At 34.9% G+C, this 72089-nt stretch overlaps 1 long non-coding RNA gene across 1 annotated transcript; it reads left to right on the top strand.

Annotated features, from left to right (window-relative positions):
- Positions 1 to 2963: 2963 nt before the first annotated feature.
- Positions 2964 to 40521, top strand: LOC136033308 (uncharacterized). The gene is made up of 3 exons (XR_010618902.1): positions 2964 to 3180; positions 24568 to 24737; positions 40291 to 40521. It is a non-coding gene; the product is annotated as an uncharacterized LOC136033308 (long non-coding RNA).
- The last annotated feature ends 31568 nt before the right edge of the window (positions 40522 to 72089 follow it).

Below are 72089 nucleotides of genomic sequence, written 5' to 3' on the forward strand. Positions count from 1 at the left end.
TCAGTTACTTTGATTTTCTCATTGAAGTAACTTCTTTTCCCTATGTGGATTTGTTGCGACAATTATATTTATTAATATTTGTGGTGGGTTTTATTTGTTTTTAGTTTAGCGTTTGTTCTTTTTATCTTGTGCTGAGGACGCCTAGTTTAAATATAGGCGAAATATCCGCGTAGTTTAGTCTTTAATCTCTTTTCTCTCTACTGGCCGCAGTCTTGTTTGTTTTGTTTTTTTTTCATTGATTTTTATCTCTTTTTGTTATTTGTTTTAAATGAAAAGTAGACAAAATATTTCAAAAAAGTATATATGACACGAAGAAGACTAAAATATCGTGTTTAGGTAGCTCTTACTGCCCATGCTGATTAAAAAAAATGGAAAGTAAAATAATAAAGAATTGATATAATACGAATCAACATGCAGCATTCTGATGAAGAATCTCAACAGTTTCCGATCTGTAGTCACACATGTAAGTTATCAATACGGAATCACAATACGAACGACGAATCCATAATGTGAGTTTATACGTGCATAGAACGCGAATCGACACGAGTAACGTGAAAGAAGCAGGTAAGACATAACAAATGTGTTAAATATATATTAGGAACTGAGGAAAATCGTAAAAATACAACCATTGTGTTTCCCCGTCTTCAGTGATTTACTACTGATGAAACATTGCCGGGTGGTTCCATTATAGCTAATTAAAATAGAAGAGGTCCCCTTCCAAACAATTAGCTCTTATCCATTAACATTTTTGCAAAATAGCTCATCATAGAAAAACTTGGCGTTGTTTTGACGATAGGTTATAAAACTTTTTTCAATTTCGAAATGAAACTGCGAATGCTATTGTCCTCGTTATTATTGTAAGCTGAATAGCTTATCATGATATGACAAATCTTGCTGCCACTTAAGAAAATTATTTTTTAAGCAGCCTGACTAATTATTACTAGAAAATTTCTGACAAAAGATGTAAACCATTTCAACAAAAAAAAATCAATGCATCAGCTTTCTTAGGAATTTGAATTAAAGTGTTCTAGGTAGCCGGAAATTGTCTAGGTACCAGGAAACTGTTTTAATAGCCGCCATACTCTCTGCAGGAGTTTTTGTCCGTTAATTGAGGATAATGCTGTTTAAAATTACTGTAGACCCTACTGAAGGCTGAGAATCAGAAAATCAGTACCTGTTCTACGTAGATCTTTGTCTGTATCCAAATTATTTTTTTAATCGTATTAACATGACCAGTCCCATTTGCTAGAAAAAATATAAAACCATCTTAAGCAAGGTCGCTATTACAGAACCAAAATACCCGAAGATTCACTTGCAAAAAAAATACCTAGATTTTACTAATTTTATACATATTGAATAATGAGAAATATATGTATTAGCTTTACATATATAATGAAACTAATTCGTAATGTATATACTTTTAAAATTTAAAGTTTGATTTTAAATTAAAGTCTTGATCTTAAAGGTGCGGATAGCTATATTTTTTAAAAGTGGGTATGCAAAAGACAAGCTATTAAAATTTAGCATAAAAGTTTAAAATATGTGCTACATATTACATTTGCTCAGATAACTTGCAAAACCTTTGGTAGCTAGTGCCTAGCTACCAAACTCCTAGCTAGAAGTTCTGCTTATAACAAAATATAAACATATTACAAGAAAATATTAAGCATAAAATCAAACTATATTTAATTATGTTTATTTGGTGGTCACCAAATCAGGCGGCACGAAAAAATTTTAATTATTTTTTTCTAAGAAAAGCCAAATAACAAAAAAAGTTACGGAAAATCCCTAATCTACACTTACTGTTTACAAAGCTAATAATTATTACAGGCAGTGCAATGGTGCTACCAAGAAATAATAAAAAAAGTTGTTGCAAATTTCTGATCTACATTCACTGTTTACAAAACTAACACTTATCGTAGGCAGTGCAATGGTACCACAAAAAAAAAAAAAAAAAAAAAAAAAAAAAAAAAAAAAAAAAAAAAAAAAAAAAAAAAAAAAAAAATGTTGTAAATTTCTGATCTACATTCACTGTTTGCAAAAACAACATTTATCATATGTAGTGCAATGGTGCTACCAAAAAAATAATTAAAAAAAGAAGTTGCAAATTTATGATATACATTCACTGTTTACAAAAATAACACCTATCATAGGCAGTGTAATGGTACCACAAAAAAAAAAAAAAAAAAAAAAAAAAAAAAAAAAAAAGTTGTAAATTTCTGATCTACATTCACTGTTTGCAAAAACAACATTTATCATAGGCAGTGCAATGGTGCTACCAAAAAATAATAAAAAAATTTGTTGCAAATGTAGATCAGAAATCTACATTGACTGTTAACGAAACTAACACTTATCATAGGCATTGCAATAGTGTTGCTTATGATAAGTGTAATAGGCAATGTCAAAGACAAAAGTGTCAAAACAAAAGACATTTTAAACGTTTTCTCTTTTAGTATTTTGATAAATCCCAAATTGTTGAGATTTTCATGAACGATATCAGCATATATGGAACTGTCAATCCACATTCATTTGTCCTTTTCAGTAGCCTTAATGATTTTTTTGATCTTAAAAGAAATAAAAAAAAGATTATTTCAACTGAAAGTGAGGAGCAGCCTCAAAACGAAAAGAAATTTGTTCGTGTATGAAAAGGCTTTCCACCTCTTCAATAGCTTGCTCTTCACGCTAAAGTTTTTAGCACTTTAAAAAAAAATCCACATTATTGCAGACAGGAGCTTGAAATCTTTATGGGAGGGTTCTTTGATACGCTGAATCTGATGGCGTGATTTTCATTAAGATTTTCTGAATTTTAGGGGGGTGTTTCGTTTCCCCCTTTTTCACAAATAAGACATATTTTCTCAGGCTCGTAGCCTTTAATGGGTACGTAGCACTAAGTTTAATTAATCCTATATATTTTGAATCAGCATAATGAGCCGACTATTTTGATATACTTATCAATACAGAAATTGCGTCTTTTTAGAGTTCTGGTTTCTATTGCGCCGGGTCACTCATGCCTTACAGTTTTTACCACGAACTGCTTGATAAAACATGTAGCTCGAAATAAAAATTTGTTAGCAGTAGAGTATAAATTGGTCTTTAAAGTGTATTGGTCTTTGGAAGGCAGATGGTGCCTTAGCCCTACTCCTCTTTGTGACAGTTACTGCTCGTTTTAAGTTTGACATGGTTATTTATTCTAACTTCTGTTCGTTTTAGGTTTCATATATTTATTGATAGTAATTGATTGTCATTTCACAATTGAAATATCATTTGACATTATTTTTTTCTTATCTGTGGTTTAGAGTAGCTCTTTTCTTTTCTTTGAAACAATTTCGTTCGTTTGAAAAGTCTTTTGAAATTAATCATATTTAAATACCACATCCTTTTCAGTGCTAATCAGTGTTAACAGATGTCTGACAATTTTGAACCGATACAAAAATACAATAAACAAACAAAACACTTTAAAAAAAATCGAACGAGTAAGGCCAAAGAGGGTCTGTAGTTTTTTTTTTATGGAGACTGGGGAAGTTTGCCAGCAAGTTTTGCAAGTTTTTTAACAAAGATTTGAGAGTGTAAACAGACATGTGGTCTTGATTTCCATACCGTAGAGCATATACAAATCAAAAAAGGAATACCATTGATACGGACGAACTGAATAGATGTTTCTTCCCGAAATATGGAGTTTATGTTTTTTCCCGAAATATGGAGGATGTTTTTTGTAACGAAATATGGAGTAAAGTCCGAAAAAAATCTGAATTATATTTAAAACCAAATAACATTTAACAAGATGCTATTTTAATTACCTCGATTTTCAACATTTCGAAGCATCTTATAGAAAATTTTTCTATTGCAATCAGCAACGCATTTTAGATAGTGGTGTAAAAACAAAAAAAAGACAAAAGTGTGAGCTCTCATAAAAATTTAATTTGAAAAATGCACTAATCATGACATTTCAATCCTCAAACACCTTAAAAACCCCTTTGATGCAAATGAGCCCAATTTAGTACATTTGTTGCGAACCTTTTTGCAATTTAACAAAAACGAAAAACCCCACTCTTTTCAAATAGTTATTACCCCAATAAAGCTGGAAACTACTTTATAAGAGAAAACAATCAGCCTATAAGTTTTTTTTTCATCCTACATAGGAATATCTTTATCTGCAGAAGACATGGCTAGTCAATAAAAAGGATTGTATCATGTTATTAATCACTCGTCTTAATTACGAATTGTGAGACTTTCCAAGCCCTATATCCCTGTGTTGGAATCCTAAAATCATTACGACCTAGTCCAGGCTGTAAATTTGTTTCATAGATGGAAAAATTTAGCCAGTTATGTATCTTGGGGAGATTAATTAATTTATAAGCTTTATAATTAAATTGTTAAGATAAATAATGTCACTAGCAATTTTTTTCTCAGTGACAAAAAGATAAGAAAAGCTGTAAGAACAATCAATCTTATTAAACGAGTAATAATCACATATATATATATATATATGGACATCATATATGACATATAAATGATGTCATATATTTTTTATATATTAATGATTTATTATATATCTATACAAATATATATATATATATATATATATATATATATATATATATATACATATACTAGCTGTTGGGGTGGCGCTTCGCGCCACGCCAACACCTAGTTGGTGGGGGCGCTTCGCGCCCCCCCAAGCCCCCCCGCGCGCGTAAGTCGTTACGCGCCATTGTAGTTGTGTCCCTATGTCCCACCTGTGAATATATATATATATATATATATATATAATATATATATATATATATATATATATATATATATATATATATATATATATATATATATATATGTTTTTAACTACGTAACACTTGCGAATATACGACATTCTTTGCTGTCCCATCGTCTGTGCACATAAATAGATTGTCAGGTTTACCGACTCTTGAACATGCAACGCAGAATGGTCCATGGGAAAACAATCCGTATTCAGATATATACCTCATGATTCTATTGATTGCCCTTGAGCTTTGTTGATGGTGATTGCTAATCGACCATTTCCTTTGTTGCCGTCGTCATTTATATATCCCCCTGTGCCCCCCGGCGTCCCCGTTGTAGTTGTGTCCCTGTGTCCGGGTCGTCATTTATATTCCCTGTGTCCCCGTCGTCATTTGTTTCCCGGTGTCCCAGTCTGTGATTTCTATTTGAGTGTCCCGGGCGTCATTTATGTTCGTCAGGATATTGTAGGGCATCGTAGCATCGATGAGTTTAAGCAATTCTTGTCAACTGATTGTTTCGCCTATAAAGAATATTATCTCGAGGTAAGAACTGATCACCGACCACAACGATTGCCACTTTGTTGATAGTTGCGTATCAGGAGGCATCAATTCGATTGCTGTTTTTAAGCAGAAGCACTAAATTATTATTTTTGTGGAAAAGATGATATATATAAATATATATATATATTTTCTTTTTAGTTTTTTTGTAGTTTTTACCTTTTTTAGTTTTTTTCTTCTTTTGTATTAATGCTAAAGCCAAGGTTCAAACCTGGAGCCTCTCGGACCTAGAACCTGAAACATAACGCTTTACCAACTCAGCTACTTCGGCGTGAATACATTCGTTTTGAGCAGCTTCCTCGGGTGTTGCCACTGTAGGTTCTTCATTCATTTTACAATTAGAAATTTCTCTTTCAACGGTCTTCTTACAATTAAAAATTTGTCTTTGAACGATATTCTTAAATACCTGTGTCCTGGTCGTCATTTATATTGCCTGTGTCCCGGTCGTTATTTGTGTCCCGGTATCCCAGTCTGTAATTTCTCCTTGAGTATCCCGGTCGTTATTTATATTCCCTCTGTCCCGGTCGTCATTTGTGTCCCGGTCTGTAATTTCTCTTTGAGTGTTTTTTCTTTTTAGTATTTTTTAGTTTTTTACATTTTTTCTTTTTTCAGTTTTCTTTTTCTTCTTTATTTTTCAGCTTCACTATGAAATACATATCGTCGAACCTTTGTTTTTTTAACTAAAATCTGGTAGGCATTGATGACCTTATCCAAGTCAAGATACCAAACCCAATCATCATCACTATCATTTTCAGTTTTGATATGTTTTGACTCTCGCTGTCCAGGTGGATCTTCATCTAACTGCGAGGTTTTGCGTTCTTTAGCCTCAAGCCTGTTTCCTTGCTGTTCTTTTGATTCCTCGGCACGCTTTCTTTTCTGACTTTCTCTATCAGCAGCAAGTTTTTTGGCATAGACTCTTTGAGCATCTTCATCGGATATATATATATATATATATATATATATATATATATATATATATATATATATATATATATATATATATATATATATATATATATATATATATATATATATATATATATATATATATATATATATATATATATATATATATATATATGTTTTTAACTACGTAAAACTTGCGAATATACAACATTCTTTGCTGTCCCATCGTCTGTGCATATAAATAGATTGTCAGGTTTACCGACTCTTGAACATGCAACGCATAATGGTCCATGGGAAAACAATCCGTATTCAGATCTATACCTCATGATTCTATTGATTGCCCTTGAGCTTTGTTGAAGGTGATTGCTAATCGACCATTTCCTTTGTTGCCATCGTCATTTATATATCCCCCTGTGCCCCCCGGCGTCCCCGTTGTAGTTGTGTCCCTGTGTCCGGGTCGTCATTTATACTCCCTGTGTCCCCGTCGTCATTTGTGTCCCGGTGTCCCAGTCTGTGATTTCTATTTGAGTGTCCCGGGCGTCATTTATATTCGTCAGGATATTGTAGGGCATCGTAGCATCGATGAGTTTAAGCAATTCTTGTCGCAATTTTTGTAGTTTTTACCTTTTTTAGTTTTTTTCTTCTTTTGTATGAATGCTAAAGCCAAGGCTCAAACCTGGAGCCTCTCGGACCTAGAACCTGAAACATAACGCTTTACCAACTCAGCTACTTCGGCGTGAATACATTCGTTTTGAGCAGCTTCCTCGGGTGTTGCCATTGTTGTCCTGGTCGTCATTTATATTGCCTGTGTCCTTGTCGTCATTTGTGTCCCGGTATCCCAGTCTGTAATTTCTCCTTGAGTGTCCCGGTCGTTATTTATATTCCCTCTGTCCCGGTCGTTATTTGTGTCCCGGTCTGTAATTTCTCTTTGAGTGTTTTTTCTTTTTAGTATTTTTTAGTTTTTTACATTTTTTCTTTTTTCAGTTTTCTTTTTCTTCTTTATGTTTCAGCTTCACTATGAAATACATATCGCCAAACCTTTGTTTTTTTAACTAAAATCTGGTAGGCATTGATGACCTTATCCAAGTCAAGATCCCAAACCCAATCATCATCGCTATCATTTTCAATGTTTTTAACTACGTAAAACTTGCGAATATACAACATTCTTTGCTGTCCCATTGTCTGTGCATATAAATAGATTGTCAGGTTTACCGACTCTTGAACATGCAACGCATAATGGTCCATGGGAAAACAATCCGTATTCAGATCTATACCTCATGATTCTATTGATTGCCCTTGAACTTTGTTGATGGTGATTGCTAATCGACCATTTCCTTTGTTGCCGTCGTCATTTATATATCCCCCTGTGCCCCCGGCGTCCCCGTTGTAGTTGTGTCCCTGTGTCCGGGTCGTCATTTATACTCCCTGTGTCCCCGTCGTCATTTGTGTCCCGGTGTCCCAGTCTGTGATTTCTATTTGAGTGTCCCGGGCGTCATTTATATTCGTCAGGATATTGTAGGGCATCGTAGCATCGATGAGTTTAAGCAATTCCTGTCAACTGATTGTTTCGCCTATAAAGAATATTATCTCGAGGTAAGAACTGATCACCGACGACAACGATTGCCACTTTGTTGATAGTTGCGTATCAGGAGGCATCAATTCGATTGCTGTTTTTAAGCAGAAGCACTAAATTATTATTTTTGTGGAAAAGATGATATATATAAATATATATATATATATTTTCTTTTTAGTTTTTTTGTAGTTTTTACCTTTTTTAGTTTTTTTCTTCTTTTGTATTAATGCTAAAGCCAAGGTTCAAACCTGGAGCCTCTCGGACCTAGAACCTGAAACATAACGCTTTACCAACTCAGCTACTTCGGCGTGAATACATTCGTTTTGAGCAGCTTCCTCGGGTGTTGCCATTGTTGTCCTGGTCGTCATTTATATTGCCTGTGTCCCAGTCGTCATTTGTGTCCCGGTATCCCAGTCTGTAATTTCTCCTTGAGTGTCCCGGTCGTTATTTATATTCCCTCTGTCCCGGTCGTCATTTGTGTCCTTGTCTGTAATTTCTCTTTGAGTGTTTTTTCTTTTTAGTATTTTTTAGTTTTTTACATTTTTTCTTTTTTCAGTTTTCTTTTTCTTCTTTATTTTTCAGCTTCACTATGAAATACATATCGCCGAACCTTAGTTTTTTTTAACGATTAAATAAAAAAAACAAGTTTTTTTAACTGAAAGTAAGGAGCGACATTAAAACTTAAAACGCACAGAAATTGCTTCGTATATGAAAGAGGCTGCTTCCTCATCAACGCCCCGCTCTTTACGCTAAAGTTCGACTCTTTCTCTCAATTCTTCTTTTTAAAACAGTAAAAAACTTTAGCGTAAAGAGCGGGGCGTTGATGAGGAAGCAGCCTCTTTCATATACGAAGTAATTTCTGTGCGTTTTAAGTTTTAATGTCGCTCCTTACTTTCAGTTAAAAAAACTCGTTTTTTTTATTTAATTTCTGAACGTTTTTGAATCAATGCATGTTTTGATTTTGGCTCTCCGCAGAGGAATAATTAAAACGAAATTTGCATATTTTTTTTTTTTTTGGCTCAATGGCTTTCTCATAATTTTGATTGAATGATTTTGAGAAAAAAAGAGCGGGGGACGAAGCCTAGTTGCCCTCCGATTTTTTGGTTAATTAAAAAGGCAACTAGAACTTTTAATTTTTTACGAATCTTTTTATTGGTAAAAGATTTACGTAACTTATAAATTAGCTTACGTAAAGAACTTTTGTATTCTCATGTATTTATTACATATATGAGGGGATTCGCCCCATCGTCAGTACCTCGCTCTTTACACTAAAGCTTAAATTTTATCCCAATTCATTAAGAATGATCCCCTGAATCACAAAAGCCGTAGAATAAGTAGTTGAAATTACTAAAAATACTTTAGCGTAAAGAGCGAGGTATAAGAAGGAGGTGAGCCCCTCAAATGGGTAATAATTTCTCTTTGTTTTAAGTTTTATTGCTGTTCCTTACTTCCAGCTGAAAAAGCTTTTTCACATTTATTTTTTAATTGTTTTTTTTTTAAATAATGCTAGTAAATCATGCTCTCCCTTCATGGAAATTTTCTTCTCCCATTAAAAATTCTCGAAGGAAAGTTCTCCCAGCATATCCCCCTCTTCTCAACCCCTCCCCCAAACCAAATAAATCCTCCTGAAAACGCCTGTATACTTCCCAATAACCATTACTATATGTAAGAACAGGTCAAAGTTTGTAACTTGTTGCCCCTCCCACGGGGACTTTGGGGGAGTAAGTTGTCCCCAAAGACATAGTTATAAGGTTTTTCGACTACGCTGAATAAAATGGCTATCTCAGAATTTTGATCCGTTGACTTAGGGAAAATAATTAGCGTGGGAGGGGCTCTAGGTGCCCTCCAATTTTTTTGGTCACTTAAAAAGGGCACTAGAACTTTTCATTTCCGTTAGAATGAGCCCTCTTGCAATATTCTAGGACAACTGGGTCGATACGATCACCCCTGGGAAAAAGAAAAAAAAAACAAAAAAACAAATAAACACGCATCCGTGATCTGCCTTCTGGCAAAAAATGCAAAATTCCACATTTTTGTAGATAGGAGCTCGAAACTTCTACAGTAGGGTTCTCTGATAAGCTGATTCTGATGGTGTGATTTTCGTTTAGATTCTATGACTTTTAGGGGGCGTTTCCCCCTATTTTCTAAAAAAACGCAAATTTTCTCGGGCTCGTAACTTTTGATGGGTAAGACTAAACTTGATGAAACTTATATATTTAAAACCATCATTAAAATGCGATTCTTTTGATGTAGCTATTGGTATCAAAATTCCATTTTTTAGAGTTTTGGTTCTTATTGAGCCGGGTCGCTCCTTACTACAGTTCGTTACCACGAACTGTTTGAAAATCTGGTAGGCATTGATGACCTTATCCAAGTCAAGATCCCAAACCCAATCATCATCGCTATCATTTTCAGTTTTGATATGTTTTGACTCTCGCTGTCCAGGTGGATCTTCATCTAACTGCGCGGTTTTGCGTTCTTTAGCCTCAAGCCTGTTTCCTTGCTGTTCTTTTGATTCCTCGGCACGCTTTCTTTTCTGACTTTCTCTATCAGCAGCAAGTTTTTTGGCATAGACTCTTTGAGCATCTTCATCGGCTTTTGCCATTGTAAGTTCATCAGTCATTTTAAACTTAAACATTAATAGATTTCTACGTGAACATATATGTCTTAAATATTTTTAATGACGTCACCGTCATAGCAAAAATGACGACAACTAACTTCATGACGCCAGTCGACACAGAAACATGACGTCACCTGATCCACATACCTTTTTTAGTTTTTTTCTTCTTTTGTGTTAATGCTAAAGCCAAGGTTCAAACCTGGACCCTCTCGGACCTAGAACCTGAAACATAACGCTTTACCAACTCAGCTACTTCGGCGTGAATACATTCGTTTTGAGCAGCTTCCTCGGGTGTTGCCATTGTAGGTTCTTCAGTCATTTTACAATTAGAAATTTCTCTTTCAACGGTCTTCTTACAATTAAAAATTCGTCCTTGAACGATATTCTTAAATACCTGTGTCCTGGTCGTCATTTATATTGCCTGTGTCCCGGTCGTCATTTGCGTCCCGGTATCCCAGTCTGTAATTTCTCCTTGAGTGTCCCGGTCCTTATTTATATTCCCTCTGTCTCGGTCGTCATTTGTGTCCCGGTCTGTAATTTCTCTTTGAGTGTTTTTTTCTTTTTAGTATTTTTTAGTTTTTTACATTTTTTCTTTTTTCAGTTTTCTTTTTCTTCTTTATTTTTCAGCTTCACTATAAAATACATATCGCCGAACCTTTGTTTTTTTAACTAAAATCTGGTAGGCATTGATGACCTTATCCAAGTCAAGATCCCAAACCCAATCATCATCGCTATCATTTTCAGTTTTGATATGTTTGACTCTCGCTGTCCAGGTGGATATTCATCTAACTGCGCGGTTTTGCGTTCTTTAGCCTCAAGCCTGTTTCTTTTCTGTTCTTTTGATTCCTCGGCACGCTTTCTTTTCTGACTTTCTCTATCAGCAGCAAGTTTTTTGGCATAGACTCTTTGAGCATCTTCATCGGATATATATATATATATATCTATATATATAAAAATAAGTTGTCTGTGGATGGATGGATGGATGGATGTGTGGATGGATGTGTCAGGTGACGTCACCTGAAAAAACTGGATTAGGTGACGTCAAAACTGAAAAAACTAAAAAAAGGCAAAAACTACAAAAAAAAACTAAAAACTAATAAAAAAAATAAAAAAGCTAAAAAACTAAAAAAACTATAAAGGTAAAAACCAATAAAAAACTAAAAAAAAAACTGAAAAAACTAAAAAAAGGCAAAAACTACAAAAAAAAACTAAAAACTAATAAAAAAAGTAAAAAAGCTAAAAAACTAAAAAAACTAAAAAAACTAAAAAAAGGTAAAAAACTAAAAAAAATAAAAAATAAAAAAAAACTAAAAAAAAGGAAAAAACTGAAAAATAAGCTAAAATAAAGGTAAAAACCAATAAAAAACTAAAAAAAAAAAGGAAAAAACTAATAAATGACGACACTCAAAGAGAAAGCGACCAGGACAAAAAACTAAAAAAAAAGGCAAAAACTACAAAAAAACTAAAAACTAATAAAAAAAATAAAAAAGCTAAAAAACTAAAAAAACTAAAAAAAGGTAAAAAACTAAAAAAACTAAAAACTAAAAAAAAACTAAAAAAGGTAAAAACTAAAAGAACTAAAAAAGAAAAAAATAAATGACGACACTCAAAGAGAAAGCGACCAGGACAAAAGGAATGTTCGATTAGCAATCAACAAAGCACCGGGACACAGGGAGTATAAATGACGACCAGGACACAAGTAAAAAAAAAAATTAACAAAACTAAAAAGAAGGTAAAAACTACAAAAAAACTAAAAAGAAAAAAAAACAAAAAACTAATAAAAAAACTAAAAAATCTAAAAATCTAAATAAACTAAAAAAGAAAAAAAAGGAAAAAAATAAAGGAGAAAAACAAAACTAAAAAACGAATGTATATACAGACCGGTACACCGGGATACAAATGACGACCGGGACACAGGGAATATAAATAACGACCGGGACACAGGGACACAACTACAACGGGGACACCGGGGGAAACAGGGGGATATAAATGACGACCGGGACAAAAAAACTAAAAAGAAATAAAAACTAAAAACTAATAAAAAAAACTAAAAAATCTAAAAATCTAAATAAGCTAAAAAAGAAAAAAAAAGGAAAAAAATAAAGGAGAAAAACAAAACTAAAAAACGAATGTATATACAGACCGGGACACCGGGATACAAATGATGACCGGGACGCGGGACACAGGGAATATAAATGACGACCGGGACACAGGGACACAACTACAACGGGGACACCGGGGGAAACAGGGGGATAACCTGACAATCTATTTATATGCAAAGACAATGGGACAGCAAAGAATGTTGTATATTCGCAAGTTTTACGTAGTTAAAACCATATATATATATATATATATCTATATTCACAGGTGGGACATAGGGACACAACTACAATGGCGCGTAACTATTATGGCGCGTAACGACTTACGCGCGCGGGGGGGCTTGGGGGGGGCGCGAAGCGCCCCCACCAACTAGGTGTTGGGGTGGCGCGAAGCGCCACCCCAACAGCTAGTATATATATATATATATATATATATATATATATATATATATATATATGTTTTTAACTACGTAAAACTTGCGAATATACAACATTCTTTGCTGTCCCATCGTCTGTGCACATAAATAGATTGTCAGGTTTACCGACTCTTGAACATGTAACGCATAATGGTCCATGGGAAAACAATCCGTATTCAGATCTATACCTCATGATTCTATTGATTGCCCTTGAGCTTTGTTGATGGTGATTGCTAATCGACCATTTCCTTTGTTGCCGTCGTCATTTATATATCCCCCTGTGCCCCCCGGCGTCCCCGTTGTAGTTGTGTCCCTGTGTCCGGGTCGTCATTTATACTCCCTGTGTCCCCGTCGTCATTTGTGTCCCGGTGTCCCAGTCTGTGATTTCTATTTGAGTGTCCCGGGCGTCATTTATATTCGTCAGGATATTGTAGGGCATCGTAGCATCGATGAGTTTAAGCACTTCTTGTCAACTGATTGTTTCGCCTATAAAGAATATTATCTCGAGGTAAGAACTGATCACCGACCACAACGATTGCCACTTTGTTGATAGTTGCGTACCAGGAGGCATCAATTTGATTGCTGTTTTTAAGCAGAAGCACTAAATTATTATTTTTGTGGAAAAGATGATATATATAAATATATATATATATATATATATATATATATATATATATATATATATATATATATTTTCTTTTTAGTTTTTTTGTAGTTTTTACCTTTTTTAGTTTTTTTCTTCTTTTGTATTAATGCTAAGGCCAAGGTTCAAACCTGGAGCCTCTCGGACCTAGAACGTGAAACATAACGCTTTACCAACTCAGCTACTTCGGCGTGAATACATTCGTTTTGAGCAGCTTCCTCGGGTGTTGCCATTGTTGTCCTGGTCGTCATTTATATTGCCTGTGTCCCGGTCGTCATTTGTGTCCCGGTATCCCAGTCTGTAATTTCTCCTTGAGTGTCCCGGTCGTTATTTATATTCCCTCTGTCCCGGTCGTCATTTGTGTCCCGGTCTGTAATTTCTCTTTGAGTGTTTTTTCTTTTTAGTATTTTTTAGTTTTTTACATTTTTTCCTTTTTCAGTTTTCTTTTTCTTCTTTATTTTTCAGCTTCACTATGAAATACATATCGCCGAACCTTTGTTTTTTTAACTAAAATCTGGTAGGCATTGATGACCTTATCCAAGTCAAGATCCCAAACCCAATCATCATCGCTATCATTTTCAGTTTTGATATGTTTTGATTCTCGCTGTCCAGGTGGATCTTCATCTAACTGCGCGGTTTTGCGTTCTTTAGCCTCAAGCCTGTTTCCTTGCTGTTCTTTTGATTTCTCGGCACGCTTTCTTTTCTGACTTTCTCTATCAGCAGCAAGTTTTTTGGCATAGACTCTTTGAGCATCTTCATCGGCTTACTAACTTCATGACGCCAGTCGACACAGAAACATGACGTCACCTGATCCACAGACAGACAACTTATTTTTATATATATAGATAGATAGATATAATTCTAAAATTGTCAGGTAATTTTCTATTTTGAAATAAAAACTAAAAATTATTGCTCAGACAACATAAATATTTTTGATATTTACATAAAAGCTTTAGTGGTTCTGGACTGGAAACTAAATATGCTAATCAAATTGGGAATTGCAATCTTTTAGGTTGAAAAGGCAGATCCATTGGAATCATGAGAATGCGTGGAATAAGAAAAGCCTCACCCTCAAAAGGCCCTGTCAAGATTGTTGCCTCTATTACGTTATAACAGACATAACACGTCATTTGTGTCCCGGTGTCCCGGTCTGTAGTTTCGTTAGTCGACAAACATGACGTCAGACGACAAACAACTTCATGACGACATACAGCTCAATCCTTATAATGACGTCAGTCGACAAACATGACGTCAGTCGACACACAAACATGACGTCAATCGACAGACAGACAAACAACTTATTTTTATATATATAGAAGATATATATATATATATATATATATATATATATATATATATATATATATATATATATATATATATATATATATATATATATATATATATATATATTATCGGACCCGGCACATGGCACTTGGCAGTCTTCTGTATATGGATTCTCATTTTCGCTTGTCTTCTAACCGCAGACAATTTGCTGTGTTTTCATACTAAAGTATTTTCAAAAATATTCGATTACGAAAGCAAGTCCAAAATAAAGTAAAAATATTTTTTTAGTTACCAGTTTTTTGCCCTTTAGGTAATTTAGTGCCTTTTCATGCTGTTTCTTTTTAAAGATATTTGATCATTGAAGCTATTACGATTTATAACAACCATTTGTACTAATCTTCAAACGTTTGGTTTTCTTATTTAAGGTTTTTGAATTATTGTAATCCCTTGCTAAATAGAGCATAACCATTTGTAATAATCTCTTTCGTTTTTTGGGCCTTCATACCGACATTATATAATGGTTGCTTGAATAAAGATTCTTTTTTAAGGTTTTTGAATTTTTGTAATCCCTTGTTAAAATATGAGCAGCATTTTTTGCAATTACCAGTTTTTTGCTCTTTAAGAAATTTAATGTCTTTTCCTACGGCAGTCAAAGATATGTCAAAGATATTTACGGCATCAAAGATATGTCAAAGATATTTGATTATTGAAGCTAGTCCGATTTCGAACAACTATGTGTTCAAATCTTGAAACTTTTGTTTGTTTTTCAGATTTGGAATTTTTTGAAATCCCTTGTCAAAGTAGAGAATCATCATTTGTAATAATTGCAAATCTTTGCTTTTTGGGCCTTCCTTCTGGCACTATGTAAATGGTTGTGTTCAAACCTGTAAGCTTAATCACGTATCGCGTTGATTTTATCTTACCAAAAACAAACTAATTTTAAAATTCTTAGGTATTTTCGAGTATGAATTAAAACACTAAAATTATTGCTCAGGCATCGCAAATGTATTTGCATTTTATATAATAACTTTAGCTACTCATTGAACTTAAATTTTTTCCAACTTTTTATCATGTCTTATACTTCTTATACTTCTAAGTATAAGGTACTTCTAGAAGTATAGAACTTCTTATAATTCTTATACTTCTAAGAAAAGTTATTCGGCAGTGATGTTTTTTTTAACTACGATTTCTACTAAGCTCCAAACTTTCGGTTTTCTTTTCTAAGGTTTCTGAATTGTTGTAACTCCTTATTAAATATACACAAATATTTTTGAAATTACCAGTTTTTTGCTCCTCACAAAATTTAATGTCTTTTCATACTGATGTCTGTTCAATTCATTATTACCCTAAGTCCAATTTCTAATATCGATTTCTATTAAGCTTCATACTTTTTGTTTTCTTTTTTGAGGTTTTGAATTTTTGTAATCCCTTCTCAGAATATTATTTTTCCAATTTCCAGTTTTTGCTCTTCAAGCAATTTAATATAAACTTCTGGATATATGAAAATCTTCAATTTTTCCACACAAGTGTGACAACCTCATTGCAATAGTGATGTGTATAAAAATGACGTCACCACATTTTTTTTTTCTAAAACTAAGGCTCATAACGAATTAAGGAGAGGGTTTTCAGTTTTTCGATAGGGCACAAGAACTTTCAATTGTGAATTGAAGAACTCCCTCCCAAGTTTTCACACCCGTTCTTTTCATGCCATCTGGTCGAAAAAATACACGGGATAAGCACGGCTCTTTGCTAAGGCAGTGCTAATGCGTTGCTTTTGATTAGCATTGAGTGTTTGTTTCACTCCTTTTTTTTGTTTTTTGGTGATCCAGGATTGGTAGATTGAACCAGTAAATTGTCATTACTTTTTGTCCTTTGATTATTAATAATCTGTAGTTCTTCTTTTCAATCTTTGGAAATACCAAAGTCCCCAACAAACAATAAAACAACAACTATTTCTTGATTTAATTAGAGAGGAAAGTAGTTTTTTATTTTGTAAAAACATTTTCTTGTGTAGACTATAAATTACAGTCCTGTTTTCATTTTCGTTTCCTAGGTAAACGATTAATTTCGATCAAAAGCTAATTAAAGTTTTCCCCAAATAGAAGAAATGCTCCTTTTAAGTTACAAACTCCTGATGAGCCCTTGTGTTGGGTTGTTGCCTCTGAATTATTTGTCTTTATTGTTTCTATTGTTTGGTAAATGACGACTTATACTTATTGACGACATGACTGCCTGTCCATGGATTATTCTTTATGGTTGATTGTGTATGGCCATGCTGTTTGACCTATGTGATGGTATGGATGAGTAGGGTTAAGGCCTCATTCAAGTGCTGGTCTATATTAATCACTAATTTAGGAAAACAGTCTTCCTTTTCATATATATATATATTATATATATATATATTATATATATATATATATATATATATATATATATATATATATATATATATATATATATATATATATATATATATATATATATATATATATATATATATATATATATATATATGTATATATATATATATATATATATATATATATATATATATATATATATATATATATGTATATATATATATATATATATATATATATATATATATATATATATATATATATATATATATATATATATATATATATATATATATATATGTTGGGGTGGCGCGAAGCGCCACCCCAACACCTAGTTGGTGGGGCGCTTCGCGCCCGCCAAGCCCCCCCGCGCGCGTAAGTCGTTACGCGCCATATTAGTTACGCGCCATTGTAGCTGTGTCTCACCTGTGAATAGATATATATATATAAATATATATTTTTAACTACGTAAAACATGCGAATATACAACATTCTTCGCTGTCCCATTGTCTGTGCATATAAATAGCATTTATATTCCCTGTGTCCCGGTCGTCATTTGTGTCCTAGTGTCCCAGTTTGTATTTTCTCTTTGAGTGTCCCGGTCGTCATTTATATTCCCTGTGTCCCAGTGTCCCGGTTGTCATTTGTGTCCCGGTCTGTAATTTCTATTCAAACAATCCCTGTGTCTCAGTCGTCAATTATATATCCCGCCTGTGCCCCCGGCGTCCCCGTTGTGGTTGTTTCCCTGCGCCCCGGTCGTCATTTATATTCCCGGTCGTGATTTGTGTCCGGGTGTCCCAGTCTGTAATTTTTCTTTGAGGTTCCTGGTCGTCATTTATATTCCCTCTGTGTCGGTCGTCATTTGTGTCCCGGTCTGTAATTTATCTTTGAGTGTTTTTTCTTTTTAGTTTTTTTAGTTTTTTAGATTTTTTCAGTTTTTTTTTCTTCTTTATTTTTCAGCGTCACTATGAAGTACATATCGCCGAACCTTTGTTTTTTAACTTAAATCTGGTAGGCATTGATGACCTTATCCAAGTCAAAATCCCAAACCCAATCATCATCGCTATCATTTTCAGTTTTGATATTCCTCGGCACGCTTTCTTTTCTTACTTTCTCTATCAGCTGCAAGCCTGTTTTCTTGCTGTTCTTGTGATTCCTCGGCACGCTTTCTTTTCTTACTTTCTCTATCAGCAGCAAGTTCTTTGGCATAGACTCTTTGAGCAGCTTCCTCGGCTGTTGCCATTGTAGGTTCTTCAGTCATTTTACAATTAAACATTTTTCCGTGAACGCATGTCTTAAATACCATTAATGACGTCACCGTCATAGCAAAAATAAACGACAACTAACTTCATGACGTCAGTCGACACAGAAACATGACGTCACCTGACAGACAGACACACAGACAGACAACTTATTTTTACATATATATAGATATATATATAAATATATATTTATATTTATATATATATATATATATATATATATATATATATATATATATATATATATATATATATATATATATATATATATATATATATATATATATATATATGTTTTTAACTACGTAAAACTATCGAATATACAACATTCTTCGCTGTCCCATTGTCTGTACATATAAATATACTGTCAGGTTTACCGACTCTTGAACATGCAACATATAATTGTCCATGGGAAAAACAATCCGTATTCAGATCTATACCTCATTATTCTAATGATTGCCCTTGATCTTTGTTGATAGTGATTGCTAATCAAACATTCCTTGTGTCCCCAAGCCCCCCCCCTCCGCACGCGTAAGTCGTTACGCGCCATATTAGCTACGCGCCTTTGTAGTTGTGTCCCTGAGTCCCACCTATGAATATAGATAGATAAAATAACGCTTTACCAACTCAGCTTCTTCGGCTTGAATACATTCGTTTTTGAATTTGTATATGATTCAATAATTCAGACGTCATATGCGGACAGACAGACAGACACACAAAGAAACAACTTATTTTTTCTTAAATACTTATAATGACGTCATATACTAAGCATCGTCATAACAAACATGACGACAACTAATTTCATGACGACATACAGCTCAATCCTTATAATGATGTCAGGCGACTGACAGACAAACAACTTATTTTTATATATATATATATATATATATATATATATATATATATATATATATATATATATATATATATATATATATATATATATAATATTCATAAATGTTATGTCTCCGTTACACTATCTTTACCGTTACACGTTATTACCATTGTTACCGTTACACGAGCTCAAAAAATTGAGGCTTTTTTTAAAATTATATTAAATTGCTTAAAATGTAATAAACTGGTGATTGCACAAACATTTCAATATATTTTGACAATGGATTAAAGCAATTCGAAAACCTTAAAACAGAAAACCATCAAATTTTGAAGTTTAGTAGATTGCTACTCAAAGAAAATTTGTCAAAGTGTCAACGTCAAAAAGTAATTATTATTAAATTGCTTAAAATGTAAAAAACTGGTGATTGCACAAATATTTCTATATATTTTGACAATGGATTAAAGCAATTCGAAAACGATAAAACAGAAAATTAAACCAATTTACGTCATCAATTGGATCCAAAAATGACATAGCGTTGCCGGGACCCAGAACACAATGGACAAAGAGAATCCATATATAAAAGTCTGCCGCGTGGCATGCTGGGACCCGCGGGGACCAGTGGCAAAGCCGCCCGGATCCAGCACTGTCTTTGGTTAGAACACAAGACCTTAAACCTTAGACCTTAGATCCTCCAGAGCCAGGAGTGGCTCATAGGGCGTCTACGAAACCTCGCCAGACATCTCGGAGCTGAGCTGCAGCCATGACGTCCTCCCACTGTGGTTGAAGAGACAACTCCGCATTTCTCAGGTCTCGGTCGTACTGTCGTCGTAAGGTGTGTCTTGGTCGACCTCTTTTTCGCCTCCCCTCGGGACGCCAATCATATACTGTATTCGGGAGTCGATCCTCTGGCATACGGAGGACGTGGCCAAGGTATGTCCATCTCCTACATTTCAGAAGGTCAGTAACTAATGGCTGACCGGTTCGCCGGCGAACTTCTATGTTGGTGACCTTTTCCTGCCATGATATGTTCAGGATTCTCCTAAGGCACATGTTTTCAAAGGCTAGGACACGTTTCTCTAGCTGGGTGTTTAGTTTCCAGCATTCACTAGCATAGAGGAGGATGGACATCACATTGCTATTCAGGAGGCGGAGCTTCAAGCGCATAGAGTATTTACTACTGCGCCAGACTGGTTTCAACTTGCTAAAAGCCGATGTCGCTTGTCCAATTTTCCTCTTGATTTCGTTGGCTATTTCACCATCGTATTCGATCCAACTCCCAAGATATTTAAATTTCTTGACCTGCTCAATAGTTTTATTTTTGCATTTTAATATGAGTGGGGAGTCAGATGTGGCCATACTCTTTGTTTTACTGACATTTATTGCAAGTCCCATTTTCTCGGCCTTTTCGTCTATGGCGTCGAGTAGCAGCTGCAGTCGCAGTTTCGCTTCTTCAAGAAGAACAACGTCATCTGCAAAGTCCAGATCGGAGATCAGTCGGCTGCTAATCTTCACTCCAATGCCTGAAGACTGCCGTAGAATATAGTCCATTACAATGACAAACAGAAACGGGGATAGGACACACCCTTGTTTGACGCCAGACATTACCTTGAAGAAACGCGTGTCCCCATTTTCTGTGCGTACACAGCATTCACTATCCTCATATAGTGCGAATATCATTTTGACTAGTTTATCAGGTACTCCGTAATATTTCAAAATCTTCCATAAAGTGTCTCGGTCAACAGAATCGAACGCCTTTTCAAAATCAATGAAGAGCAGGTACAGTTTTTTGTTCCATTCTCTGGACTCTTCCACCATCAGTCTAAGAATGAAAATAAGATCAGAGCAAGACCTACCAGGTCGGAACCCATGTAGCTCTTCCCTGAGATGTGAGTCCAGGGCTGCTCTTAGGCGTTGTAGTATTACTGAGACTAGTATTTTACTAGGCACAGACGTCAAATTGATGCCTCTCCAATTGTCACAAATTTGTGCATCGCCTTTCTTGAAGAGTTTGACCAGTATACCTCTGGTCCAATCTTTTGGGACCTTTTCGTTGTTCCAGATGGCCACTAGAAGAGCAGTCCATACGAACATGCAGGCTCGAAGGGACGCTTTCAGCATCTCTGCCGTGATCCCATCGACTCCAGGTGCACGTCCATTTTTCAGCTTTTTCACAGCTTTCGTCACTTCTACCGTGCTGGGTGGGTCAGCACTTACGTCAATTTGTAAAAATGGCGTATCCGGTACTGTTTCTGGATCATCAGGTCTGGGCCTATTTAAGACTTTCTCGAAATGTGAGGCCCATCTCTCGTCAGCTTTCTGTGGATCCGAAATAACGTCTCCATTTTCATCTTTTACAAGGGATGTACGATTTGTTTTCTTTCCAAGAATCCATATATAGAAGCCTGCCGCGTGCCATGCTTGGACCCGGCGGAGAAGCCACCGGTACCCAGCTAATATATATATATATATATATATATATATATATATATATATATATATATATATATATATATATATATATATATATATATATATATATATATATATATATATATATATATATATATATATATATATATATATATATATATATATATATATATAAATATATACATACATATATATATATATATATATACATATAAATATATATATATATATATATATTTATATATATACATATAAATATATATATATATATATATATATATTATATATATATATATATATATATATATATATATATATATATATATATATATATATATATATATATATATATATATATATATTATATTATATATTATATTATACATATATTATTTATATATATATATATATATATATATATATATATATATATATATATATATATATATATATATATATATATATATATATATATATATATATATATATATATATATATATATATATATATATATATATATATATATATATATATATATATATATATATATATATATATATATATATATATATATATATATATATATATATATATATATATATATATATATATATATATAATATATATATATATATATATATATATATATATATATATATATATATATATATATATATATATATATATATATATATATATATATATATATATATATATATATATATATATATATATATATATATATATATATATATATATATATATATATATATATATATATATATATATATATATATATATATATATATTATATATATTGTTGAGCAAAAAAGTGTTGTCATTTTGAACTGCTATACTTTCGTCATGGAAAGGCAGTGCGGTTGAAATTATATGCATACCTTTCTCCATAGCATATACTATATGTAAACACGAACGACTTGCCTAAATTACAGCTTTTGCTCTGAGGACTGTGGGGAGGTTGACATCCTCAAAGACATAATTATCGGATTTTTCAACAATGTTGAACAAAAAAACCTGTTAAATTATTGATTGGATGCTTTTGGGGAATGAGAGGCTTGGAGGGGGAAGGCTAGCTACCCTCCATTCACTTTTGACTCTTAAAAAGGGCACTAGAAATTCCGACTTCCAGTCAAGTGAGCCCCATCCGATCCGAAGTTTTTACGACCACAACCTCCATAGAAACCTTATAAGCCCCCAGGGCATAACTTATTACCATTGTACCCAGACTCTGGGGAGTTGTGTCAACCCCGTAAGCCTTGTTATGTGATCTTTGGACTTTTTTGAATAAACAGCTATCTCAAAATTTCTGTCGGACGTATTTGGGTAAAACACGATGTGGTTATAGCTGCCTTCCAATCACGTTGACCCTTAAAAATTGACTCCTTATTTTCAATCAAATAAGCCCCCTCTGAAGTTTATATGGCCATCCTTTCCCTAAGAACCTTATAGGTGCCAAGAAATATAACTTATAATCCTTGCCTTAAGGGTTTAAAGGGGGTTGTCCCCCTCAAAGACATAATTTATGGACCTTGAAACTATGCTGAACAAAATGGATGTCTCAAAACTTTGATTTGTTTGGCGAATTATTGGGTGTGAAGGGTTGGAGATTGATTGCCCTCCATCACTTTTGAAAATAAAAAAAAAACGGCACTAGACCTTTCAATTTCCAATCGAATGTGCCCATTTCAAAGTTTCTACCACAATTCCTTCTATGCGAAGTGCGCTGGTCTAATATATATATATATATATATATATATTATATATATATATATATATATATATATATATATATATATATATATATATATATATGTATATATATATATATATATATATATATATATATATATATATATATGTATGTATATATATATATACAAGTAATGAATAACACTGTGCCCACGTCACTTTATCTAGGCAGCACTAGTAGTGGAGGGATTCCAGTTCCCATGAGGCCCTAGCAACCAGATCCCAAGAGTCCCTAGCAGCGAGCAGGTGTTATTGATTACTGACCTTTTATCTACACCTGGTTGTTAAGTAATGGTTAATTGTTTACCTATGCAAATTTATTGAGGATGACGTAATTTTGCATGTCAACGACAATTGTTTTGATAAAGCTTACGCAAGATTTGTTTCTTCTTCAAGACCATTTTCTTCGAGATTTTTTTTTCTTCAGGACGTTTTTTCTTCGAGATATTTTTTTCTTCAAGATCTTTTTTTCTTCGAGATGGATTTTTTCTTCAAGATTTTTTCTAGATTTTTTCATATAGATATATTTTTTTTCTTACAGAGGATTTTTTTCCTTGAGATTTTTTTTCTTCAAGACATTTTTTCCTTAGATATGTTTTTTCTTCAAAAGGCTTTTATCTTCGAGATGTTTTTCTTCAAGATTTTTTTCTCTGAGATGTTTATTTAAAGATTTTTTCTTCAAGAAGTTTTACGTAACATTATTATCTTTGAGATGTTTTTTAGATATTTTTTTCTTTGAGACATCCTTCTTCAAGACATTTTCAAGTTTTTTTTCAAGATATTATTTCAAGACATTTCCCAAGTCGCTTATGCAAAACGTGTTTTGATTCAGGGACCTTTGATAATCCGTCATAAGAGGTTTTAGTCGGGTGTAGGAATCGTATGGGACAATCGAGATTTCCAAATGAACGCGTTAGTTAACTCAGCCAACAAGCCGTATTGTTGTTATTACGCTCTTGGAAACAGATTCTATGCAATAGGTTTCTTGATCTTAATGACAATTTTCCCCTATTGCCTTCTCCTTAAGCTTTTAATCTCGTGTTTTATTCCCAGGAAATTAGTCCCACTGAAGGAGAAAATCGATGGTTGTTAAGTATTAGCTTCGGGAATATTATTGGTATAAACCTGACGCAGACGTGGGTGTTACGTCATTGAATCAAGTGGTTTATTCCCAGGAAGTAATTCCCACCGAGGGATGAAATCGAGAAATCGATGGCTGCAAGGTAATAGTTTAGAGGACATTATTGTTTCAAATTTGGTTGCACACATGGGTGTTGCATCATTTTTATAGTGAAAAAGTAAATCATCAAAGGAACAGTGAAAACACAGAAACAAACACACCCCGCACAACACGATCCTACTAGAGTTTAGATAATTACCTAATGTAGAATTTTTGACACAGTGGGCTATGGAAGCCATTGAAATAAGAAAACATATTCTTGATAATCTTTTAATAAACAGAGATGCAGGTAATTTAAACGTTGATTCGACTTGTAACATTCTTCTTAAAAAGTGAACCAGTATAATGAGGGTACTAAGGTTTTAAAAAATTACCTGGTAACTAGATTAAATATAAAACATAGCATAATTGCAACAGTGGAAGCTAGCGTCAGGATTATTTTCCAAAATAATAAATTTAATATTCATCTTCGTCTATTTTATCCAGTCGCTTCAGTGTTCTCATTGAAGCACCTCTATTTAGCTTCTGTTTGGTGCTCAGTCACAGGAGCATTAGTTGTATATTTATATGTATTGATCTTTTTATTTATTGGTTTTAAATTTTATTCACTTTTCGGTTTGTTTAGATTTATCTTTTTTCTTAGTATTGACACATTCATTTTAGTAAAGACATATAGTTTTATGCAGAATGTGTTATTCGAATGAATGCAAGTAGACATACAAATTATATTTCAAATGAGCCCCTTAATCAGCTCTTAAAGATCTTCCAGTGCCTCAGTAGCGGCGGAGAAAAAAAGAAAACCCATCAGTGCCAAAACTGATTATCCTTTCTGTTTAAGATAGGGGGAGTGGAGGGACTGTAATTATGCTATATTTAGTCTTTGGCAATGACGATGCCTATTGTGCACTTTTTACTTCGATTCGAAGCCATTTTTGATGGGTTTCATTTTTTTCCGGACTACCTTTCAAAATAAAATTTTACAATTAGGGTTGATTAAATTAATAGTTACCATATAAGCTAAAAATGACAATTATTTTATCATTATACGATTCTTTTAAAACACATTTTTAAGCTTTGGGTTATTGCAGGCTGTGATTTGCTCTTTACTAGGTTGCAGCTATCGCTGCACTTATGCATTCTCAAGCTTAAATACTTTAGTACTTTAAACACTTGTTAATTTTGAAAAATACCTGGGTCAAAGGATGTTAAATATTTCTGTATTAATTGCTTCCCAAATTTCTTTTAATATAAATTCATAACTTCTCTAAGGTCCTCATTAATAAAATACAAAATAAAAAAAAATAAATGGAAGGGTAAAAAAACACCCAAGAACACAACAAAAATAAATGAATATCCATCGTTTAAGTAACGAATTAGAGGGATGGTAGGTCTTAAAAAAAGAAAAAAAAGTAAGAAAAACTGTTCAATTAGTGGAAAGACAAATTGGAAACGACAATTTTAACGAGCCAATTGAAAAGTGAAATTTCCAAAGTAAATCAAAGCGATAAAAATCATTGATAAAAATTAATGATTTTTTATGTCTACAAATTTTTTCCTCTAAAAACCAACCTTTTCCGAGCTGGAGCAACGGCTTTAAAATTTTCCAAGCTGAATATCCACTAGGGTAATCACAAAAATTTGATGTCGGAATTTTGTCTGTCTGAACCCCACAAAACGATTCTCTTTTCTAAATATTGGGATAGCCAAAATCTGAGCTGGATTAAACGTTAGCCCATGTCACTAGTCACTCAAAATTTGAAAAAGTTCAAATTTTAGACAAAAACCTGAAATATGGAGCCGTAACTCCAGAATGGTAAATAATTAAAACATGCTTAATATCTCAAAAGAATGCTAATTCTGTTATTCAAAATTATATAAATAAATTGTTGTTATTTTATGTCAAATAGTGTTATAACAACCCTTAGCCCCAAAAACATGACCTGGTACCATTAGGAGCCAGTTTGAAAGTGTTCTAAGAATTTTAAGGGTTTTTACATAATGTGTCTAAGAATTAACATTTTTTTTTTTATTAAAAGTGTTTTGGAACTCAATTTTTAAACATAAAGAGCCTTTCTTTCGAACTTCATGGGGATAACCTGACTCGTTTATCTATAAAAGACCCGTTGGACAGGTACAAAGGAGGATGAATCTAATTTCTCTATAATGCACCCTAATATATTAATTTTATTTGGTTCCTTCTCTCTTTAACCACTTTGTTTGTATTGGCAAAAGAAGAAATCATCAAATGTATTGAATTTTCTGTATTTTTTGTAAATATAATTAAATTTCAATAGAAATATATATTTAATTATCTATTCCTTAGTTGTCTCATGTTTAGTTTCCAAATCTAAATAAATTCATTTCATTCGATTATAAAGTTATATATCTAAAAAAAAAACTTATGTTCAAATTAAACTAATTAGATATAATGATCTGACGCAAAGCTTTTTAAGATTTATATTATGGAATTATGATGATCAAGGTCTTAGAAAAAGGCTGGAAATGAAGATATATGTCCTTCCTAATTTGAATAAAAGTCATTCTCGGAGATGCTAAGATGATAGAACATCCTTAAGAATGAGTGATTACCTCTTGCTCCGATTCTGAAAAACCAGTGGTTTGAATATGGGCAGTCAGCCTGAATATTAAGATTCAGGAAATACAACAATGACGTTAATTCACAAAAAGGGAAGGAATAGTATTCTATTGAACTCGCTATCAAATTTCCTATGGTAGAAAACCAAGTCCTCGGAGATGAAAACACCCGTTTAGAGTTAACATGTTTTTTTGGTGTTACTTGGTTGCTTTACATTTGCTGGGTTTTTTTTCATAGGCATGTATTTTGGGGGTGATACCTGACACGGGGATGTCATGGATATTCTGTGGTAGGCACAACACTTGACTGGGTAGAGAATTTAAAGTGCCGAAACCCTATAGGCAAGTGTATTCTCCTGATGAGCCCTTGTGTTGGGTTGTTGCCTCTGAATTATTTGTCTTTACTGTTTTTATTGTTTGGTAAATGACGACTTATACTTATTGACTACATGACTGCCTGTCCATGGATTATTCTTTATGGTTGATTGTGTGTGGCTATGCTGTTTGACCTATGTGGTTGTATGGATGAGTAGGGTTAAGGCCTCATTCAAGTGCTGGTCTATATTAATCACTAATTTAGGAAAACAGTTTTCCCTTTCTCCTTCTATCTCCTTTTTTTTTTTTTTTTTTTTTTTTTTTTTTTTTTTTTTTTTTTTTTTTTTTTAATGTGTTTGTGCTGTTGCATTGATGATTTCTCTTTTCGTTCTAGTATCCTCCTGAGACCCGAGCATAAAATTAATGATCCGACTTTCTTCATTTTTTTGTCTTGTGCTTTTTTGAAAAGCAAAAAAAAATTAAAGGGTAAAGAGCTCTAAAAGAGTCTGACCCCTGCCATCCCTCTGTATATTGTCCATATATGATGACTTTGAGTCACTTTTGAAAGATTTTATGTTAAAACATACTTTTCAAATAAAATGTAACTCTCAATGAAATTTCATCGATAAATTCCTGTATTTGGTCAAGCAGATGATATTTTTACGCTTCGAGCACGTCCAATCATGACATTCTACTACAACCTGGCTGTCTTCCCCAAGAGGGGTTTGTCAAGTCACAAAATTCTGAAAGGCGTAGTCTTGCTCTCGATTGGGTGGAACAATTGGTGCTCAAATAATGGCTACATGTTACCCAAGAGTTTTTCTTGCTATTCTGTTGATCTCGTAGCTCCGAACGTTTTATTTGCACGGTTACTCATTGTGTTATATAAAGTTAAACCCCATCTCATCATCCATGCCTTTGTAGTTTATAGAAAGGAGAACGACTTTGATATTATTTCTTAGGGCAACTGAGACCTTTCTGTATTAGTGCACAGACATCACATAGCTTTCTCTGTCCTTATTTTTCATTTCTGCTTTAACAAATAAAATTACTGCTCCCCACCCCCTCCCTAATTTTAAGCTTTAAAGCCTACTGCATGATTTACCTTTTTGTGTGTCTTGAATAGTTTTTGGAAAGAACTAACAGATTAAACTAAATATATGATATATATATATATATATATATATATATATATATATATATATATATATATATATATATATATATATATATATATATATATATATATATATATATATATATATATATATATATATATATATATATCTATATATATAAAAATAAGTTGTCTGTCTGTCTGTCTGTGGATCAGGTGACGTCATGTTTCTGTGTTGACTGACGTCATGAAATTAGTTGTCGTAATTTTTGCTTTGACGGTGACATCATTAGACCGAGACAGAGGCAATATAAGTGACGACTGGGAACCTCAAAGAGAAATTACAGACTGGGACACCCGGACAAAAATCACGACCGGGACACAGGGAATATAAATGACGACCGGGACACAGGGACACAACTACAACGGGGACGCCGGGGGCACAGGCGGGATATATAAATGACGACCGGGACACAGGGATTGTTCGAATAGAAATTACAGACCGGGACAGACCGGGGTGGCGCGAAGCGCCACCCCAACAGCTAGTATATATATATATATATATATATATATATATATATATATATATATATATATATATATATATATATATATATATATATATATATATATATATATATATATATATATATATATATATATATAATGATAATAATTCCTGAAAACTCAGCAATTCAAGGTTTTATTTTGCTGTAATTTTTATGTTCAATGTTTCAAGTACAAAAGAATATATTTGTAATATAAGTCGTTTTTAGTAAAGTGCAAATAACGCAGTAGGCTTTAGACTTTTGAAATTGAGGGGAAGTGCGTAGTTGCCGAAATCTTATTTGTAGTGATTTTTGGTCATTTTAAGTTTGATTCGAATTTTCAACTTAAGTTTTACTCTCGTGTTGAGATTTATTTATCATTTTTATTAGTAGCCTACGTTTTGTGTATTTATTTTCTATGATTGTTTCCTTAATATCTGTTCGTTTTTGGGTTTCATTTATTCTTTGATAGTAATTTCTGGTCGTTTTGAGTTTGAATTATTATGGGAATTTATTTCTCTTCGTCTTATGTTTAATATAGCTCTTCAGTTCCCTTGAAAAACTTCTTTTTCGGAAAGTTTTTTTTTAATAATGGCGATTCGGTTTTGATTGCCAAAGTGTCAAGTTTTTTAACGTTCCGCATTTCAACCTCTAAGTTTTTTTTTCAACACTAAATTTTTGGTCTAAGTACCAAAAATCAAAGTAATGCTCTCTTCAACATTATTTTTTTTTTAATTTAATAAAAAAAAATTAACAGCATCTTTCTGAACATATTCTAAAATCAGTCATAACTAGATGTAGTAACAGTTGTAAGCAGTCGCAGTCACATTTACAAGTTGCTGCAGTTGGAAGTAGTCATATTTGCAGTTGCAGTAGTAGTAGTGACCCTGAAAGTTTCAAGTTAATATATTTAACCGTTCCTAAGATATTGCAGATGTACCTTTTTGATAACTTGGATGCATATGGTTTGTTTTGATTTAGCTCAAGATACATCTGAATATTTCCCGAAATTTTGTCTAGGCCCAATTGGTGTTTTTGGATGTAACCACCGCCAAACGTTCCCCTTTCTTGAGAATAGATCCTGCAGGTAAGAAATGCAAAAATTGCATAATTATTTTCCTTGTCTCGGAGGCTAAGGGGGCATGGCATCCCCAGAGGGATAGTATATAGATAGATTAACGACGCTTCTTGACTACTAAGGTCCCTGCGTCAGCCCTGCAGTGCGTTCCTGCAGCGTGATTCGATCTCTGGGTCCCGTATTACCAAGCTAAGGTCAAATCCACTGCGCCATTAGTCTTTTTGACTATTTCAAATAAAATAATGTTTAAGATCCCAATAAGTCTTAAGGAGAACATCTAAAAGGGCAAGAGGGGCGGATTGCCCTTTGGTCCATTTCAATCATCCCTCTCAACATGTCTTCAAAGTTTTAACCTCGTATGCTTAATCGTTCCTTAGAATATGCTTTGATTATGTTTGACATCTCCCTCGACATTATTTTAAAGTTGTAACTTGATATTCTAGCCTTTATGGAGACTCAGGATCAAACCTGCCCCCTTTTTTCAATAACCAACCTTGTATATAAACAATGCAACTTCTTTAACTTAAAAATTGCCCCAAGGGTTGAGGGGAGGGGGCTAAGTCATCTCCGAAGATATAGGTACTCTTTGACTATTTTGAACATGATGGCTATTCCAAAATTTTGATCAGATATCTTTAGAGGGAAAGAAGATAAAAAGGCCATGGGATGGGGCCTGTTTGCCCCTCTGGACACTCCTTGCCATCCTCCTCAAAATCCACTGAAATTATTTACCTAAGCAGTTCTTGTGACATTGCAGACACATCTAAACAGGATTCACATAGTATTTGTAGATTTAATTTAACATACCCCTTAACATTACTCAAAATGTCATCTTTATACCCTTTGTCTTTTCGAACACACCAGCATCAAACCTACAATGGGTGCATTGAGGGGCATTGCATCCTTGGAGGCACAGTTACTAGAGCTTTTGACTATTCTTAACAAAATGCATTTTTCATCATTTTGACCAGTGATCAGGGAAAGCAGCATATAAAAGGACACAGATTGAAGTGCCATCGGTTTCTCTGATGGCCCTTAAACATCTCCTGAAGTTTTCCACTTATGACCCTCAGTCATTCCTTAGGTATCAATGATACGTCCTTCTGACAACCAGCACATACACAGTGTGTTTTATTGAATTTAGCACCCTTCTCCAAGGTTGTGGGGGTTATGTTATCCCCATTTGTTTAGTTTTTAGAGCTTTTGAATATTTGAACAAGATTTTATTTTCAAAATTTCTATCTAATGGTTTTTTGGATGAAAGGAAGTAAAAAACGGCATTAGAGAGAATTAGCGTTTCTCAAACCACTTTTCATCGTCTCCTTAAACAAGTCCAGGGGGTTTTAACTTAATACCCTCAGCCATTCTTAAATATTGCATCTCCTCCTTTTTTATAAACTGGATGCTACTAGTGCCTTTTGATTTGTTAAAACATGCCCCTATTCGCCAAAGTTTCACCTTAGTGCCCTTAGCCTTTTTCGGATATATCCAGAATCAAATATTTACCCTTTTCCGGATGATAAATCCTACATGTAAACAATTCCCAAGTCGCATAATTTGCAATCCTTGCCCCGAGTTATGAGGGGTATAGCATTCCCCGAAATATAGCTACTAGACCTTTTGACTAGTTTGAGCAAAATAAAATCACCAAACTTTTATTAATATTGACCAGAGGGGACCCCTAAAAATGGCAAGAAGAGCGAAGAGGGCTAGTTGTCCTCCAGTCTCACTTCAACCTCCCTAGCTTTCAACTGATATGGTTTTCTGACAACTAGCACGTACATAGTGTGTATTAATGTGTTTCGCACCCCCTTCTAAATCTGTGGAGGGTAGTGTCATCACCACAGACTAGTTATTTGAGCTTTTGACTATTTTGGATAAGATGTCCATTTCAAAATTTCAACCAAATTTTTTTGGAGGAAAGACAACTAAAAATGGCATGGGAGGGGGCTGGTTGCCCACCAAACACTATTTAAAATTCCCCTCAAAATATCCTGAAAGTGTCAACTTAATTTCTAAGCCGTTCTTAATATACTGTAGATTCTCATTTTTGATAAACTGGATGCACATATTGCCTTTTAATTTAGCATAAAACCCTACAAAATTTTGCATTGTTTCAACTTAATTCCTTTAGCCTTTTTCGAATACAGCCACTTTCAAACATTTTCCCTTTTGCTAAGGCCGAATCCTGCATGTAAACAATGGGCAAATATATAATTTACAATCCTTACCCCGGGGCTATAAGGGCATGGGAATCCTGGAAGTATAACTAGTAGATCTATTGACTAGTTTGACTATTTACGCTAAAGTTTTTTACTGTTTTAAAAAGAAGAGTTGAGAGAAAGAGTCAAACTTTAGCGTAAAGAGCGGGGCGTTGATGAGGAAGCAGTCCCTTTCATATACGCCGTAATTTCTGTTCGCTTTAAGTTTTAATGTCGCTCCTTACTTTCAGTTGAATAAACTTTTTTTTTTTTTTTTAATTTTATTAGTTGAGTCTACCCACAATATTCACGTTTCATAAGACTTTTTTTTTCTACGTAGATGAAGATTTTTATAAGCCGTTTTTATAAACATTTTGGGGTAGGCGATCGGGAATTTCACTTCTAAAGAAATTACTCCATCTTAGAATTTTTGGGATATTTAGGGCAAGTTAATTTGTTTTAAACGAAGAATGAAAAATTCTCATTCAATTCTCAAGTTGCATAAACTCAGCTGACTTGAAAAAGCTTATTCTGCAACACTGGCTTATGTTACAAAGGTCAGCATATAATTTCATTAAAGCAAAAGTAGGATATATTAGGAAATTTATTGTACATGTAGTCATTTGGGTAGCCTAGTATTTATTTTAACTTTAACCAATGCCTTTTATTTGGAAAGACCACCAACATAAGGGATTATTGGTCAGGGTATTAACAATTTAGCATGCAACCTATGCGCTTAGGGATTCATTCAATCTCCTGGTGACACTTTTTCCCATGGTCATTTGAAAATCCAAACCAAAATAAAGCAAGAGCTACCCTTATAAATGACAGCTCAACTTCAGAATTCAACTACGTAAAACACCGACTAGAAAATATTAAAGCAGTGTCAAACAGTAACTGGGGTCAGACGAGAATTTGGCAGGTAGAGCTGTTATCATATCAACGTATACCGAAAATAGATGTGGACCTAGCAAAGTTCAGCCGAACCTTATAATAATAATATAATAATTTATTTTCAACCCACATCATAACAAGTTACGGCACTTGTGGAGTAACAAAAAGCAAAAAAAATTAAATACACTACAAGTAAAATACACTACAAATAGAAAAAACATTACGCTAAAATGAGATTAACCGAACAGACGGACCAAAGGATGATGAGGCGATAAACGATAAAAAGCTGATTCCAACAACCTTCCATGCATGAGGGCCAACTTTGCACTTATATTAGGGACATCAAACTTACGAATTATCTTCCCATTGCTATACCAAGGGGGGAGATAAAGTAAAAATTTACAATATCTGAAATAAAAAATCCGAATCTGATTAACATCTTTTTTCTTTAGAAGGGGATAAAGACCAAAAAGATAAAGGACAGAATGATCACAAAATGTAGCATATAGTCTACCGAGTGCACGTCTATTATTTTTCCCTCGATTAGCAACTATCTTAGAATAGCCCATTTGAATTTTCTTTTGAACATCACGAACAGTGCACTGCCGTAGGCAAGAAATTGAACTCGTAACAGTAATACCCAACCACCGAAAGGCGGAAACAAAGGGTACTGAAAAACCACGACAAGCTAAGGGAGCATTAGAGGAAGTCGGACCATAAAAACTAGAAATGCGCATTTCTCAACATTAAGAGAAAGACCAATATTAGAAATAGACGTGAAACTTTTGAGACCATAAACGAAAGACCTTGTTTATTTTTACACAAAAGTAAAAGGTCATCTGCATAAGCAAGATAAGAAACATCTGAGAGTCCAATAAAATAATTTGATCTAATTTCATCTAAAATACCAGAAATGCACATTCTGAATATACTAGGTGATAAAACCCCTCCCTGCTTGACACCTCGACGTAAACGGACAAACAGAGATCCAGATTTTTTAATTCGGAGGAAAGAATTCTCATACCAAAAACGAAGAAGAAAAATGACTGAAAGATTTACACCATTATTAAAAAGCGAAAAAAAACCTTCACTGTGAACTACATTGTCAAAAGCTTTAGAAAGGTCCAAAGTACACATATAAAGTGGCGACCCCTCAGCCATGCTATTCTTAAGGGCGGAAGAAAGAACACGGTGTGCATGTTGACAAACAATACCAGCTTGAAACCCGAATTGATTCGATCCGAAATTTATATTTTCATTTAAATGAGGAATTAAAATATATTCAAGGAATTTACTCAAGTTATACGTAGTGGTTATAGGGCGATAAGATGAACATTGAGAAGGGAGTTTTCCCCGCTTTAGAATTGAGGTGACATTTCTACAAAGAAAGCTATCCGGAACCAGAGAAGATGTTAAACACATTTGGAACAACAACTGCAAATGAAATAAAAGAACAACACACTTTGGATTTATATTATTTACACTAATACCATCAATATCAATGGATGAAGATTTCAGTTGCTTAATTGCATTTTCAACAGCATGGAATCCAACAGGTTATACGAAACGGTGCAGAAGTAAAATCTTCAATCCTAACATTAATAAGCCTACCATTAAAACAATTGTAAGCCATTTTATTTACGATGCTTGCACACCAAAACATTCCAATCTTCACAATAAAATACTAAAATCCACTATATTAAAAACATTTTTAAAAATTAAGAACGCTGCGAGGGGACTTTCAGCTTTTTCCAAAAACCAAAAACCTAACTTTGACTTGCTTAAAAGGCCTTTCTTCTTAAGATGAGCATACAGGTTGCGATGGACCATTTTCTCAAGTATCTTGGAGAAGAAAAGCAATATTGAGATCGGTCTCCAATTTTCCATATCTGACTTCGAGCATCCTTTGAACAGGGGTATTACTTTAGCCTGTTTCAAGGCGTCTGGGAAGGTGTTTTTTGTCCAGAATATATTAATAATGTGAAGCAGGGAAGGAAGTAGAAAAATCATTGTGGCTTTAAGTGTCCGTTAATTAACTCCATCAATCCCAGCAGAATTATATTTAATATTTTTAACAGTAGTTATAACCTCATAACTTGTGTATTTTTCAAAACGAGGCTCTAGTCCTTCTCCTAGATCATCCAGAAATTGTTCCGAAAGAAAATTTTCTTAATCATTTCTAGCACTCTACTGAACTGAAAACCGTATTTTGGAATAAAACTGACCAATATGATTGGCGCTGACCATTGCACTTCCTGGCTGAAGGGCCAAGAAACGGAGATCAGCACCGCCGGTACGGCCTGTAAAGTCTAATGCCGTATCCTTTATCCCTTTAATAGGATTGGCGACAACACCTATATCACTTACAGACTTAGCATTGATGTTAATTCAAAGAGAATGATTGCGATTTTTTCTTCCATGAATTCACTGATGATTTGTCTCTTTGCCTTAGCATTACGCTTCTGCTAACTGAACTTCTCATTAGAGTGCAACTTTTTCGCTTTTAGCTTCTTCCAATAGGTAATTCCTTTTATTACTTTCGCTTATAATGTCGTCAGTTATTACGTGTTTTTTTGGTTCATTCTTCTTCTGATCCACAACTCGGAAGGGATACATTTTATCACAAATTGGTTGTAAAATAGATATCAACTTATTGTAAGCAAGAAAAGAACCATCATTTATTTCTAACACAGTGTCCCAGCTGACATATATCAATTCCTTGACGAATATATTTAGATTGAATTTTCTAAGCGCACGCACCCTTACTTTCTTTGACCTTGTAAAAACTTTTTAAGACATATTAACTGAGTCATTACTGAGAGATTGGCTTGCAAAACTACATCTGCACGACTATGATTCAAGTAAATAGAACAAATTAAAACATCATCAATCAAAGTAGCTGAGGTATAGACGAGTTGGAACACAAGCAAAGGAGTTAAGACCATTCGAAATCATATAGTAAAAAAAATCAAAATTATCACCTTTAATACATAAAAGGTTATTTTTCAAATCCACCATACACGTAATATCTAACCTGAAGAAGAAAAACATTGTAGAAGCTCATCAAAACCTTGAACGAGCTTATTCAGACCAGCACTGGGTAGCTTATATACCATACTAGGCAAAATGTTATTTTTTTAGCATCCATTTCAAGAAATGGATGTTAAAAATAAATACTATAGGATATTCTACACCATGCCTTTTGCGATTGTCAGGCTAATCCCGCCTTAGAAAATCTTACCTGGAAAATTAAACCACCAAAATTTCCCCCAGGACAAATCCCCCTCATAAAATCCCCAAAGCCGAAAATGCCCCCAGACAAGCAGAAAATACCCTTAGAAATTTCCTACTGGACAATCCCCCCACTGTATTCATCTACCCTCAGGAGCCCTCACATGCAAAATTGAGTAGGTCTAGCCGAAAAGAAAGTAGGAATTATAAAACGAAAGGAGATTCAAAGGGATCATGGAATACTAATAATACAAACTACGAACTCTCGATCATAAGGGGTGAACTGGTTTCATATACTATAGATGTCAGTACCAGACCAATCCCACGGGAAGTAATTGTTCGTACGTCTTAATAATAATAATAAATAAATTTAAAAAAAAAAATAAAAATGTAAAAACAAAGACTATAGCATATACTACAGCATATATTATGCCTATATTTTGGGATTAGTTCAACAAAAAATTCTGAGAAAAAAATTTCCAAACAAAAGTGAAGAGCTCTCTCAGGAAAGTAGGGATCAGGTTTTATGATAATTGAATAGTTCATGGTATGGGACTGTATGCAAGGAATGACGCAGCTCAATAGTAGCCTAAATTCTAAAAACTGAGGGTTATTGTCATATCAATATTATACGGCAACCGAATATAATCACTCTCACTCATAGGCTTTAGCTCAACAATCAGTATATCATCATTGTCGACAATACCTCTTCGTAGATAATCCTGAAGACTAAATGGATCTTGATCAGACATTGATCATTTTTCCCAAAAGAGAACAACAAATAGCACTTGAAGAATGAATAAAAAAAAATTGAAAACACTACATAAGGTCTTCAATTGACCAGATACACCTGAATGGAACAGTCTCAGTTTTGCACACACAAAAATACGGCCTTGATAAGACCCCACACTACGATTTCCAAACTTATCTCTTGAAACGCTCAGAAGATCGCGCTAACGTTTCCTAAGGTTCTCAGCTACAAATAAGCCTGAACCATTAAGCTGCTTCTTCGCTTTAAACACATGGTGAGCAATTTCTCTTAATCGAAACTGGATAAGAACAGGGGCAACTTTATCTCGTATTTGAGCATCATTTGACAACTCTAAATTGCTGCAACACTGACCATGTCTGAATCCTTAAAATCAGTCAGACCTATCTTGACAAACAAAACACGCTGCATGGTGTCCTTCACAATCTGCGAAGGAATTTGCTCTGCACCATTAAACAACAGAGAATCACCTCTCCTTTCCTGTTCTATTAAATGAGAATTTTTTTTAACTGCAAGTAAGGAGTGACAATAAAACTTAAAACTAACAGCAATTATTCTGTATATGAAAGGGATGGTTCCCTCCTCAACCACAACTCTACTTCTTAAAACAATAAAGAAAACTTTAGCGTAAAGAGCAAGGGGTTGATGAGGGAACAAGCCCTTTCATATACAGAATAATTTCTGTTCGTTTTCAGTTTCAATGTCACTCCTTACTTGCAGTTAAAAAAATTCTTTTTCTTATTTAATTTCTGAACGTCTTTGAATTAATGCATATTTTGATTTTGCTTCACTGCACATTAATAATTAAAACGAATTTTGCATATTAATTTTTTTTGCTAAATGGCTTTGTCATAGTTTCGATCGGACGGTTTTGATAAAAAAGAGGTGAGGAGGAGGCCTAGTTGCCCTCTAATCTTTGGTTGCTTAAAAATGCAACAAGATTTTTTTTATGAACGTTTTTGTTAGTAATAAACATACATGCCTTACAAATTAACTTACGTAACGAACTTCTATATTTGTATATTTTTGAAACGTACATGAGCGGTTTCGTCCCCTCGTCAATACCCCGTTCTTTACACTAAAGTTTGAATTTTGTCCCAAATCCTTAAGAATGGCCCTTGAGTAACAAAGGCCGTAGACTAATTGAAATTACTAAAAATGATTTAGCGTGAAGAGCAAGGTAATTTGGAGGACACAAACCCCTTATATACATAATATTTTATTTTTGTTTAAAGTTTTAATGTTGCTCATTACTTCCAGTTGAAAAAAATTATTAAAAATTCTTTGTGTTTTTTTTAATAATGCTAGAAAATCCTGCACCCCCTTCATAGAAATTCTCTTTCCTCATGATAAATTCCTCCATCGAAAGATCATCCCATGTAACCCCCTCCTACCGTACCAACTCCACGCCAGCGCGAAAAAGCCCCCCAAAACGTCTGTACACTTCATAATGACCTTTACTATATGTAAACAAAGGTCAAAGTTTGGAACTTGCAGCCCTTCCCCCGGGGACTGTTGTCGATTAAGTGGTCACCAAAGACATATTTATTAGGTTTTTGACAACGCTGAACAGAATGGCAATATCAAAATTTTGATCAGGTGACTTTGGGGGGATAATGTGCGTGGGAAGGGGCCTTTGGTGCCCTTCAATTTTTTGTCGCTTAAAAAGGGCACTGGAACTTTTAATTTCCGTTAGAATTAGCCCTATTGCGAGATTCTAGGACTACTGGATCAATATGATCACCCCTTGAGGAAAAAAACAAAAAAAACCAAACAAACAAAAAAACACAAATCCATGATCTGTCTTCTCGCAAAAAATACAAATTCCATGTTTTTGCAGATAGGATCTTGGAACTTCTACAGTAGGGTTCTCTGATACGCTGAATGTGATGGTGTGATTTTCGTTAAAATTCAATGACTCTTAGTGGATGTTTCCCCCTGTTTTCAAAAATGAGGCAAATTGTCTCAGGCTCTGAACTTTTAGTGGGTAAGACTAAACATGACGAAACTTATATATTTAAAATCAGCTTGAAAATGCAATTCTTTTGATGTAACTATTGGTATCAAAATTCCGTTTTTTAGATTTTCGGTTACTATTGAGCCGGGTCACTCCTTACTACAGTTCGTTACCACGAACTGTTTGATTTGTCTAGCTTGAGCTTAAGCTGATTCATAGTCAGAGCGCCAGATTCTGTATCGTGCACCCACCCATGCCAGAAGGTACAAAAATGCTGAGGACGGATCCTAGGGTAGTCGACCATGCTGAAAACGAATATCGTAGGGCGCATGTTCGCCGTTGGGTTGTTTCTGAGATATAGGCCAAAAACACCAAATTTAGCCTATAACTAAGTATGACGATTCAGGATTTTTTTTTACGACTTATTGGGTTGAGGAATCTGGCGTAATGTTATATCAATCGAAAGAAGAGATCTAGCTCTACCAAAATATGATTTTTAAATTAAAAAAAGACACAATTTTTTTCTCTATTTACTGAAGTTTCAAAATAAGTGCTGTAAAATTCAACAAATATCTCAAAGAAAGGCTAAAAACTCGAAATTTCTTCAAGGTAACAATTTTTTTTTTCATATTCGAAAAGAAAGTGCATTCGATTCCGTACAATTTGAGCCAAAAACATATTAACTGTTTTTGTTTTTAAAAGGTCTGTGATTTTTTTGTAGTGTCACTGAAATGATCTCTAGCCGTATCGTGAAAAGGGACATATTTGTTTTTTCTTCAAAGGGTAGGAATACTTCAAACTTCATAACTGTTTAATTTTTTTTTTAATTTTACTTAAAAATAAAAATAGGTTTAAAGAAAATGTTGACTAAAAATTTTTTTTTTTTTTTAGAATGGGCGAATATTTTTTCTGGTGTACTAAGGCGTCTGCAATTACCTTTTTGGGACCTGATTTGCCAGTAATACGACTGAGCTATTTACTACATAAAAGAATTCTGCTTCACAGATGGATTCAGTCGGCGCATTGGAGTTGTCTTACTCGGCCTGCCCGTAAAATTGGGTGATAGTAACTGATTAGGGACCTGTTGTAATTAAAAGTAAAAGGTATCAAATAAAATTTTCACAAATATTCCTCATTTTATTCTTCAGAGAATTCAGATGGGGCAAGGTCAGACTCCCTGCATACCCTCCTCGTTCCGCGGCGGGAGCATAAACTGCAGCATCCTTTCATTTTTGAGCAGCTACAGTCTTTCCTGCATCCTCCACTTTTGCATCTGCAGTAAGATTCCAGGCTTGATGCTTCTTTACAGTTTGAGACGACCGCATCTACTCCCCCTTCAGCCATCTTCCATCCAAGGAGAAGTGGATCTGGAATGCTTGGCCAAGCTTGTACTGACGACAAGATTATCCATGTAGCGAATATGGCTCTTCGTATGCATGGCTCGAAGGTGTCGTCAGAATGTGGAAGTCTTTTCACATCTTGTTTCTGGCACCGAATGTAAGCCCTTACACTGGCCAGTGAATTGAACCCGGCCTGTTTATAGCATTGTTTACAATGACTAGGAATTTTGATATGCTGTAAAATTCTCTAAAAGCGTCGACTGAAAGCTTCCCTTCTGCATCCTTGATCTGCTCCGTCACAGACACTATTTTTGAGGCAAAAGTTGGAAACACCGCGGTGTTTAAGAAAGAAGCTTTCCCGACACCGAAGAAAAAGTTCGTTGTGTCACAACCTGGCAGACAGTGCATGAACGGTAACATAATCTGCTCCTCTTTGGAAAAGTGGACTCCATCCGCCGGCTCGTGTACTGGTATAATGTAAGTCGGGAACTTCAAGAAAAGTTCGCTAAGTCCTTCAGCTTGAAGCTCTTCAAAAAAAATGAACACAGGCTACTGCCACGTCTGTGTCGTTGGCATGCACAACGATGCTACGATGCTACAAGCGTAACAGCTAGCGTACTTGGCATGTGTCATAAGGCGTTGGTCAGCCTCTTCGTGGCTGGAGGACAAGCATTCTTCGTAGTAATAGTGTTCTGGTAAAGTTGGACATCAGCCACGCTTGACCAGAGACACCTTGAATCTCTCCTTGAACCACCTGAGAGAAAAAAGTTGAGTGCGTTCGGCAGCTGATCACTCATCTGCTCCCAGGTTTCATACAAAATTTCGAGGAGCCGGCTTTTAGACGCTGAGCTTGCAAGTACGGCATCCCATTCTTCAATTGTGCTAAGAGTGGAAATCTGGAGGTTTTTCCCTTTCCCTCGTCGGAGTCTGCATGCTTATTTCATAGAGATCAACTCTCCGTGAGCTTCCCAAACAGCCCGTTGTACCGATGTGCGACAATGTGGACATCAGGAATACCCACTGGAAGATAATTCAGCAATGATAGAAGCAATCTTTCCGCGAAGGATTTGACTGTTTCAAACCTGGCAGGCCGATATGACCTTATCTTGGACATTAGGTCAATGATGTGTACTGTAGCTGATGTTGTTTCTTTGGATTTCAAAGTGGCCGGCCAAGCTGAAAGTCCTCATTTTATTCTTAGCCAGTTCAACAGCACAGCTTTGTTCCCCGCCCTCATTTTTCAGCCAGAGGATGTCTTGGTTGATTGTTGCAGAAGATGTTCATAAATGGATGGAGGGAAAGGAAGAATCTCTTTTGTGAGGATCTATGCAACAGCTTTCTCCTTTTCTTCGCCGTAGCTCAACTGAGCAGTAATGATTCTCTTTAAGGCTGTTACTTCAGAGCTCAGGAGATCGGTTTTAGGGACACCATTCACTTCCTGAGTTTTTCTCTCTGAAGGGAAAGTTCGGAGTACAACATTTTTCACATCGTCTTTCCTGTTGCACAGAAAGTCCTCAACCACCTCTTTTCCTTTTTGTGGCTACGCAAGTAATATCAGAAACATTCTTCTCATCGACCACAACTTCTGCTTTCACAATATTCACTAGGTCGAAGTCCACTCTGCTAAACGGATTGCCACATGTAGTGAAAATGTCTCGAACTCTATCTCGTGAAAGTTGTGATCGTGTCGTCGTCGACTGATTGTCTTCGTGATATCGTGTCTCTGTGGATAAGTTGACTGCTTGCAGGAAACCATTGCTGATGGCAGTGGAAATCGGTAAGGTAAGAATCCAAGCTTCAGTCTGTCTCTCATCCATTTGTTTTCCTATTATTCCGGCCGTCGTCTTTGCATCCTTGTTCACGCTACATTCCAGTATCTTGTCGGAACAGGTGGTCGTAAACCTGGTGTGCGTTCTCTTCACTGCGATGTATCCTTTCATGAGCCTTCTGTGTACATCAGGAAAGGTTTGTGGTAAACTTCGCATGTCATATAGGTACTGTATGAGACATCTTGTATACTGAGGATGGTCAGCCACCACCAAGTATGGCAAAATCCGAGTAGTTGCTATCAAATGAGATTCCCAGTCACAGTTTCGTTCAGCATGATTGAATTTCTTCGCTATTTCAAGTATTTCCAAGAACTACCGCCAGAAAGCAAACGTGGGTGACGCATTTCGAAGAGTTTTGAAGGCATTCATTATGGGAGCCAAAGTGATTAAGGTATCGTTTGCCTTCTGAAGTGCAATTCGCGCGTTAGCACCGTTTGCCAATGAAGTCCTGAATAACTCAATGGCACTACCCAGCTGGTCCAGACGGGATAAGTCTTCTTGTGCTTCGGAGTAATACTCTTCCAAGGACTCCCAGTAGAGGGCTAGCAAGACTTCGTACAGTATGCAGTAGGCATTGATATCTTGGTAGTAGCCGAGCTAGTTGAGCAGGAGGTGGAAGCCTCCCATCCGTAGGATTACGTTTTTGAAGTCATCCGGGTATTTACTTTTCACTCCCTGTGCTAGTTGATAAATGAAGAGATCTTGCGTGACCACCGTATCTTCACATCCGACAGCTTTACTTATCGCCGTGAACGTTCGTGATCGCCGTCGCCGTGAGAGATTTTTTAACTGTTGCATGGTTGTTTGGTGCTTCATGAAGGAAAAGCAAGATATTAGATTAAATATTTAAAAATCAATTTCAAATCACAGATGTTCCATTTGACAAGCATTTTCACTAGAACTGGAAGTTCCAATACTAAATCTGATTGATCAATGTAACATGCCTTTTTATCAGTCCTTATAAATCTAAATTAGTCAGTATCACCTAGTTTCTTGCGATATTTAATTTTGTAAATTACTTTCATTAAGTCTTTTACTTCTGCAAAAAAAAATTTACACTCATTTTTCCAGCCAACTTTACAACACCAAAGGTGCTTTTAAAAATTCTATTTCTTTAAAAATTGTTTTTTGATCTTCCAAATTTGTGTCATATTCTTCATTATCATCCATCAGCAAATCAGTATTTGCGTCAGAATCACATGTTGAATCAACCTGAAGTAACTGTTTTTTTTTTTATCTTGGCCTACCTGACTCACTTTTCTTTTTCATCTTCTGCTGATCAATTTCTTCTGCTTAGCTTATCAATCAACTTCCCGCTAGGTAGCAGGTTACTAAACAAAATTCATATTATCGGGTACACTCGCTAAAAAAGTTGCAGACCCCCCAGATATAATAATTTAAACTTTTATTCTTAGCTCAATGTGTTCGGAATTAAACGGGCTTTCTTTTTTAATATATAAAAAAAAAAATATTTTATATCTTGAAAAAATTTCGAGTTTTTAGCTTTTCTGTTAGGAATTTGTTGACAAAAATCTGACTTTTTTAAAACTGCAGTAAAAAGTTTACTATTTTTAATTGTTTTTTACAAACAAAAATCATATTCGTGTAGCCCCAAGTCTCTTCTTTCTATTGATGTAAGATTACGCTGGATTTGACCAATCTTATCTGTAAAAAAATTTAGAATCATCGAAACCCATTATAGGCCAAATTTGGTGTTTTTGGCCTATATCTCAGAAACGCCCCAACGGCGAACATGCGCCCTACGATATTCGTTTTCAGTATGGTCCACTACCATGGGATCCACCATTAACATTTTTGTACCTTCCGGCATGGGTACTAATCGAAATAAGCGAGATACAGAATCTGGCGCTCTGATATCACGTAGTTTTAAAACAAATTAATCATGTGCATGCATGGTTTTAGATGTTTTTCAATCAGTTCAAATTTAGGTTAAAATTCAACATGTACTGCATCATAGATTTCTGAAACAATTGTTTCAACTGAAATCTTAGCATGAAAGTTAGTCGCAGTCTGCAAAGTCAATTTTGCTTTTCGTTAATTTTGCTCTGGATTTATTTAGCTAGATTTTAATTTGCAGCCGTAAGTTCGTTCTCTGTAGCAACTACTAGCCTATGGAGACAAGCACAAATTACGAGGAAATCTGGTGCCATCTTCTGAATAAATTGCACATAAAAAGGCATTAAATAAAGATTTTTCCCAATATCCAATAATTATACTAACCCCAATATCGACCCGATAATATCGGCCGGCCGATATTTCGGTCAGACTTTATTTTTCATTCATACTTTGTGTATCACAAAAGTTACTTTCTCTAGTTTATAAAACTGCGGATGGTACTTATTGGTTATATAATAGACACCATAGAATTTCAATCGCGGTTGATTCAAATCTGACACAAGAAACTGGTCAAGTAACTTCTTTATACCACACAATTAGCTTTGGTTTGGCTGCAAAATAAATTGTAGCTATATTTTATTCAGGTATTTAGTTTGTCATTTTTTTTTGCTTTGGTTTGTTTAGACGAATTTGGTCTATATATTTGCACATAAGAGGGGGGGAGGTAAAGCATAGCATATATTAGATACAGCAATGGCTAGTTTACGCATTTAATATATGCTATGCTTTAACCCCCCCCCCTTTTGCTTTATATATATATATGTATATATATATATACATATATATATATATATATATATATATATATATATATATATATATATATATATATATATATATATATATATATATATATATATATATATATATATATATATATATATATATATATATATATATATATATATATATATATATATATATATATATATATATATATATATATATATATATATATATATATATATATATATATACTAACTGTTGGGGTGGCGCTTCGCGCCACCCCAACACCTAGTTGGTGTGGCGCTTCGCGCCCCCTCAAGCCCCCCCGCGCGCGTAAGTCGTTACGCGCCATATTAGTTACGCGCCATTGTAGTTGTGTCCCTGTGTCCCACCTGTGAATAGAGATAGATATAAATATATGTTTTTAACTACGTAAAACATGCGAATATACAACATTCTTCGCTGTCCCATTGTCTGTGCATATAAATAGATTGTCAGGTTTACTGACTCTTGAACATGCAACATATAATTGTCCATGGGAAAAACAATCCGTATTCAGATCTATACCTCATTATTCTAATGATGTGTTCCTGTGTCCCGGTCGTCATTTATATTCCCTGTGTCCCGGTCGTCATTTGTGTCCCGGTGTCCCAGTTTGTAATTTCTCTTTGAGTGTCCCGGTCGTCATTTATATTCCCTGTGTCCCGGTGTCCCGGTCGTCATTTGTGTCCCGGTGTCCCAGTCTGTAATTTCTATTCAAACAATCCCTGTGTCCCGGTCGTCATTTATATATCCCGCCTGTGCCCCCGGCGTCCCCGTTGTAGTTGTGTCCCTGTGTCCCGGTCGTCATTTATATTCCCTGTGTCCCGGTCGTGATTTGTGTCCGGGTGTCCCAGTCTGTAATTTCTCTTTGAGGTTCCCGGTCGTCACTTATATTCCCTCTGTCTCGGTCGTCATTTGTGTCCCGGTCTGTAATTTCTCTTTGAGTGTTTTTTCTTTTTAGTTTTTTTTAGTTTTTTACCTTTTTTCTTTTTTCAGTTTTCTTTTTCTTCTTTATTTTTCAGCGTCACTATGAAGTACATATCGACGAACCTTTGTTTTTTTAACTTAAATCTGGTAGGCATTGATGACCTTATCCAAGTCAAAATCCCAAACCCAATCATCATCGCTATCATTTTCAGTTTTGATATGTTTTGACTCTCGCTGTCCAGGTGGATTTTCATCTAACTGCGCGGTTTTGCGTTCTTTAGCCGCAAGCCTGTTTTCTTGCTGTTCTTGTGATTCCTCGGAACGCTTTCTTTTCTTACTTTCTCTATCAGCAGCAAGTTTTTTGGCATAAACTCCTTGAGCAGCTTCCTCGGCTGTTGCCATTGTAGGTTCTTCAGTCATTTTACAATTAAACATTTTTCCGTGAACAAATGTCTTAAATACCGTTAATGATGTCACCGTCAAAGCAAAAATGACGACAACTAATTTCATGACGTCAGTCAACACAGAAACATGACGTCACCTGATCCACAGACAGACACACAGACAGACAACTTATTTTTATATATATAGATATATATATATATATATATATATATATATATATATATATATATATATATATATATATATATATATATATATATATATATATATATATATATATATATATATATATATATATATATATATATATATATATATATATATATATATATATATATATATATATATATATATATATATATATATATATATATATATATATATATATATATATATATATATATATATATATATATATATATATATATATATATATATATATATATATATATATATATATATATATATATATATATATATATATATATATATATATATTCATCATATTTTGTTTCATTACATTAGTATTAATCGAACTTGACTTCCCGAGTGTCTATTATATGACCGATTAGTACCCTGCGAAGCTACGACTTCCTTCAAAAATATGGAATAATACAAAAATAAACCAATGGATTAAAGCACACTTTTTAGCATGAAAGTATTGGACAGTAGAATCTATTTTTCTTTTTATTTACTCTGCAACTGATTAAGAATCTGTCGTTTGAGCGGTGAATGATTTATGCTTTAATTTGAGTTGCCATAATTCATACTAAAGTAACTTGGTTTCCCAGGTCCTAATCACATCGAACAGCTTCATTAAAGTCCCTCGCTTGCTCTTCCAAAACATTTGATTTCAGCCCTGGGTAATTTATAGCAACCTTCTTTCCCCGCCTTATTTAGCGAAGTTACGTCTAATAATGGTCTTTTATCTCAGCACAACACCAAATGACTATAATCCATCATTCTTGTCTGAACACGCATGGCTTAAATTTAGTACCGACACTTCTTGTCCGAATATAAATGTGACATACAGAATAGAACAGAAAAGAGATCTACAGAATAGAAAAGGGCGATAATAACAAGTCAAAATAAGGGAAAGGTTTGTGATGCAATGTTTCTTATTGGCCAGTTCTAGCTACCCTCCATCACTTTTGATTCTTAAAAGGGATCTAGAACTTCCCGTTTTTAACCAAGTAAGCCTCCTCTAAAATTTATGTAACCGTCCCTTCCATAAAATCACTTTGACTCTTAAAAGGAGCATTAGAGATTCTGATTACTAATCCAATGAAGTTTATATGACGACGCTTATATGGCCTCAGGGCATAACTTACAACCCTTGCCCTGGGGGCTGTGGGGGATGCCTCAAAATTTGATCGGAAGTGTTTTCAGAAATTATGGGTGTGGGGGCGCGTATTTTCCCTCCTTTCACTTTCGACTGTTAAAGAGGGCACTAGTCCTCTCAATTTCAAATTGAACGAACCCGTTATGAAGTTTCTACGACAATACTTAAAAAAAAGATTATGTGCTCCCAGAGAATTACCTAGAACCCATGCCCTGAGGGCTGTAGATGGGGGGTTGTCATCCTCAAAGACATAATTTCTGGACCTTTCCACTAGATTGAACAAAATAGCTAATATGAACAAAAACAGGATCTACAGAAAAGAAAAGGGCGATAATAACAAGTCAAGTAACAGGAAGGTTTGTGATGGAATGTTTCGTATTAGCCACGAATCATAGCACTCATTAATAACAGCCATTAACCTGTTGTAATATCCGTGAAAACTTTTTATTTACTGGAGCTGTTCATATTAGGCTATTCATTAGCAAAAACAAAGTTTTTCCTAAGTAAAAAGGAGGAGAAAGAGGTAAAAGGAGGGACAGCAAAGTTAAAACTTAAAAAAAAGACAAACTATCGGTTCGCAAATTGTGCAAGATATATCAACGAGATAAGCTGAAATAGACTGACTCGTAATATTTTTCAACTTTTCTAGAATTCTAAGAGATAGTGATTTGCTGAAAATCGAGCTTGTGTAAGGCTTTTAGAGAATTACGGTCTTGTACTGAAAATTACCCAAAAGATATTTTAACCTGCGAAAGAGTATGGGGAACCTTTTACACTAGTTTTCTATTTTGTGCAGGCTAACAATTTAACTTTATGTTCCTTTGAGGACTAAACAACAGCTTTTTAGAACTAAAACAATTTCGAGGATAATTTGTTAGAGTAATTTTATTTCTGTTGTGTGTTTTCAGTAAAACGCACTGATAATGGAAAATTTCAGCTGGTTTTGTCAATTTATTTTTGCTGGTTTTGTAGATATCTGTCGCAAAATTCGGTAGTCTATTTTCCGAAAGGGGGGGGGGGGGGTGATTTTTCAAAATCTAAAGGACGGGAAAATTTTGCCGTTTCAATTTTTTCCCCGAAATTGCCAAAGCAGGCATTTTTAATGGAAACACTCGAAAAAAAGATTTTTATCAAAATCTAGGGAGAGAGCAAAAAATTTAGGAGGGACGACTGCCTTTCTCGTTTGGTGTTACTAGAGCAATCTGCGCTAAAATTCATTCTTCGCTCTTTACTGCCCTAATAAAAACTTCGATTCTTTTTGTTAATCCTTGCTATTTTTTTAACATAAAAAATCCAAACTACAAAATGACAAATGTTTAATTTTGATGGTGAAACTAACGAGATCAATAGGAGCTTTGTTAATCTAGTAGAATAAAATAGTAATTTTTCCTACAAGATATGTGCATCTTTTCCACATTACTGAAAAGCCTAAAGGGTTTGAAGTTACCGGTAACCTTTAAAAATTTGTACTTAAGAAATTTAATTATATTCCTGAACATGAAAATAAATAAATGATTTTTATTTCATTGAGCAATTTATTTTCAAAATACATTTCAGTTTTTCACTTGCTATGGGGGCTGGGAGGAGAAACAGACAAGGAGGAATTGTAAACCCTTGGGCTATGGGTTTTCAAACATGAAGATTAAAATTGGTTCCCTTGTAATGCTTCTCGGCCTTTTCGACCCTTAAGGAGGCAATCAAAAATTTTCATTTGGTGCCATATGATAGTTTACGATGGAACTGTTAAGATAAACTTATAAGAGGTACTTAGACAGAGGCAGTAGGTTTTTAAAAAGTCATCAAACAGTTCTTAGCATTCTTGCAGTAATTTGCTACTCATGCCAGAACAAAATGAAATACATACTGATATATATATATATATATATGCTATTAGTGAAAAAAAATTCTTTTTTTCGATATTCTGATAAAACTATGAAGTTATTCATTGTCTAGTATATGAAAATGTAGTTCTTTTTTAAGAATATTGATTTTCACTAATTTTTTTTTAATTACAAATGTACGTAGGTGTTAAAAGTTCCAGATTTTATGATAAAGTAACCTTCGTAGAAATTGATTATATTTTGAAAATTATTATTTTTAACTGCAAAAGGCACTAAGCGTGCGAATTTCCTTTATAATGAGCAATTAAACAGCTCTGTAAGATGTTCCAGTGCCCCGATATCTGAGAAGAAGAAACAAAAAGATGCAGCATATGCAAAATATTGTAGTTCAAGCAACTTATCTTGTTTTTCAAACCAATAGATTTTCCTTGTTATAAGTTTTATATTTAGTGGTCTCAGACAAGATGGTTTTAATAGTGTAATTCTTGTTTTGATTTGACCCATTTTTCAGGAGCTATGGGCTAGTACATTTCCTAGTATTAAAAACGATCGTCCCTTACAAGGTTACCAGCTACCTCTGTAACCCGTCTGAGGCTCAGAATCTTCAGCAAGGAAAGGAGAGGGGCTAAAAAACCACAGATTCATTGATGGTCTTATAGTTTGTAATGTCGTAATTAAGATGCTCTTCCGCGATAGAATTGATTCCGCTTTGGCTCGGATCAAAGAATCGGATTTGTAAGCTAATTCCAAATGTATAAAATTTATTAAACCTAATATTACCCACTAAATACTACAAACCTGTGAGAATTTACCCGATCTCTTAGAAATGGGATAAACATCGCTCAAAATTCAAGTGATTAGTGGAAATCACACCATTAGATTTAGCATATCAGCGAAACCTATAGTAGAACATTCGTTCCTACAGAGTCACTTAGTCCATGTAAGATTAATAATTAATATGGACATTTATCTTAATGATTATTGATTTTTCAAGAAATTTTGCTTAGTAATTTGTAATGCCATATCCGCTATTATGAAGTAGGGATAATGGGTGGTTGTAGCCAGTAAGGGAGGGATGCCAGACGGCTAAAACATTTTACTAGAATAGCTAATTTTTCTAATTTTTCACGAACCTTCAGGTAAATATAAAATGGGGGGAGGGGAAAAATAAACATCTCATCTCCCTTCATTTAGAGTAAGACTGAATAAAGGTGCTTTGGAGTGATGAATACCTTCTTATTAATTTAAATTAGCGTTCCACAAAACAAGTTCTTCAAAGAAAATCACAGAGCTCCATTAAACTAAAAATGAGCAAAAATAAAGTCGAATAATCTTCCGAGCGAAAAAAACTTCTACAAATTACCATCAATAAATAACTGTAACTCAAAAGGGAACAGAAATTACAATAAATAACCCAAATTGAGCAGAAACTTTACTATAAACAAAATACGCATACAATGTTTTAAACTTAATAAATTTGACAAATAAAAGTTATTAAGGTTTTAATGAATAAATTTTATAATATGAATATTAAACTGTCAATCCACCATCATTTGTTCTCTTTTCTAGTAATGTGCAAATCATATTCTGGTCTTCAGAAGGCATGGGAGGTGTTAGATCTACTCATGCTTGTTTGGCTCCGTTTTGAGTTTGACTAGGTTACTTATTGTAATTTCTGTTCGTTTTGGGTTCCGTTCGTTTATTGACGGCCATTTATGCTAGTTTTATGCTTGGAAGATTATTTGACTTTATTTTTGCTCAATTTTGGTGTATGGGAGTTCGTCCCTTTCTTTGAAAAACTTGTTTTGAAGAAAATTTTATGCTAATTTCTTGCCTTTTTCTATTGACATAGTTTTTTTCATGGAAAAATTTTTCATAGTTTTACATTCGTAAAAAAATTAAAAGTTCTAGTTGCCTTTTTATTTAACCAAAAAATCGGAGGGCAACTAGGCTTCCTACCCTACTCCTTTTTTTCTCAAAATCATTCGATCAAAACTATGAGAAAGCCATTTAGCCAAAAAAAAAAAAATGCAAATTTCGTTTTAAGTATTCCTCTGCGGAGAGCCAAAATCAAAACTTGCATTGATTCAAAAACGTTCAGAAACTAAATAAAAAAAACATTTTTTTTAACTGAAAGTAAGGAGCGACATCAAAACTTAAAACGAACAGAAATTACTTCGTATATGAAAGGGGTTGTTTCTTCATCAACGTCCCGCTCTCTACGCTAAAGGTGCTTAATTTAGTTTCAAACCTTCTCAAGCTGACCTAAAAAGTAAAACTTGATGCCACCCAAACAAATTTTATCTGTGAATTTTGGCAACTTGGATAAACTTACACTCTTTTCACTTATCTAAATTGTAAAAACCAAATTAGTAGTAACAGTAAACCTTAAAATTTCAACTTATTATCCTCAGTTGTGCTTGGGATATTGCTGAGATATCTTATTGGTAACCAGCATGTTCAGAGTTCCCTGTAATTTATTTTTAAGGTGACATTGTTCTTAAAGCATAAAGGAGAAATTACATAACAATGGGGGTCGACATACCTAATATCCCTAGAGCTATAGTTACTTGACCATTCACTTATGCAGAATGAAATAGCTAACTGAGAATTTTGATTGGAGTTGTTTCAAAAATTGATAGGCTTGGGAAGAGAGCTGCTTACCCTTCAATCATTTTTGACTTTTAAGAAGGGGAATAAAACTTTCTATTTCTAATCCATTTAACTCCCTCAAAAGTTCCCTATGCTATTGTTATCTATGATAGTATACGCTACCTATGATAGTTCTTATAACCTTTTGATAGTTATATAACCTTTTGAAAACCTGTATGCGTGTTATTTTTTGTCTAATTGAAATTCCCCTAAACGTTCCCTAAAAGTTTCAAATTAATACCCTTAACGTTATTAGTTACAGAAATCGCAATAGCAATATTAATAGTATTTGCACGGGGCCTCCTGGCTTGCTTAAAATTCACCACAATTTACCCTAAGAGTCCAACTTAATAATTTAAAGCGTTTTGAGATATTGCTATGTCACCCATTTGACAATGTACATGCTCCAAAATCCTTTTGATTTAGTACAGCACCAGCCCAAATATTTCTTGAATTTACACCTTAATACCCCTAGTCAGCGTAGTAGCAATAGTAGCATTAGTATAAGCATGCATATAGTACCGTTGGTTTTCTTTTCCCCCCCTTAACGCTGAAAGTTTCAACTTAATATCAAAAACTTGTCTTGAAGCTTTGCATGTACGCCCTCTTGATGACCTCAATGCACATAGTGTGTTTCGATGACCTCAATGTTCTTGATGATGCGCATAGTGTGTTTCGATTTAGTTCAATACTGTTCCATTATTCCCACAGATTATTCGTCGTCGCCATTCCTAGTATTAATAGAAGTAGTAGCATGTACATGTTGCCTTCAGGTCAGTTGATCACCCCCCTTGTGATACCCAATAAATTTTATGATGATACGCTAAAAGATTCCAGAAATATTGCTGATGCGCCTTTTTGGCCCCCTATGGACGACATTTTCACCTTAATACTCTTAGCAATGCAAGAAGTTGCAGTTAATCTAGCAGTTGGAGTAATTTAGTAGTAGTGGTAGCAGTAGTAGTAGCAGTAGTAGTAGTAGTAGTAGTAGTAGTAGTAGTAGTAGTAGTAGTAGTAGTAGTAGTAGTAGTAGTAGTAGTAGTAGTAGTAGTAGTAGTAGTAGTAGTAGTAGTAGTAGTAGCAGTTGTAGCAGTAAGTAAAGTAACAGTGATAAAACTATTAGTAGTTGTAGGCACATATTATCTTTTAGTCAATTGATCTTCCCCTTTAAGCATTCTCTGAAAGTTCCAACTTAATAACTAAATACATTTATGAGATGCACCCTTTTGGTAATATGAATACAGATAGCGTATTTTGACTTAGTTCAGTTTTCTCTTCAAAACTGTCAAATTTTCAACTTTATACGCTTAACCTTAATAGTACTAGAATCATAGCAGTAATGGTAGTAGTAGGAGTAATAAAGTTGTATTAGTAGCATTAGTAACAGTAGTAGCGATAATATTTATAAGAGCAGAAGCATTTAAATGTTGCCTTTTGGTCAGATGATCACCCCTCCCCACGATGTCCCGGAAGTTTCATCTTGATATGGTAAGCCGCTCCAAAAATATTACTAATACGCCCTTTTGACAGTGTGTATGCGCATAGTTTGTTTATATTTAATCCAGCATAGTTTTAGTTTGATATGTTTTGGGAAATGAGAGCGTGGGGGATGGTTTCCCTCCAATCACTTTTGACTCTTAAAAAGGGTACTAAAACTTTATATTTCAACAAAACCTTGTATCCCCTTGGGAAATAACTGACAACTCTTGCCCCAAGCTCTTTGGGTTGTGTCAACCCTGGAGGCACTGTTATATGATCTTTGGACTATTTTGAGCCAAATAAATATCTTATAAATTCGATCGGACGTATCTGGAGAAAATAAGGCATAGGGAGGGGGGAGGCACCCTTCGATCACGTTTGATTCTTAAAAATGGGACTAGAACTTTTAATTTACAATCAAATGAGTTTACCTCCAAAGTACATACACCATACCTTCTCAAGAAACTTTTTTACCCTTGGGCATAGCTCACAATCCTTACCTTCAGGATCTGGGAGGTTTTATCGACCCTGGAGGCATTATAATATCGCTTTTGGACTACTTTGAATAAATCGCAATTTCAAAATCTTGATTGGATACATTTGGGGGAAAAGGGCGTGGGGGCCAGTCGCCCTCCGTTGACTTTTGACGCTTAAAAAAGGAAATAGAACTTGCAATTTCTAATCAAACAGCCTTTTCCAAAGTTTTAAAGACAATCCCTTCCATAATAGTCCTTGGAAACAGTCCTTTTTATAAATAAGATACATTTTTAGTCTTTAAAAAATTCTTCTATGCATATAAGAATCTAATAAAGCGTATTATTTTCTAAATCACTGTTAGATGCATGCAGGAAGAAATTCTTTCAAAGCAGAAAACGCAAGTTAAATTAAAATTAATTGGACCAAAAACAATTTGCTTACTCTACAGGCTAATTGATTTTCAATTGATCGGTCTATTTCAAAGTTCATTAATTTAGCAAATTTATTTTCAAAAGCAAATTTTCCTCCCAAATAAACTTAACTGATAAATTTCCCCTCCCTAACATGCCTTAGAACACTAGTATGAACAGTGACTTATATTTGATCTATAGTTATTGTTATTATTTTTTTGAATATCTATCTCATCTTATCATACATCCAAAACTAATTAAAGTTCTCAAATCTATGCATTTGTCAGAAATTGAAAGAAAAGGAAAATGCAGCAACCGTACTTTTGACAATATACTGTGGGGGAAAGGGATTTCGAGAGATCTATTGTTTTTTATGAACGTTTAAAAGGGTGACTCTATTGTGGGATGTTGAAGTATGGGCTCATTGTTTGCCTATTGGAAAAAGAAAAAAATATAATAAAAAAAAAATTAGTACCGCCAGATGTGTGAGAGTTTGTGCTTTTATAAGCGTGTTTCATTTAAGCTTGTGAGAGTTAAATATACGAGATTTTAAGACATTACGTCTTTTGATTGTGGAAAACAATGGGTAATAAGTGGGATTATGAGTCTTTATTCAGGAGGGATTATCATGGGGGACAATTTTGATACTATTAATGTATCTGGGCTCTATCATGATACTATTATTGTGATATATTGTGATGCTTTGAAGTTGTAACACAGTAGTAATATATGTGATACAAGTAAGCTTTGGAAAACTATCAACTGTGTTCAAAATCCTAAAGCAAAATGGACTAATTTTTATAATTTTATTTGTGCTGATAACGTGGTCAGTTTTTTATCATTTGCTACTATTTGGTCTGCTGTAATAGTTCGTTTTTTTTTTTTTTTTTTTTTTTTTTTTTTTTTTTTTTTTTTTTTTTTTTTTTTGCAACAGATATTACCATATCGACATTTTATCCTTATGAAACAGTTGACTTTTTGTGAGATTCAAACTAGATTTGTTCAGTAGCTTTTTCTTTTCTTTTCTACAGCAAAAAATTCCTAAAGCAAATAGAGGAAAATCAAAGCCGAAACCCCTACAAAAAACCAAGTCCCGATTAATACATATATATATATATAGTGTATGTGTGTGTGTGTTCATCCCGAATACTATATATTTAGGTATATATGGTGTCCGACTAAATCCCCCAAAACTAACTATCCCGAGAAATCCATCCCACAAGATAATTAATCCCTGGATAATTCTCCCGACAGTTTTTTTTTTTTGTGTTTGTGCTGTTGCATTGGTGATTTCTCTTTTCATGATATATATATATATATATATATATATATATATATATATATATATATATATATATATATATATATATATATATATATATATATATATATATATATATATATATATATATATATATATATAGGTGTATGTGTGTGTGTGTTCATCCCGAATACTATATATTTAGGTATATATGGTGTCCGACTAAATCCCCCAAAACGAACTATCCCGAGAAATCCATCCCACAAGATAATTAATCCCTGGATAATTCTCCCGACAGTGATTATTTATCTTTTTATTTCGGTTTCTCTTGTGTCTTTTCGGGCTAGGGGTTAAATGATCCTCAATTCAAGCTGAATATTTGGCTGGCCTATCCCATAGAAGGATTTTTTTAATTTACTTGGTTATAACTTTGAGTTCAACTCCGTGCTACTTAAATATAACTGCATACTACGTTGCCCTTGCCCGTTGGCTGAGGAGAGATTTGTCAACCGATGAAGCACAGTTATTTCGTATTTGAACTGATTTAATCAAAATTGCTACGTCAAAATTTTGACTCAATGCAATAAAGGAAAAACAGCCGTTAGGATGGGGGACTGGCTGCCTCTCGGTCGCTTTTGACTATTAGCAAGGGCACTAAAGCTTTCGATAACCAATCGAAGTTTATACGGTCACCCCCTCCCTTCTAGAAACACTTATATTTTATTAATAAGCAATTTGAATAGATTATAACCCTTGCCTCGAGGGCTGGGGAGGGGGGATCATCCCTGGAAGCTTATCCCGGAAGCATTTGGCCTTGTGACTATTTTGAAAAATAGCTATCTAAAAATGTTGACCTAATTCATTCATAGGATGAAGGGCGTAAAGGAGGGGGGCTTGTTTCCCTCTCATTGCTTTGTACTCTTAAAAAACAACATTTAGAACTTTTGGTTCCCAGTCGAACGAACCCCTTCCACAAAAACCTTTTATATTAACAAGGGAAAACTTGCATGAATTACAGCCCTTGCCCGGGGGGCTGGGGAGATTTTTTTAGCTCTTGAATTATAGTTATTTGACTTGCGGACTATTTTGAGCAAAATGGTTATCATAAAAGATTTATCCGATGCATTTGAGAAAAAAGGGTTGAAGGAGAAGGGGGCTGTTTTCCCTCTAATCACTTTAGAGTTTCAAAAAGGGAAGCAGAACTTTCGATTTCCAATCGAAAGAGCTCGTCATAAGCTTACAAAACCACCATTTCCATAACACCTTATATGATTAACAATAGTCAACTAGCATAAAATACAGCCCTTAAGCCAAGGGGTAAGGGGGAATTATCAAACCTGGAGCCAAAGTCATTTGACCTTCGAGCTGTTTTGGACAAAAGGATTATCTCAAAATTTTATTGAAAGCATTGAGGGGGAAAGCATAATGGGGGAGCTCGCTACCCTCCAATCACTTTTGACTCTTAAAAAGGGCACTTGTAACTTCCGATTTCCAACCAAACAAAACTCCAAAGCTTATTCAACAACCTCTTCGATTAAAAACCCAATATATCTACCAAACTTTAAGAGAATTGCAGTTTAGAAAAGGTAGAGGATGTGTCGACCAAATTTTCACTCTTAGGTTAATAACTGAAAAGTGTCGGAGTTGTCAAACACTTTTGCTACTCAGTTTTATAGATCATGAGCAAGTGTTCGATTCTGTTGATAAAAAAGCTTTAACAAAGGTCTTATCCTCATATGTTTTACCAGAGTAATACATAAGTAAATAAAGCGATTTGTGCTTTGTACGAGAATAATACTGCTGCAGTTAAAGTAGGAACTGAGGTTGGCAACTGGTTTTGTATTAAATCAGGAGTTAAGCAGGATTGAGTTCTATCTCCCTTTGTATGGATAATTTTGATGGGCTTTGTCTTAAGGAACACAGGAAAGACAATGGGAGACCATGGAATCAAATGTGAGGCAAAAATTCCCTGGATTTTGATGATTATACTGATGATTTAAGCATCCTTGATGAAAGTTTGAGCAAAATAAATGAGCTTCTAGAGGTTTTGCGAGCTCAGGGTGCTAGAATAGGTTTGAAAATTAATGTTAAGAAGAATAAGTCACCAAGGCTAGGAATAAGTGAAGATGAAAAGGTGACGTTAAGTAACGAAAAGATTGATCCGGTGAGTAGCTTCACTTACCTTGGTAGTCTATTAGTAAAAACGAAGATGATCAGAGAAGATGTTAAAAGTAGAATAGCCAAAATTCAGGTATTTTTTTCGCAGTCATCTATATGAATAATTGTTATGCGTAGCGTACTTGTGTCAATATTTTTGCAAGGATAAAAGACATTATCAATGGTAATTAATAGCTATATTGAACGGTAAATTCAATAGTAAATGCCCAAAACCTGCAAGTCGCGAGACTTTCTCCCTAAAGGAGTGGTGACCTATTAGATAGATATAGTGCGGCATCTATATGAAAAATTATTGTGCCTAGCTTGCTTGTGTTGATATTTTTGCAATGATAATAGACAGTGCTCCCATCTATGTCTACCGTCCGATCTGTGTTGACTGAGATTTGAACGATAAAGAAGTACTGGACTGCCCTGTCTCTGACTTTGGATTTTGAGCTTCCAGTGAATGCAGTTATTGGAATGGACTGTTACTGGCTAAGATATTTAGATTATGCAATAACCGATCAGAATAGGAAGAATATTTTGAATCCGTTGCTGAACTTTGTAACTAGATCCATGCTTGATCGTGTAAAAACTGATCTGATTATCGGAAAAGCTGTGAGTTTTTTGATCATGGTACTATTGTTAGTGTTAAAGAACTTTTGTAAAAGGAGCTGAATATTCAGAGCATATGTACGAAACATATGGAGGACGAAGATAATGTATTTGACATATTTAAACAGTTAAATCAGGTGGCAAAGGATAATCTGCCTATTCCCACTTTTGTAATATTCTCGCCTTCTGAAATTCCAACAATCAAGCAGGCAGTCTTAGTCACTTTAGTAAATGAGCTCTCTCGAAAAATTGACAGCTTTTCAGAGAATGCAAAGCATTCGGTCCTTATTTTGCAAGCTACGATTAATACCAACCTTACAACTAGCCCTGCCCCAGCTTCTACGTTTTTCGTTGTACCAAAGAACAGTCTGCAAACCTAGCCTTACCTAGTCGTCGTAAGAAATTTATCGATAAACATTGTCCTGAGACCTCAGATGAAAAAAACTGGACTTAGAAAATTACTTCGGAATGGAAACTTGTCGCTAAGTCAAAGCGTGCAGCGAACAAAATTGCCAATAATGCTAAGGACAGTACCTCAGGCATCTAGGTGAGTGTGAACTCCCTACTGTTTATAGGGTTCCTGAAAGGTGTACCGTCCGAATACAGTGAGAATCAAGTCAAATCCCTTTTACCAGACTGCATAAAATTTTCACAGTGCGGAAATCCTTGAACGTTCGAGGTCTGCTTTGAGTCGAACCAAAACTTGAATCATTTCTTGAAGGTGTCTGTGAAAATTGGCAACGAAAAGCTTTCTGCATAAGCATTTTTATGTCTCCCAAAGCATTGTTTCTCATGTCATAATACCAGGCATCTGACCTCTCAGAGCTCCAATCAGGCCCTCTGATCTTGCTGAGGATCATGCAATCACACCTATAACAGTGCCTCTCCGTGTTCAGAAAAAATATTCTGTCTAGAATGTAAAGATGCTAGTCCTATTTGTTACAGCGTAAAGTGTCCCAATAACAACAGTCAACTAGCAAAGCCCAAAGTATGGTATGGATCTGTCTACTTTTGTGCAAACTACACTTTCGTGGAATATTTATGGTGGAATTTTGGTCAAACTTCCTATGATAAAAGGTTTGCTTTCGAACTGTGACGTATTTGCTTGCAAGAATATTTTTTACGAGTCATAGTTTAAGCCTTCTGAATATCTTTTCTAGCTACTCGGTGCCCGCTAAGCAATCCTATTCCGGTAGCCACCTTTCGGGGGGTATTGCGATGCGTGTCAGGACCTTTTCCTTTCAAAGATTCGCCAGTTAGATAAGTTTTGTATTAATATAGGAGATTTAAACTGTAATTTAACTGATGCCTCGCTATTGCGTACTTCTGTTTTGTCTGGTATTTTTGATGATTGGCTTAGGATCTTGCAAAAGATCTGAATTGTACTTACACACACCATTCAAATCACTTGTTGAACCTTGACTATGCACTTTCTTTTGCATATCTTCAAGTATTAACTGTTCACGTCGTTATTGACTTCCAACAGTCAGACCGCCTTCCAATATTTGCATCTATTTCTTTTCCTTCGACTCAGTCTACTAGCACCTTACGAACACATCAGCCTCAGGCCCAATTTTACAGGAATTTTTAAAACATCCAAGGTGAACTTTTTGCAACATTTACTAATTCTTTCCTACACAAAATTAATTTTCCATGCCAGCTCCTCATGACAAATCCACAAGCTGATGCAAATGAAATACGGGTGTTTCTAATATCTATATTGCAAAAAATTTGCTATTCCCGGCGATGCGCAGACAAAGATACTATACCTCTTAAATGCATACGTCGGTGTGTCACAAAGCATTGGTCCAGTAATCCAAGCCTAGTTGAAGCTTAGAGATGAACCGAATTTTGGTACTGTTTGTGGCTCCATTGTGATCCTCCTCGCTCTTCTTGGCTTCTGACATTCCTCTTTCTACCAAAAGAAAGTTTGTAAGCGAACTATCTATCCACATGAATCAGATAGTTGAAGAGATGTCCCAGCAAGCTTCTTTGTCCCAACTTTCCTTCTGGAGAAATGTATCAAGAGATCCTCCTAGCGCCGGTCTTCTCAAGATATACCTGACTCCGAGTGAAATTCGTACTTCTCTGCTGAATTTGCCCCACCAGATGCCACCCTACAGTTCGAATATGAAGATAAGCTTGATAAAGTCCCGTCTAATTGTTCAACCGATAATTCTGTTATTTCTGTTGATTTTGTACTGCGAGCAATCTAACGCCTAAAGATTTGGAAATCTTCTGGCATCGATAAAGTGAGCGTTCTTCACATTCTGCATGGAAGCTTGCTGCTGATAAATCATATTGGTATTTTGATGCAGGTGATTGTTACAAAAGAAGTTGTACCTTCTTTCTTCTCGACTGTAGATCTCACTCCAATCCCAAAGGAAGGTAAAATCAACATCCAATGCTCGCCTTCTTGCCCTATAATGGCGGCTACTACTTTCTTTAAGCTTTTTAAACCTCTGTTCATTGACCATCTGAAAGCTAAATGCTATGTTCCCCCTTACCAATTTGGATTCAAGGCACGTCTCATTTGTGCCCACGCTTTGTCAGCTGCCATGGATGCATTGATCCATACTGATGCATCAGGTGAAACTATTGTGTTAGCCAGGAACCATGTTCGTAAAGTGTTTGATTCTATCATTCACGCCGCTATGCTACTCCATGCGTCAGAACGTTGACTGCACCCTTCATATATCAGAGCCCTTTGAGCCATGTATTCTCGTCTTAAATTTCACCTAATACTTCATCCATTATCTAAAGATGACGGCTCCCAAGTCTACACTCCAACCCCTGATATTTTTTCAACGTCAAAAAAGGTTCCCGTCAAGGTGCTGTTTCTTCCCCATCACTCTTCAGTAACGGAGTTCTTGATGCACAGTCACCTGTTCCTACATCTTTCATCTTTGCCGGCCTAGATTTATCTCTCGTATGCTAAGCAGACAATATTCTGAATTTGAGCCAGACTATCCAGTGCATTAGCGAAATTTTCACAACGCCACAACAAGAATGCAATACTAGGTCTTTGGTTCAATGTTGAAAAGTCCAAAGTTGCATCTTTCAATTGGAAGCAAGCATCACCTGGGGATATTCCTCTCGGAACTAGTAAGATTAGGCCAATAGATCAAATCACATACTTTGGTCTTCACATTGGTTTGTCAATTAAATGAAAAAAACTAGTTTTTTAACTGTAATTAAGGAGCAACATCAAAACGTAAAACGAACAGAAATTACTCCGTATGTGAAATGGGTTGTCCCCTCTTCAACGTCTCGCTATTTACGCTAAAGTTTGACTCTTTGCCACAATTCTACTTTTTAAAACAATTAAAAGCTTTAGCGTAAAGAGCGAGGCGTTGAAGAGGGGACAACCTATTTCATATACGGAGTAATTTCTGTTCGTTTTAAGTTTTCATGTCGCTCCTTACTTACAGTTAAAAAAACTAGTTTTTTTTTAATTTAATTTCTGAACGTTTTTGAATTAATGCATGTTTGATTTTGGCTGTCCACCATAGGACTTGTCCAATCTTATTGAATTTTTTGTATTGAATCAGATTAACAGATTATTAAAATGAAATTTGCATATTAATTCCTTTTTTGGCTAAATGGCTTTCTCTTAGTTCTGATCAGACGACTTTGAGAAATAAGGGGTGGGGAAGGAGGCCTAGTTGCCCTCCAATTTTTCGGTTACATAAAAAGGCAACTATAACTTTTAATTTTTAACTAACGTTTCTATTAGGCCTAGTAAAAAAATATACGTAACTTAAGAATTAACTTACGTAACAAACTTTTATATTCTTATATTTTTATTATGTATATAAGGGGGTTTTTACCCTCGTTAATGCCTCACTCTTTACACTAAATCGTAAGTTTTGTCTCAATTCTTTAAGAACGACCCCTGAATCAGAAAGGCCGTAGAGTAAATAGTTGAAATTACAAAAAAATACTTTAGCATAAAAAGCGAGGTATTTAAATCCTCCTAAATACCTCGCTATTTATGCTAAAGTATATTTAGAGCCCCTCATATGCGTAATAATCTCTGTTCGTTTTAAGCTTCAATGCTACTCCTTACTTTCTCCGTAATTGAAAAAACTTTTTCATATTTATTTTTTCGTTGTTTTTTTTATAGTAGTCTTAGAAAATCCTGCGCCCTTTTCATTGAATTTCTCTTCCCCCATGACATATTTCTCCAAGGAAAGATTTACCCACATAGCCCCCTCACCTCAGCTCCACCCCCAAAACCAGAAGAATCCCCCGAAAACGTCTCTACACTTCCCAATAACGATTATTATATGTAAACACTGGTCAAAGTTTGTAACTTGCAGCCCCTCCCCCAGGGACTGTGGGGGAGTAAGTCATTCCCAAAGACATAGTTATTATGGCTTTCGACTATGTAGAACAAAATGGCTATCTCAAAATTTTGATCCGTTGACTTTGGAGAAAAATGAGCGTGGGAGGGGGCCTAGGTGCCCTCCAATTTTTTTGGTCACTGAAATAGGGCACTAGAACTTTTCATTTCCGTTAGAAAGAGCCCTCTTGCAGCATTCTAGGACCACTTGGTCGATACATTGACCCCTGGGGAAAAGAAAAAAAAAACAAAAAAAAAAACAAACAAGCAAACAAATAAACACGCACCCGTGATTTGTCTTCTGGCAAAAAATACTAAATTCCACATTTTTGTAGATAGGAGCTTGAAAATTTTGCTATAGGGTTCTCTGATACGCCGAATGTGATGGTGCGATTTTCGTTAAGATTCTATGACTTTACGGGGTGTTTCCCCCTATTTTCCAAAATAAAGCAAATTTTCTCAGGCTCGTGACTTTTGATGACAAAGACTAAAGTTGATGAAACTTGTATATTTAAAATCAGCATGAAAATCCGGTTCTTTTGATGTATATTTTAGCATCAAAATACCGTTTTTTAGAGTTTCGTTTACTATTGAGCCGGGTCGCTCCTTACTATAGTTCGTTACCACGAACTGTTTGATAATACACATGTGTCAACCACTAATTGCTCACATTGAATGTAGAGTTGGGTTATTGTATGCTTCTTTTGTAACAAAGAAGTTACGCTTCAAAAGCCGTCTTCCTTCGAAACTGTTCAACGCTGTCGCTCTACCACACTAACTGTACATATCACTGTTTTACACAATATTACAAATCTGACAAGTCAAAAATTCGTTCATTTTTCTTCCGTTTCGCAAAATATCTTATACATTTTCCTTTTTGAATCTGCAACCCTTATCCAGTAAGAAAATTGAGCATTGCTGACCACATTATAGCTGTCGAAAAGCGAATGCGTGCTTACAATTCCGGTTTGATGAAGTTGAATCCTCTTTGGTAGTGGATACTGGCCCCGTAATTAATACGTTTTTTTTAAGTGTTAGTCTTCGCGCTTAGTGTGTATCTCTTCCTTATTTATTATTTTTCTTCGTTTATTGCTCCGTCTTTTCCTTTATTTATATGACGGGTTTTCCAGTAAATAATAGTAATAATTAGAAGCTACAGTGAAGACAGTTGTCAAATATGCCTCTGAAGCATGGGCGTTCCGAAAAGCGGATGAAAATTTGCTAGATATTTTCCTGAGAAATTGCCTACGGATTGTTCTGGGTACCTGGCTGACTGACATAATTTCAAACAGTAGGCTGTACGAAAAAGGTGATATCCCTCCTTTTAGGGTTATAACGAAAGAAAGGTTGAGATGGCTAAGGCACGTTGTGTGGATGAAGGATGACTGATTACCGAAGGTTGTCCTTTTAGGCCAACCGTTTAGTGCTAAACGGAAAGCAAGTCGTACTCACCTTGGGTGGGAGGACGTCATAAAGAAAGATCTAAAGGAAATGGGTGTAAAACCTTTTACACTCTTCCAGGGAGAGTGTAAATGGGGTGGCTTTGAAAAGATTGGGATGGAGGAAGAGTGTGCGTAGCTGTGTTGGCCTCAGGTGGCTTGGTGGTGCGGTGAGTCGTTAGTAGTAGTATCAGTAGTAGTAGCTTTAAAGCCGCATTGGTTATGGCTAAAAAAAAAAATTATAAACAAAGAAAACAAATGAAACACATCCAAAAATGCTTCTAGCACTCCCCTCTCTCCTTGAAAAAATCTGTCTGTGGGTCATTCCCAATTTAATTATTTTAAAATCTTTTTATTGTCCCAAATCTGAAACCAGCTACTCAAATGCCAAAAACTACTAGAAAATAATTATTCTTTGAACTGTAATTCAGGACAATGAGCCATGAAGTGAAGAAGAAGCGCACTATTATCTCCATACATGGGGTGCAAGTAGGGACCACCCATTATCCGTACCTTCCCTAAGTAATTCCTCCTTTCTCCATGAGCTAGAAAATTACCAATCGTCTCTTTTACTATTAAACCAGCTTTAAAATAAATTTCATGCATTCAGATCCTCTCCACTTCTGGTAAACTCCAAGAGACTCCGAATCTGCGACTTCATACTGCAATTTTTTAATATCCTGATCTTCCAACACACCTCTTTTTAATTTTGCCACATTTCCTTCTTCACGTCCTTTCCCCTTCCTTCATTCCATACACTTGACAACCCACAACTCTTTAAAAACTGAGAAGCCTATGAAATTTTCGTTCTGTCCTGCAACACTTGCAGACGAGCTGCATTTGCTAATCGAAGATTTTTCAAAATCAATAGCCCAGCATCCTATCACTCTATAACACCAGCTATTGCCACAATTACTCACAACTAGCCTGACTTTTATCTAAGAAGTTATCTGGTGTAACTTAATGTATGCTCGTTCTAGATGCCTAGGGAGGCTCTTCAATACTTACAATTTGCACCTGGTGCTACCTCCCTGAACTTGTAAACTTACTTTTTAAATAACAGAATCCATAACAACTTTCAACTCTTCCTTTTTAAGATGAGACTTATTGTTTTTGGTTTCTTGTTTTATAATAACTAATATAACTGATCGATTAATATTTAAAATCTACTTTTTACTTCCCAAACTACTTTCCAAAATATCTAGCATCTTTTGCCAATCTGGTGGTGATTTGGCAAGCAATACTATGTCATCTGCAAATGAGCAAAATAACTCAAGCAACATTAATTTTAACATGGGAACATTTCTGTTCTCAAAGTACTCTTCAATATCATTATTAAAACAAAGAAAACAGACAAGCTGATAAAGTACATCCTTGTTTAAAACCTATCTTAACTAAAACTGGCCTAGAATAAGAAATACCTACCTTCACTATGCTTGAACCATCTCATACTTCTTTTTTATTATAGCCTCTACCAACCTAATTGGCAATTCTAATTTCAATTACATCACTTTCAATAAAATGCTCTAAAAATCACCTCGCTTTCAATGTGAAACATCAAATGCTCCATTAATGTCCAAAAATGCAATATATAGCCTATTTTCTCTGTAGATGGTATATCGTAAGCAGCGAAATAGCGCGGCATAATAGTCTAGTGTGATGTGTGCACACTGCATTATTATTTTTACCAAAGCACTTTGTATAAAAGGAGTTGTCATAGAACCTTCGATAAAAGAACCTGCTACTACTGCTAATAAGAACTCACCGCAGCAACAAGCCATGTGATGTCACTACAGCTACGTACGCTGCTCCTCCACCACAGTCTATTCAAAGTATCCCTCTTTAGAACATCCCAGGAAATTTTGATTTCCCTTAAATCTTTCCTTATTACTTCCTCCCACCCCAACCAGGGACAACCATACTTTCCGTTTAGCCCCAGACGGTTGGCCGAAAAGGAAAGTCTTTGGCAATCTGTCATTCTTCATCCACAGAACGTGCCCTAGCCATCTCAACCTTTCTCTCGTTATAGCCCTAGAAAACAGGACCGAACCAAACTTTTCGCACAGCCTAGTACAGGGAGGAAGAAGCTGACTAAATATCCTTTTTGGTCGAGTATTTTCTAGCTATATATACAAGTTATAGTGCCTTGTACATAGTTTTACTCTCCTTTTGCCTTCCTTGACTGAATGTCAAAACTAGATGTGTTTGGCCTCCTTCTGGAAGGGGGCCAGCCCTGGGGGGATGTACATCCCTCTGATGACGATGAAGCCAGTCATAATGATAGTACAGCCACGATATTAGCTGTTGAAGATGTTTCACCTTGTACTAGTAGTCAATCAGACTCCAATGATGATTTTCAGCTAGTTGAAAGCAGAAAGAGAAAGAAAATCTCTAATACCCCTCCTGAAACTACCCCTAAGCCAGAAGGACTGAGAATCAACCTGAAACAAGCTACAAGATCGCCTCTACCCAAACCTCTTGTGCATTTCACCCCAACTAACAAATCAGAGATGTTCACAACTAAAGAAATTTTAAAGATCAGGATACACCTTTACAAAATATTGAAATGCAACTTTATTGCAAATATTACAAGAGATGGAGTCCTAGATGCTTTGTTACTGGATGGTAAAGACACCAAAAAATCCCTATAAATTAGCTGCATCAATAACATATATGTCACAGCTAGTTTAAAATCAACATTACAAACAGGACAACAACAGAAAATTGTGATTTACAATGTCCCCCCTGAAATCCCACTAGCAGATCTTAAAGAAGGGCTAATGAACTCCAAAGGTGAAGAAATACCAGTGCTAGAGGCCTTCCGACTGGGTAGGCTAAATTAAGCTGGACTTGTATCAAGCAAAAGTGTCTTGTTTATTTTACCTCTGTCAACAATGGTAGAAAAAATTTTCCTCTTTGGCCAGCCAAAGCCATTTAGATTATACCAAGAAAAGCCTATACAATGCACCAAATGCATGAAGTTAGGTCACCAATGTCAGGCTCTCCATTATCTCACAGAAATACATGACTAATGATATTTCTGTCCCTTTAAAGATACTCCAGTGGAATTGTGCATCAATTAATACAATGAAACTAGTGGACTTATTTGATTACATAACACAGAACAGTGTTAATATTTTGTGTCTTCAAGAAACTAATCTAAATAGACTAAAAAAGATTACCCTGCCTGGTTATAAGTGCTATCGTAAAGACAGGGGTAAAAAAAGGAAAGGCGGTGGTGTAGCAATTTTTATAGATAGTGATATTATCCATTTCCCTTTGCCTACAGTTTGCTACGATTTTGAAATAGATGTGATTGGAGTATCTATCAACTTAAATAATGGTAAACATATAAAAATCAAATCCTTTTATAACCCACGAGGTGAAACAGATATCCTTAATATTCTTGAGAAAGAAACAGTTGGAGGAAAAACACTTATACTTGGTGATTTTAATGCTCACAGTCCATAATTGGAAGTAACTACCTATGAAAATAAGGCTGGAAAAAGTATAGAACAACTTCTGATAAATGATACTAATCTCTCTTTGTTTACTCCTTATAACTTCCAGACCAGATTTGATTCTCGTAATAATAGTTTTTCCACAATTGATCTCTAGATTGACCCCACATATCTTTATGTAATGATTAATATTACAAAGGTCCCTGAACTGCAAACAGATCATATAGCCATTCTTACTTCATTAAGCAACACACAAGTTATGTCCACAAATCCCAAGCCAAAGTATAATACCAAAAAAGCAAACTGGCCACTTTTCCAAGATATACTTGTATCTTTTGATTACTCAGAGGTATATAACCTACTAGATATAGATAAAAAAGTTGAGAAATTATCATCATGGTTAGTTGCTGCTGCTGATGCTGCCATTCCAAAATATTGTAATAAGAAAAAGCTAAATCTTAAGAGGCTGCCTAAGACATGGTGGGATGATGACTGTGAATTAGCAAAACAAACTAGAAAAAAAGCCAGAAAGCATTTCCAGAAACATCCCTCACCTACCACACATCTTGAGTATAAACATGCAACAGCAAAGCTCAAAAGAATATGCAGAAAGTCCAAAAAGATAGCATGGGATAGGTTTTGCTCCCAGATTGACTCCCAAACAGCCTTAACAAAAGTCCACAATTATATCAGCCAACTGAATGGTTACAATAAACCTATTGATGATAGGAAATATGATATATGTGTTAATAACAGATATATTCTTAGTGACAAAGAGAAAACTGAACTGTTTGCAGAGCATTATAAAAAAGACATCGTAAGACAGTCCCTAAGACGACCTCCCTTTTGTGTTCTGCCAAAATCCTGCTCACATAAACTTTCTCTTGAAAAGCCCTTCCTGTTTGAAGAAATGAAGCAAGCCATCAGCCTTAGCAATCCAAAATCAACTCCTGGACACGATGATATCCATATAAATTGGATTATAAAAACGCCAGATTTATTTAAATATGCACTTTTACACATTTACAATCATAAATGGGCCCATCATAAAATTCCTGGCTCTTGGAAAATAGCTATAGTCAATCCCATTCTTAAGCCTGGTCAGCCTTCAAACAATATTAAATCCTACAGGCCAATTTCAATGTTAACAACACTAGGAAAAATCCTGGAACGACTGATTTTAAATAGGGTTGAATGGTTTGTAGGAGTTAACAACCTCTACCCCCCTGAACAAACAGGATTCAGAAAAGGGCACTGCTCACTGGACAATGTTGCTTGCCTTGAAAATGATGTATCCAACTCATTTAACCAAAGGCGTTCAACTATCGCCATACTTTTTGATTGGGCTAATGCCTATGGTAATGTCATTCACCAAAAATTGCTGGAGGTATTAATGAATCTTGACTTTCCTATTGGCATTGTTAATCTGATCGATGATTTTCTAAATAATAGAACATTTGTTGTCCAAATTGGTAATTGTAGGAGCCACAATCACCCTATTAAAGAAGGCTTACCCCAGAGAGCCATCCTTAGTCCTATACTGTTTAATCTATATATATCTGAGTTTCAATTAAAACATGCATCATTTGGGCTCTATGCAGATGACCTAGTAATCTGGAAATCAGGCAGAAACGTCACTGATTTAGTCAAAGATCTTCAACAAGATTTCGACATAATCTTTTGCTTCTCAGAAGCATTAGGTTTGTCTATCTCCACTTCCAAAACCAAAGCAATCCTATTTACCAGACAAAGACATTCAACCATACCAAATATAGTCGTGAATAACTCTACTATAAACTATGAATCTTCAGTAAAGTTATTGGGAATTGTTTTTGATTCCAAACTAAGATGGCATGATCACATCAAATCACTCAAGAAGAATATAATCCAGAAACTGACCCTACTTAAACGACTCGCTAATTCGAAATGGGGCTCATCACCTAAAACAATGATAGATTTTTATAAAGTTTATATAAGGGCAAAAATGGAATATGGAATTCAATTTTTTGCTAATAGCTCGCCACAGATTTTTAACATGTTGGAGTCATTAAAAAATTCTGCAATCCGTATTGCTATGGGATTTCATAAGCATACTCCAATAATTAAAATGAGAAACCTGTCGGGGATCACCTCTTTGGAAGAAAGAGCTTTGCTTCAGAGAAGAAGATATTTCACCAGAATACAAGCATATGGTAATCAACATTATGTATACCAGAAAGTCTTTCATAACACACCCTCTATGATTTCGGTATCATCTACCTGGAATCTTTTTGTAAAGGAGTTTCCAGAGTGGTCTTCTCAGTGGATGGATACTTTTCCCTTTGTGGATTCCCCACCATGGGAGATGGCCCATATTGAGTGTCACATGAGTATGCTAAAAAAGAATAAATCCTGCTATTCCGCGAAGGAAGTCGAGATAATTTTTAAAAATTATGTGAATACACATTTTGCCAATTATATGCTTGTTTACACTGATGGTTCTGTTAAAGATTGTAAAGCTGGGGCAGCTGCCTGTATCCCTGATCTAAACCTGAATATTTTTGCCCCACTTCCAATTAATTCATCAGTACTTTCGGCTGAATTATTTGCAGTTCGACTTGCATTAGATGCTTTAAGTGAGCTTGGGACCTTTTCAAGAAATGTCTTGTTCCTGTCAGACTCCCTTTCATCAATTCACCTTCTCAACAAGATAAATTATCAAGCTGATGATTATGACCTGAAAAATATACGCCAAAAGATTCGATATCTGTTCTCGATGGGATGTGGTATTTCATTCCTTCACATTTCTAGTCATAAAGAAATCAAATATAATGAAATGGCAGATAATTTGGCAAATAAGGCCGCTGAGATCCCTCCGGCAACAAATTTAAGAACAAAGAATTACAGAGATGTTGTCAGAGCTAGAACAAATATTACTTACCAGCGATTTTTGTACCCTCCTTTCAAGTCTAAGGATTTTAATAAGATCTACTATAAGTTAAAAACTGGAACAATTTTACTTAACGCTGACCTTTTTAAATGGGGAACCCACCACACCCCACTATGTAGATAATGCTGTCAGACGGTGGAAAACGCTCAACATGTGCTATTTGATTGTATCCCAGGAGATAATGATTCCAGAAGACTGAGGAATTACTGCCATCAATTAAAGATCCCCTTAACTTTTGATGCTCTCATCAATTGCTCCCTATCACATGAATTAGAAGGTATTATTTATATGTTGATGATATCAATCCTGAAAAGACGCCATTATTACTAGCAACACGTTGCTTGTTGTCAACCGGCAGATTTTTTTTCTAGGAATATTGCCAGAAGCCTCCAATAATCAGTGGAGTTTTTCCTGTATTGTCTAAGAGGTGAATGGACATCATACTGATCCACAGACCTCATAAACATAAGAAGAAGAAGAAGATGTAGTTTCCAATATCCTAATCCTGGTTTGCAGACTTATCTTCCTATTTTTCCAAACTTTTTTTTAACTGTAAAAAAACACCCTGAACCTTCGCTATTCTACTTATAGTATCTTCATTTGTAAGCATAAGACATGAAAAAAGAATGTAGAATTTTTCGCTAGAACATAAGATACTTTGGTAATGAAGACGAAAAGAAATTAATTAAAAAACAACTTTGCATATAAATAAGTTTTTCACAGAAAATTAAAGTACCAAATTGAACTAAAGACTATTGGAAACTAATTCCTAATAGAGTTCAAAATCATAATGACCATGAATTACTATTAGAGATCAAATGAAACCTAAAAAGAACAAAGTTAAAATTAGTGATCACAGCAAACATAATGATAACAGGGGTAAACATAAATGAATAAACAATTTTTAAATAACTTCAATATTTAATTGTTTTTTCCTCCAGAGGAGCTTCATATGAAAGAAGTAATACAACAAACTCCGGGGGGGGCTCATTTGATTGAAATGGGAAGTTCTAGCACTCTTTCTAAGAGTCAAAGATGATGGGAGGGCAACTAGTCCCCCTCCCCAAGCCCCTTTTCCCAAAATGCATCCATTTCA

This window comes from Artemia franciscana, chromosome 11 (assembly GCF_032884065.1).
Source record: "Artemia franciscana chromosome 11, ASM3288406v1, whole genome shotgun sequence".
Lineage (NCBI taxonomy): Eukaryota > Metazoa > Arthropoda > Branchiopoda > Anostraca > Artemiidae > Artemia > Artemia franciscana.